The 63,379-nt window shown below is 38.5% G+C and overlaps 3 protein-coding genes across 4 annotated transcripts; 2 read left to right on the top strand and 1 right to left on the bottom strand.

The window, feature by feature from the left end:
* The first annotated feature begins 24,495 nt into the window (after positions 1-24,495).
* LOC308690846 (uncharacterized protein) lies at positions 24,496-32,789 on the top strand. Its single transcript, XM_081365576.1, has 11 exons — positions 24,496-24,640; positions 25,034-25,095; positions 25,421-25,688; positions 26,078-26,401; positions 26,500-26,829; positions 26,942-26,983; positions 27,320-27,388; positions 31,435-31,463; positions 31,555-31,629; positions 31,779-31,847; positions 32,042-32,789. The coding sequence occupies exons 3-11, from the start codon at positions 25,628-25,630 to the stop codon at positions 32,150-32,152; spliced, it is 1,110 nt and encodes a 369-aa protein (XP_081221702.1). The 5' UTR covers positions 24,496-24,640; positions 25,034-25,095; positions 25,421-25,627; the 3' UTR covers positions 32,153-32,789.
* Positions 32,790-35,792: 3,003 nt separating this feature from the next.
* LOC308704762 (uncharacterized protein) lies at positions 35,793-46,710 on the top strand. Of its 2 annotated transcripts, XR_014031831.1 has the most exons (5): positions 35,793-35,810; positions 36,452-36,592; positions 38,262-38,361; positions 42,091-46,243; positions 46,476-46,710. XR_014031831.1 is itself a non-coding variant. In XM_081389311.1 (4 exons), the coding sequence occupies exons 3-4, from the start codon at positions 38,304-38,306 to the stop codon at positions 43,818-43,820; spliced, it is 1,788 nt and encodes a 595-aa protein (XP_081245437.1). In that variant the 5' UTR covers positions 35,793-35,810; positions 36,452-36,592; positions 38,262-38,303; the 3' UTR covers positions 43,821-46,704. The 2 variants fall into 2 exon arrangements, 1 of the variants encoding a protein (XP_081245437.1); XM_081389311.1 differs by having other exon boundaries at positions 42,091-46,704.
* A 5,831-nt stretch (positions 46,711-52,541) lies between these two features.
* LOC308692210 (uncharacterized protein) lies at positions 52,542-61,547 on the bottom strand. Its single transcript, XM_081368017.1, has 3 exons — positions 61,130-61,547; positions 58,693-58,877; positions 52,542-53,587 (listed from the first exon to the last, which is right to left on the bottom strand). The coding sequence occupies exons 2-3, from the start codon at positions 58,736-58,738 to the stop codon at positions 52,650-52,652; spliced, it is 984 nt and encodes a 327-aa protein (XP_081224143.1). The 5' UTR covers positions 58,739-58,877; positions 61,130-61,547; the 3' UTR covers positions 52,542-52,649.
* Positions 61,548-63,379: the final 1,832 nt, after the last annotated feature.

Below are 63,379 nucleotides of genomic sequence, written 5' to 3'. Positions count from 1 at the left end.
TTATAAACTATATTGAGAAATCTCTGACATTTTGGTAACATGGTGGCAGAAAATAGTGATATAAATTTGAAATAAAAGAGCTATAATATTATTCATAAACCAAAACGTTGTATTTATTATAGTAAATAAAACTCTCACAGCCCCTGAGATTATCTAAATGTGATGAAGTGCTTGAATGTTTCTAGCATGAATGTTCTTCAGCATCATGAATGAATGAAGAATAAACACCAACCTCTTTGTTCTTCAGGATCTTCAGTGTGTTTCATTCTGCAGGGTTCTGGATCACTCATGTTCTCACTGTCCTCTTTAATAAACTCAGTCTTTGCAGATTTCAGCTCTTCCTGATGCTCTGATGCTCGTCTTCACTTGAAGCTGATGGGAACTTACAGCATTTATTGGGGAATTACAATGGGAGGAGCTTCACTGATGATGTGACTGATGTGGGAGGAGCATCACTGATGATGTGACTGCAGGGGGAGGAGCTTTACTGATAATAGGCTTGTTCGACTTCATGCACCTCTGCGCAGACCGATCGGCGGCTGACTTGAAGCAGTGCATGCCAGTTAGAAATTTTGTCCGACTTGATACAGTGCCGACGCCACGTGACTGTGACGTATGTCATCATGTCATCAAAGCAATTCGAGAGTAGCCGGAGAACTCAGCCAGCGCAGCTTCTCAAGAGCGGCTGCACGAGGGCTGATGACGACACAGCTGTTCCACGATTGGCCGGATTCACCGCATGACAACGATCACGTGTGTTTCATGTTTATTCGAACACTCTTTCATGTAGTTGTCATGTTATATTGTGTCATGTTTATCAAATTAAAACTGATTAAAAAACGTAGACTCCACTTCATTGATAGTAGCTTATGTTGAACTTTATTCTTGTTCAAACAGATGCTGTATGAAGCAGTACATAAAGTATTGAATGAAAATGTCTCTGAAACATCTGTGCATTATTTGGCAAATATTGCATTTATTTCACTTCAGCTGTGGTAAAGTATGCAAACACCACGTGAGCTGTCACCACGGGAACCAGAAAGTGTCTGTCTTCACGTCTCCGTTTGCAGCTCCTCCCCGCCTGCACGCGGCTACTCTCGCCGATCGGTTACATCCAGCCGCAGCCGATGTCGAACACACCTAAAGTCTTTATGAGTGAATCATTGAATCGTTCATTCAAACAGATTTTTTATTTATTTCTATTAAAATTAATTGAATATTTAAAAATTAGACTGCAGCATTTTTTATTTTGTCAGAACCTCTAGTAAATGTATTTATTTTCTTTAGTTGTCTATTCAGAATTGGGGGAGAATCATGAATCAAAAGTAAATGTTTACAATCAAAGAAATTTTGAGAATCAAAATTTGTACAAAAAATGTAAATCGGAAAATGTTTAAGAAAAATAATTAAGTAAAAGTTTATTTGTTCTGTTGTGGAATATGCCATAGTGCTATTGAGGGCACTCCCCACACTCTTTCCTTCTCCAGCTGCACCACCTAAGAAGATGGGACATGCCAGTGAGGCATTGCTTCATGTCCTTCAGGTGAGAGTTTGTTCACATTTTGTCACATCCAACACTTGTTTTTTCTTTCACTAAAGAAATTTGTCTTTAGAGGTTTTTTATTTCTCTTTTTTTCCTCAGCCAACAGAAGACCCCACCATCTACCTTCAGAAGAGATCACTCTCCAGCCCTGGTTTAATCTTTGATGGTTCCAACTGTCTTCTCGCTATTGGAACCACTCCCATCACCACATTTGCAAAGGAAGACCTCCGTGAAGCTCTCCTTAATCTGATAGCTTACTACTACACCCTTCATCTTACCTATCCCAAATGCGTGGCGACCCTCCTTTCTGTCATTCAGACCGAAATATTGCAGGACACACTCCATGGGCAAGACGCCACAGCGTCATTCAAAAAAGCCATGGCAGAGTGGAAGGATTTTATTGGGCAGTAGAGGTTTTAAGAATAACATTTTCACACTGCCAGTAACATCTGAGGTGTGAGTTAATCATAGTTCTGTGTTCATGGAATGTAAGAAACAAGGAATGTTTTCTTTATCTACTGTAACACAAAGTACTTACTGATGTATTTTTTTTTTCTCAACCATCTTTGCAACAAATTGTTCTGGAGTTCTATTTCAGTTCCAGTGACAATTCCTTATGCTTAAACATGAATGTAATGCACTACTGTACCATTTTTCCTGAGTGTCAGGTAATCTCTTTCAGTTGACAGTTCCCCCCCAAATGAAAATGTTGGCATAATTTACTCACCCTCAAGTTGTTCCAAACCTGGATCAGAGAGTTGATGGCACCCATTGACTTCCATAGTATATACAATGGGTGCCATCAACTCTGATTGCCAACATTCTTAATTCATCTTCTTTTGTGTTTAACAGAAGAATGAAACACAGGTTTGGAACAACTTTAGGGTAAATGTAAATGATTGGCAGTAAATGATGGCAACATTTACATTTTTGGGGTAACTATCCCAAGGTGTTTAATGAACACACTGTAAATATTGTAACAAAACGTTTTTTTTTTTGCAATACTTAAGTGAAGTTTAAGCAATCACTGTTTTGAGAAGGAGCAAGTAATGTATTTCCTTTGATATCTATGGTGTTAAAAGACAAATGTGAAATATTGAATACATAATTGTTGGCTGTACTAATTCTGCATGGTCTTGATTTCAGTTTTTGTTGTCTTAAGTAATCTTGTTTTAAGTTTAAATGCTTTCTCATTTTAAGACTGAAAAGCTCATTTTGACAATTCTTAAATTAAGAAGAATTCTCTTGTTTAGTGGCTCTGGTTTTAAGATCTTTTCTCACAAATTAAGAAAGAAGAAAATGCTTAAAAAAGAATTTGCATTCTAAATTTGCATCATATTTTTGACAATGCACTGCTTAAAAAATAATTTGGAAGCTAGTTTTAAGTTATTTTTTACTAAATGCACTGCTTGGAATAAGTATTTTACTACTTCTTTCAAGAGATTTTACACTTTCCTGAAGCCTAGATATTCTTTCTTATTTCAAGAAATCTTACCAAGTGTAATTATCTTACTGCACTGGCAGATCATTTGACTTGTTTTTAGTCTGTATGTTCTTAAATCATGCATTTATTTCTTATATTTAGACAGTTAATTTTTGCAGTGTAGAGGTTTGCGCTAATTTCAGTTTTTGGTGAAGTGGGTGGTAATAGACAAGAAATATACAGTTTTCTACTATCTTACTGATAATCCAGCGTAGCATCAGTGGTCCTGACAGAAGTTTTTCTTTAGTCATTCAGCAGTCCTACAGCCTGAACCCTAATCCACACTTACAACAGTATGGCATTTTGAAATGAAACCTTACCTTTACCTTGCTGTTACTGTCTTTTCATTCAATGACTGTTGTGGAGATTCTTTGTATTAAAGAACATGAAAGAACAAACATTGATTAAATAATCAGTTCACAAACTATATATTTTTTATTGAACGATCTTTTAATATTAGGGGTGTAACGATACCCTAATTTCACGATTCGATACATATCACGATACTGAACTCACGATACGATATTATTGCGATACTCCAAGACATATAATAAAAGGTTAAGAAAAAATTTACTGATGATTAAATGCTAAATTTGATATAACATTGTGGGTGTAAATGAATAGGCTTGGACAATGGTGACACCAGAATAAATATATTCATGATTCTGAACCTGAAAATACAGAATTATTTTAGACGAATATGCTTGCACTCTGTCACTGGCTAGATATATTTAAAATAATGTAGGCCACTTTTTACTGGTAACATAAGCATTATCAGGACCCACTAATATTCCCCCATTATTATACATAATATATTGTAGTTTAATGTAGTACTGACTCTGAAAACGTAAATATTTTCTCACAGGGTAATTTTTATTTTGGGTGAACTATCCACGATACATATTGTCACTATCCACGATACATATTGTTGCATTTTTGTATTGCGATATATTGTGACACGATATATTGTTACATCCCTATTTAATATTAATCCAATATTACAATAAAATAATCAATTCAAGTGTAATTATGACTTTCCTTTTTTATACTATTACAAAACATTTCCAGTGAATTAAATTTATAAAACAGCAACATATCACAAAAAATACAGAGCAAAGATGTATCATTAAACTGCTGTACTTTTAACTAGTTCATTTAATCATTCTCAGAGGTTTTTTAGGTGCTTTAATTTTTATTTTTATTTTTTTTAACAGGAGATGTTGAACTTGAATGTGCTTCCCATTAAACCAGGCCCAGGGCCATGGGTCGCCTGGTCAAATGTTTGCCAGTTCCTCCTTAAATACCCGAAGTGTAGGTATTCCTGCAAATTAAATACATAAAGATTTGTTTCAATGCACACTGATAGTCATACAAAAATGTAAAATGTATTTCAACTGCAGGCTTCAGTTTTGGATATTGAAAAATTAATGTTCCTGGCACCAAGTTTACTCCACAAAAGAAAGTAGTCCTGGAAATATTTGAAAATGAGGATGTTAATTTTTCAATATCCAAAACTGAAGCCTGCAGTTGAAATACATTTTAAATTTTTTTTATGACTATCAGTGTGCATTGAAACAAATCTTTATGTATAAACAGCTGTGGTCTGTATGTTGATGAAGTTGAGACACCCCATTGTCTGAGAAGGTTCTCTGTGTCCCACACCCATTCCCATTCTACAATTGACTACCATTTGCTCAGGATGTGATCAACCCAAGTGGTCAAGAAACAATATAATTTGACTGCCTTAATCTCTATGATAATTAAGCCATTTTGGGGATGAGCTCATTCTAAAATATATTTAGGAGTGGAATCTGGGTCGAGGCAGACTACAATTTCTTACAGTATGTTTATATTGAACTAATTTAGATAACTTTGCTGACATATGTTAATTATTGCCATAGTAGCCACATTTAATCTACAATGTACCTAGGGCAGTGCGATCTCACAGTCATTTTACATTTCACATTAAATGCATTCATATGTCTGCAGAGCGGTTCAGTGCAGCAGATCGAGCAATCAAGAATATCAAACATTGTGGACGTGCGCATTAATGCAAACAGCATAGCGGGACACAATGATCCTCCATTACAATTGTCCTTCCTATAGAGAAGACATCACATTGCAGAAGGCAGTAAAAATTAAGAAATAGCAAACATATCAAAGCGGCTAAACGCCAACAAGCTACTAAGCACACAAACGCAATAACTTTATCATTGTAGAGCTGCAATTTTATTTTATCTAGACAAACCTCATTCTTTACTTGTCTGGGAGGGCAAAAATAAAATAGCATGGTAGGACACCGTCCACCACTAGTATCACTAGTATTATCACTAATACTATTACTCGTTCCCTGTCCGTTATAATCAACAATATTTGATTTATTCACCATCACTACTCCCTTACGTTTTCGCTTTAGGGGCACCCAACCTATTTGCGACAGCCCAGACTACCATTTGTCAATATTGTCTTTCAGGTCACCTATTTTGGACTGGCAGGGGGGCTGACTGTGAAAGAGAGTGTGTGGCGAATCATGTCAAAACTAATGACAAACCAGCTGGCAAAACATATAAATTGGCGTGGGGTAAACGGGAAATATGCATTTGAACAACTTGCCATCAAAGATGTTGTCCTCAGTAAGTTTTATTTGTGTTTTATAGTGTTACTTAATTTTCAGCATTATAGAAAAAACATTGACACTTTCTTGCCAATTGAGAAGATTGATAGTGTGAGGCTGTGATCAAATTTGTAGTAAACTTCATCCTGAGTTTTCATGTCAGAATTATTATAATTTTTACTGACATTTTCCATATTACATTTTGAAATTACTGTACCATTAAGTGCTAGATTTCTTTTCCCCATCTTCTTCACATCTGGTCTTAATAAGTTAGGAAAACCAGCTTTAAGTTTAAACGGCAAATTTATGCCACATATCAACAGACATGCCTAAATTCTAATTGTTTTGTTTTTTTGTGTGTTTTTTTGCTTCCTTTTTCTTTTTAAAGAATCTGTCAGACAGAATCGGAATACTGCCAGTGCTTTGGATGGAGAAACAGAAAAATTCATAAAAAGATGGCTGCAGCTGGCATCTGATAGGGATGGGGGAAGAAGAGAGCAGGCCTTAAAACAAACCAATTCTTCTTAAGGTATGTTTCAAAGGTTGTTACCATTTATTATTGAAATCTATCTTTAACTGACTAACCATGTGTCCCCTCTTAATCTCTTTCTGTCATTCTGTACCTCTTTTAGGATATCCTTGAGGTGAGCCTGAGAGTTCATATAGAGTTCATATAGTTTCTATGTTTTAATGCAATTTGTTCTTTGTTCTTGTTAATTTTATTTTATGTTTATCTTGTCAAAATCTTTAAATAAATTCTCTTTTTCTGAAATTTACATGGTGTAATTTTCATTTTGGGCGTGACCTCTTGGCAGGATTAAAATAATTATATTTTTTGCAGTAAAGTCAAGTAGATTGTATATTTTATGAATTTTGAGGTGTTAATATTTGTTATATGTTGAATTCATGTTTATATAAAATAAATAGCGTCAGACCGTGACTCAGTATTCTCAGTTCATATGCTGAAAGTGAAGGTTTGTTTGAGCTCATCTAAAAAAAATTGTTGAAGTACTAGCAAAAAGTATTTTGTGACTGTCAAATAGTTTAGAGCAGTAAAGCACAACACCTACAAAAGTGTGACACTTAAACCCTCAGAAAAAAACTTCCATTCTGCAGTTTAACTTCTGACTTATAAGGTTTATGTAATAATTAAAGTCTGTATCATTAAATGGTATCTTGTCTTTGTTGTTATTTTGTATATGTTTTTTGTAACTAGGCTTATAAATATGTAATTCAATATTCTTTAGTAAAACAATTTGTGGTTCATGAACCATGGTTTAAAAAAAAAAAAATCATAAAGGATAAATTTCCTATTTGGAACCATGACTCGGGCCAGTACCGGCTAATTATACAATTTATGCTGGCGTGATTATGGCCCGATTCCGGCAGCGTCGGCTCAGTTCCGGCACCCGGACTCGGGCCAGTGTACTTGGGCCGATTCTGGCGCGCCATTCATTGCCGCGTTTCACAAGAGTCCGGCAACCGGAACTGGGCCGATTGATTTCTTCCGGCTTGCCGGTTCTGGGCCATTGTTGGCCCAGGTCTGTTTGGCTACCTGGGATAAGTATCGCTGTGATCGATGAAAACAATACAGAAATGAGTCTGTCGCTTAATCAAACTGTATAAAGTGTGTGTGACCGGTTGAGTAAATATGAGAAATACCGTGAGCTGCTCTCCTCTCCTCAAGAAGACTCGACGCTGAACTCAATGACGGAAAAGACGGCGCGAGCGAGCGGTGACGTCATAGGCCTCCAACGCACGCGTACGGGACACCCCCGCAGCCAATCAGGGCCGCGCAGATTCAGCTTTACTAGTAGCCAGAGGTGGAAGTAACGAATTACAACTGTAATTAAGTCGTTTTTTTGGGTACTTGTACTTTTTTGAGTATATTTTAAATCTGTAATTTTACTTGTACTCAAGTACATATTAAGCTAAGTAATCTACTTCGCTACTTGTAAAATCACATTTCGTTACTGAGTACAATTTGAATTGATATTCAAATCTTTGAATGGCATTTCGGTAGCCAATAAAAATATTCGATCGTAAACGGGCCAATAAAACCCCATATTTGGACTGAATGAAAGCCGCCGCAGTCGCAGCAGGTTTTGAACAGCTGATCATGAAGGAGGCGAGGAGCTCAGAGTGATTAATGGCTGGACTGAAAGTTTGGAACAACAAACTACATAGTAGTATTGTCAAAATATCTATATTTTGATACATATCAATACTGAAATATCTGTCAATACTCCTTTTGGCCTATACACCAATACGATACCAGCTGCGCGTTCTCATTCTCTCATCTCAACGACAGCGAGTTTGACACACCCGCCTCCTCTCACCGCGGGATTGCAGGTAGGCCTATTACGCATAATTTTATTAATACCTGCAAGTTTCTATGGCATATTTTAATGGCAAATGTCACGAACAATATTATAACGCGAGGGCACATTCATGTAATCGCAGAAAACTGGACGCGAGCTCTCAAATATAAGAACGAACTGGACTCGGATATTGAGTGTGCGCTCTCGGACTGTGTGTCATATCATGTGTAATCGCGAATCTCTCCAAGTGGTTCTCACTGCAGACTCAAATGACGTCCAGCTCCAATCTCTCCATGCTCTTGAATTAAACGCTGTCAAAAGTTATGAAAAATCGAGTCTTTTTGCAAATTAAATTCAGTTTGAATTGAAATCAAGCTTCCTTGTGCTGTGTGTGAGCTATTGCAACAGTTCACGTTACCCTATTGTAAAGACAAATACACTGAGTGAGTAAATATTAGATTATTGTAATGGTTATTGATCAATGTTTAAATATGTAAACAAAAGCCTAAATTAAAATCTCACCTTATAAAGTGGACGTGTCTCTTCAGAAGACTTGAATTAAACTTTTCCATTCAAATAGATTACTGTTACAATGAGTGTTGTGCTTTTCAATGCTTGAAAATAATGATTGCCTTGACAAAATGGATGGACAAAAATGTAGATATTAAAATATTTAGTATGTAGTAGTTTTCCCGATGGTATTAAAAATTATAGGCTAGGCCTACTGAATATTGACATATTTCAAGGTGTCATATTGAAGTTAGAAATTCCAGTATCCACTAATTAATGTCCTTCGACAATAAGCTAAAAATGTGTTAAAAGTAGCTATTTTCTACATAAATCTATGATTTGGTTGCATATTTTTATTGGTAATGCATTAACTATCGCCAGCTAAAAAGTAATTAGTAACTAGTACTCTGAGTAGTTTTTGAGAAGAGTAATTTGTACTTTTACTTAATTACTTTTTTGACACCAGTACTTTTACTTGTAATTGAGTATTATTTCAGCAATGTAACGGTACTTGTACTTGAGTACAAATTTTCAGTACTCTTTCCACCTCTGCTAGTAGCCTTCCATTATTATTATTATTTTAGAACTGAAGTGACTCCAGTTACTAAAGGTGAAAGGAACTTTTTCAAGTGAATCCCAACATAGTCAGAATAGGCAGAGGAGGATTATGGGGTTAGAATTGTTGCATTATTCCAGATAAATAGGTTAATATTCACAAATAAATGTAAAGAGATTCACAAAAAAATAAATCAAATTCACAAATAAAAAATATGAGATTTGCAAATAAAAAAATATTTGCAAATGTTTTATTATTTAACAAACACAACTCTGCCTGGCATTTATTTGTCAACCGCTTTCTGTGCATTTGTAAATCGCTGCACAAATTTGTGAATCTCTTCTTGTGCATTTGTGAATCCCCTCACGCATTTGTGGATTTTGCAACACTTCTAGCGTCGACATGCAGAGAAATCCACAAAGTGGACTCCACCCACCGTTTACTCAAGCCAATCAGATAACGGCCACATTGAGCTGGCCAATCGTAGCACATTCTCACTACAACCAATCACGTCTGGCTTTACACTCTGGGCGATCTTGCTCTGAAATAACTTTGCTCAATCATCATCCATCTGCACTGGCTCAAATAGGAAGTGTACACATAAGGCCCATGCTACCTTTTTGCTACAGCAAAAGATGTTTAAAATTTGGATTTTGTTAGAATTAGACCATTAGACTCCCACTAAACATTGGACGTCGGATAGACGTGCAGATCATGTCTATATTGGGTCCGTCGGTCCATGACCAATTCTGGACATCTATTCGACGTCCAAACTAGGTCCACTATTTGGACGTCCAACCATGACCCGACTTGGACGTCATATTGACGTTCAACATTGGACCTTTGAACTGGGTAATTTTTTTGGACGTCCATGACAGGTGCGGGAAATTTACATGATTATTACTATGTAATATTTTTTTTATTTACAAATATCAACATTGTTATTATCAACATGATTAATACGTGTGCGTGTGTGTGTGTGTGTGTGGTCTCATGAGGAGAAGCCTAAAGAAGCCGCTGTTTTGTTTGAGCGCGATTATGGTTTGGAAAAGACGTAGCTAATAAAACACACGATCCACAGCAAGCCGACCCCGTCTCCTTCCTTCTTCCCACAAACGAATTTTTGTGGACGTACGTCAACATTAGACATGCGGAAGATGTTGAAAAAAGACGTCGCCTGGTGTCACAAAACAACCCCTTCAATGGACCGAATTTGGACGTCCAAAAATCACATGAAAATTACGTCACTCCGACGTCACATTGGACAGTGGGCTGTGTATCATCAAGTCAAGCGACAATTTTTATGAGCCTTGGAAAAAGCCATAGAAACAGCGTTTTACATCTCTGTTATGGGAAACAACGCATTATGGAAGCGTCACGTTATTCCAGATAGAACAGAAAAGCATCAATAAGTAGCTGACAAGTGAATAACGGTTCAGTCTCTTAATACATACATGCGTTTGTGTAATAGGTGAAATTACTGTCACACAACAGCCAACAGCTTTTCCCACTTCTTCAGTCAAGGAGTTTTAATGTCGCATATGATCAGCTCCGTGGATCTATAACAGCATTATAAATAGAATTTTAAATATTAAATACCTGTATTACGATTCCCTTTGTTTGCAGAGAAGATAATTATTTTTAAACGTGTGACAGGTTGTTGCATTTCAAGAGATATCATGCATTTAAAAGTGAAATGTTGAATCAGACTAAATCGTTTTTTATGGTAAAAGTAACTTACAGCATCTAAAGTTGGCTAAATGCAAAGATGTATTTTTCAGCACTGCAAGATTTTTATTTGCAGCATCCAACCAGTACACGCTGATGCTGAGGCTTGTACTGTTACATCGCGGGTGGTCATTTTTGGTATTCTACATGACATTTATTTATGTCCATTTGTTCTAGGAACCTCAGATAGGCTATATTTTAATAAAAGGGGGCCTGATCTTTGTTCTTTTTACTTGCACTGTTTACTTGTCCTTTATATTTATTAAAATACTGAGTAAGCCCTGCAAATATCAAGACCTGCCTCTTTTGTTATACACTCTAAAAACTCCTGGGTTATTTCTTCAACCCATTTTCTGGGTTATTTGTGTTGGGTTAAAATTATGGGTTATTTTTTCAGAGAGTAACTATTTTCTGGGTTATAGGGCTAAAATTTTGACCCAATTCATGGGTTGTTTGGGATTCTGGGTTATTTTTCAAAGAGTAACCCATGTTCTGGGTTATAGGGTTGGCTTTCTCTCTCTCTCTCTCTCGCCCGCAGTTGTTCTGGAATTTTCTCACAACAGTCGTTTGAAATAACCGTCGCTTTCGCGCTCGATCCGTTTTGGCCTGTGCTTCATCGGTGCAACTTCATCTATATTCAAGGTAAGAGAGTATTTTCAGTGATGATGTAATGTAAACTTTTCTGTGTCGATGTCCCTGTTGCTAGTTTATCACCATTTGCTAAAAAAAATACTTTGAGACTAGCGTTAGCCGTGGTAATTCTGTGGTTGGCATGTAGCCGCGGCTATCACGACAACATCTAGGACAACTCGAGGTAACGTTATCACACACCGGATGCGATTTTGAACACGGTCCTGAGCCGTTGCTGGGTGTCGCGCATATACACTATATATGTATATATCTGTGGGTGTCGCGGACGCGGACAGACGCCGGATGGCGCCGCCGGTGTGTGTACACTCATAGAGAATAATGTGTTCGAATTTTAAAGACGCGGCACTGCGCTTCGCGTCCGGTGAGCAATACCTCGAGTTGTCCTAGACGCGACGCGACGCTTCTCGTCCGGTGTGCAAACCCCATAGCCGCGGCTACAGAGCGACGAGGCAACACAATAGTTGAGTTATGTTTTCCAGCTGCGCCGTGCTTATCATATTATACAGTGCTCTACTGGCTGAAGTAGTGAGAGTTAAAGAAGCGGGTCAAGTCTTCAAATTGTTGCTAACCTCTATATTGCTATGTTTTCTCCAGGTCATCTTGAATGGACAGTTTTGTCGCTGATAAGCTAACTGAGTGGCAGCTGTCTGAGCTGAGAGAGAAATTTAGAGGTGAGCATTTTACTCTTATTGCCCTTATATCATCTCTCTATACCTACATTTTTTTTAATAAGACTTAAATGTGTCAGTGCAAGATTTTGTTGTGCCTTGTCTTTAAGCTGTTATGCAATGGGCAATATATTCACCTTTGCATTAATGTCATTACACTTTTTAATGAAAGAAAAGATGTCATTCACACAAAATGGGTAACGTTAATGCTGCAAAAGAACCACATTAGTTAACTAGCAATTTGGGCCACGTAAAAAAAAAAAAAAAAAAAAAAAAAGCCTCTGCATTCCCTTAAAAGTGATTATTTGTTAGTGAGTGGTTTGTCTGGTGAGTGGTTCACAATTGTCAACTTAAATATACTCATGTTGTCTTGTTTTCTGTCTTTCAGATGAAGACATAGATGAGGAGGCATTTCTTCTCTTTGATGAGGACACTATCAAAAATCTTGTCCCCAAAGTTGGCCCCAGGCTTAAATTCCTGAGGCTCTTCTGAGAATTGTTGTTTATTTTTCTATTTTTTATTTCTAATATTGTTATTACAGTGTGACCTAAAATAAATAGGAAAATAAACATGTCCAAGTGTGTGTTTTTTTCATATAGATTTTAATTTAATGCAATAAAAATGTAAAAGTGCTTGAAGTGTGTAATATAATGTAAAACAAAGTTTTATTTTCTGAAATAAGGCATACTGGGATAGTGAGGTTAAGTTAGGTTATTTTTGACCCAACTCCTGGGTTAAAAAAGGATCAACTAATTTTTGGGTTATTTCTACCCAGATGTTGGATCTGGGTCAGGTATTTAACCCAGAATTTGGGTCAAAAAGCATAACCCAATTTTCTGAGTTGAAATAACCCTTAAATTAGTTGGTCCCTTTTTAACCCAGGAGTTGGGTCAAAATTAACCCATTATGGGTTATTTTTGACCCAGGAGTTTTTAGAGTGTATAATAAAGTTTTGTTACAGGTAAATAATATTAAATAATATTAATACTAGGAATATTCACTTGGCCCACCCTACATCTAGTTGTGTTGCCAGAAGGCCCAAATATGAATTCTTCTGTTAAATCCCTCAAACTGGAACCTCTTCTAAATGATTTACATGTCTCAAAGGAAACTGATAAAATACAAATATTTATGTCAATCTTTTACTTGAACGACTCCAGAAAGACCACGCCAGAGAACTTCATAAAGCGTAGAAAGCGGAGAAGAGGAAGAAGACAGGCAAGGACCCATCGTCCCCGGGAAAAGATTACTTAGTATTTTGAGGGGGTTTATATCAGAGAGTCGTTTTAAATGTCCTAATTGTGAGGCTTGAATCGCTAGAAGAATGATGCAAGCTTGCTTTGCAACTAGGGTGTTTGTGGTTTCCTTTGATCTCTCTGAATAACTTCAACGGTTCAACAGGTGTTAGGAACATGCCTGCTTCTCTGACCATTATCATAGTTTAAGAAAGAAAGAGGTCTTCACAGCCCGTGAGGAGGCCAGAGGCAGGATGTAGTTTTGATTTCAGGGGTGATTTTTGTCCGGTGCTGCAGGAAGTAGCAGCTGGTTGCAACACTTCCTCCTCTCTTCTCTCGTTTCTTTTCTTTTATGTTTTCTTTTGTAAATTCTTTCATAGAGATTTTCTCTGGACTTACATACTCTCTTAGGATTATAGCACTTTTTACCCTTTTATGGAACTATGACTGTCGGAGTTGGGACACGCATTGTTTACACACGGGATCAGCTGGAAGCGCGGCGGAGCGCAGCGAAGATCCTCAGAGACAGATATGTTACCCTTTTTCCACCAAGGCAGTGCTGGTGCTGGTTCGGAGCCAGAGCCTAGTTTCAAATCGGTTCTTTGTTTTTCCACCGCCAAAGCACCAGCTCCGAACCAGTAAAACTGGTTCTTAAGTAGCACCAAATCATTGCAGGGTCTAGAACAGAGCCAAGAAAGAACCGCTTGTGTCAGAGGCTGGGGGCGGGGTTACCGTGGCCAACAAAACTGAAGAGAAACTTGTGACCGCCATTTTCAAATAGCAGCTAATCGAGCTAACAGCAGCTAAACACGATGGACGCGATCTAAAATATAAATCTAAGGCTAAAGTCGGCATCTTATTGTTAAAAATAAATGTTATGTACATGCCGTTACTCTCGCTTGTAATCTCCGTCTGTACAAATAATGGCGAGCCGCGCGAACACGTTGGATCCGCCGTGTTTGGATGCCGATGTAGGTCCGCAAAGCCATGAACATCAATAGCAAAGCAACGTGCGCCATGGTTGATGATGTGTTTGTGTTTGACGCCGCCGCGCTAACGTTGCTGAGAAAGATGAGACGTAGCTGTGACGTAAGACCTGGCTCTGCGTTGGCTCTTTTAGCCTGTGGAAAAGCAAACCGGTTCTTTGGAGGCTCGTCAGTCGAACCAACTCCGAACCGGCACTAGCTCTAACTCCGAACCCGCACCTGGTTCTTGTTGGTGGAAAAGGGGTATGTGATACCCCCGGAGGTGTTATACAAGACTCGCCGAGGATGTCGTGCTGGAAAGAAACTTCGAGAGAAGAAAAGGTGCTTTAGACCTGCAGTCCCCTCTGTCACTATGGGTAACCTCAGGTCCATTTCTAATAAAACAGATGAGCTCTCAGCGCTAACACGATACTAGCGAGAGTATAAGGACAGCTGCTTACTTATCTTCTCTGAGAGCTGGCTGACACCAAACATCACGGATTCAGCTGTTATCATGGATAATTTTCATCTCCTACGAGCGGACAGGACGGCCGACAGCGGTAAGAGGAGGAGGTCTGGCTGTGTATGTGAATGAAAGATGGTGTAAACCTGAACATTGCACGATTAAGGAGCGATTCTGTAGTCGGGACATTGAATTGTTTGCTGTTAGCATGCGGCTATATTATCTGCCACGTGAGTTTTCACATGTTATTTTGATAGCAGTGTATGTGCCTCCTTCTGCGCATGCTGAGACAGCAATGGATGCCCTGCACTCAGTCACCAGCAGGCTCCAGACACAGCATCCACATGTCCTCTTCCTGATCTCTGGAGATTTTAATCATGTTTCTCCCTCATCTGTGCTGTCCACATTCACTCAGTATGTCACCTGCCCCACCAGAGACAATAAGACATTGGACTTGTTTTTTGCTAACATTAAGGAGGCATACATTGTGACTCCCCTCCCCCGCCCATAGAGAAAGCTGATCACAATATGGTGCATCTCCAGCCTGTGTATACGCCTATTGTATACAAGGAGCCTGTGGTGCCACGAACAGTGAGGAGCTGGACTGCAGAGAGCGAGGAGGCTCTTAAACACTGTTTTGAAACCACTATGTGGTCAGAGCTCTGTGATCCACATGGGGAGGATATCAATGCACTTACAGACTATATCACGGATAATATTAATTTCTGCTACGAGAACACTGTGCCCATCAGGACGGTACGGTGTTTCTCAAACAACAAGCCGTGGATTACCCCTGATATTAAAGCTCTCTTAAAGGAGAAGAGGAGAATTTTTAGATTGGGGGACAAAGCTGAGCTGAAGGTTGTACAGAAGAGGCTGAGGAGGAAGGTCAGAGAGGGGAAGGCCTGCTTCAAGAGGAAGCTAAATAGACAGCTGGAACAGAGAGACATTAGGGGGGGGTGGAGTAGCTTGAAGACCATCTCAGGTTTTAAATCACCCCCCACACAGGTCGAGGGGGACCTGTGGCTGAATGATCTGAACCATCACTTCAACAGGTTTGATCAGCCAGTCACCCCTCCCCCCACGCCTCCCCCCACACAACTGCACCTTATCCCCACACCACCGGGACAAGGCACCTTCTCGGCCTTTCACACCTCTCACACCTTCGGTTCATCTCACTTGTCACCCATTACATCCTGAGATGGACTTTCTCACATACTTAGCACTGATCCGTACTGCCTACAGGTGAGACAGGCGCTAAGGAATATCAAGGGGAGGAAAGCAGCAGGTCCTGATGGTATCAGCTCCAGGCTCCTGAAGTCCAGCGCAGACCAGCTGAGTGGAGTTATGGAGAGGATCTTCAACCTGAGCCTGAAACTGGGAGTGTTACCACAGTTGTGGAAAACCTCCTGTGTGGTACCGGTGCCAAAAACATTGCACCCTAAAGATCTCAACAGCTACAGGCCAGTGGCTCTTACATCACACTTGATGAAGATGCTGGAGAGATTGGTCCTGCAACATCTCCGCTCCACAGTGGGCCCCTCCATGGACCCGCTACAGTTTGCCTACAGGCCCAACATCGGGGTGGAGGACGCTGTCATCTTCCTGCAGCATCATGCCCTCGCCCACCTGGAGAAGCCCGGCAGCGCTGTAAGAATCATGTTTTTTGATTTCTCGAGTGCTTTTAATACCATCCAGCCGATGCTTCTGAAGGATAAGTTGGAGAGGACAAGTGTGGACCACCTGCTGTCACAGCGGCCACAGTTTCTGAGAGCACGTGACGGCCTGTCTGACCGTCTTATGTGTAGCACGGGTGTCCCCCTGGGAACTGTGCTGGCCCCCTTCCTCTTCACCCTCTACATGGCAGACTTCAGACACAACTCAGACAGATGTGTTCTGCAGAAGTTCTCTGATGACTCTGCCATTGTTGGCCTCATCACTGAGGATGATGATGCAGAGTACAGGGGACTGATACAGAACTTTGTGGACTGGTGTCAGGGAAATCACCTTCGGATCAACGCGGGGAAGACTAGGGAGATGGTGGTCGATTTTCGCAGATGGCGGCCTACTCTCTCCCTCTGGTGAATAACCAGGGAAGGGATATTGAGAGAGAGTGGACACTTATAAGTACCTGGGTGTTCACTTAAATAACAAGCTGGACGGGACTCATAACACCAATGCTCTGTATAAGAGGGGTCAGAGCAGGCTGTACTTCCTGAGGAGGCTGAGGTCCTTTGGAGTGACAGGGCCCCTCCTTAAGACTTTTTATGACTCTGTGGTGGTGTCAGCCAACCTCTATGCTGTGGCCTGCTGGAGCAGCAGCATTACTGAGAGGGACATAAAAAAGTTGAATAAGGTGATAAAGAAATCCAGCTCTGTCCTGGGCTGTCCTCTGGACTCAGTGAGGGAGGTAGGAGACAGAAGGGTCCTGGCTAAAGTGACAGCTATGCTGACCCATGAGTCCCACCCACTGCATTATACTCTGTCAGCCCTGGAGAGCAGCTTCAGTGACAGGCTGCGCCATCCCCGCTGTGGGAGTGAGAGATACCGCAGATCTTTCCTACCAGCGGCAGTCAGACTGTACAACGAACACTGTTGACTGTTGACTTTGGACTATTTTATTTTATTTTTTATTTTTATTTTTATATGTATATTTACATCACTTGTTCCATATAGCGTGCTATACCTGACTTAAGAGCATTGACCTTTTAATAGTTTTTAATAATATCAGTATTTATTATGCCGCAGGACACTGTATAAGGCATAGTCTATTTTAGTCCGTTGTTATTGTAGAGAAAATTCTGACTTTATTTGTAAGAACGACATTTCTTTGTTTAATACTTGGCTATGCTATTTATACATTTATCTATCAGTCTTCTATCTCTGTCCTGTCTCTACTGTTGCAAACCGTAATTTCCCCATTGTTGGACAAATAAAGGTTTTTCTTATCTTATCTTATCTTAACAACTGCAGGTATTTTATTATAGTTTAGATATTAATACTAAGCAAAGGCCCAGTGAAACGGATCTCGGACTGAGCTGGATTGGACACCGCCGAGGACCCTGAAACAACTTCTTGTCAAGGTTCTGACACTTCTGTCTAGTCTATTTCTTGGTTCTGTGACAGAGCCCTGAAATCTCCTGTTTTATGTTGTCTGTTCCTTGTTTCATGTGCTTCCATGTCATGTTTTGTCTTGTACTGTGTAGCGTGCAGCTTGTGTTTTTCACTAGCTGTATGTGTTCATGCTGTCATGTTTTTTGTGAACATGTGGCTTATGAGTGTATCAGTGATATTCCCTCCAGTACATAAAGTATTGAATGAAAATGTCTCTGAAACATTATTTGGCAAATATTGCATTTATTTCACTTCAGCTGTGGTAAAGTATGCAAACACCACGTGAGCGGTCAGTACGGGAACCAGAAAGTGTCCGACTTCACGTCTCCGTTTGCAGCTCCTCCCCGCCTGCACGCGGATACTCTCGCCGATCGGTTACATCCAGCCGCAGCCGATGTCGAACACACCTTTAGTGAAACACTTCGAGGCTTCGTTTGGCCATAGTCACGTGACATGGCTGTTTTGAATCACGCTTCGGATCAGTGTTTTGAAACATCTGCGCTTCGGGATCTCGCAAAGCTTCGGAACGACTGTTTCGCGTCAGCCATCCCTAGTGTTCAGAGAGAAGCACAAAAAGCTGGTATTGCAGATTGTGACGTTAGCCCTACTGTGATATTAGCCAGTATACCACCGTGGATATTTCCAATGCCAATAATTGACTTACAAATTCAAATGAAAATTAAGAATGAGAGAGATACCCCAAAGAAAAGAATATCTGATCATATATCTGTGTTTGCAGCAGAATTAGTTGCCATGATGGTAGCACTCCAGTGGGTAGAGGATGTAAAACCAAGATTAGTAGTAATATGTTCTGATTCTTATGCAGCAATCACAAGCATCGTAAGTGGAAATAAAGCATCAAGGCAAGACATTATATATGAGATTCTTGCAAGTTTGTTAAGAATAAGTAGTGTAAGCTTAAAGGTGCATTAAGCAACTTTTCATGTTAAAAATACCCATTTTTCTAACCCATACATGCTTAAACAATTGCCTGATGGGCTGAATGAGCACTTCTATGATCACTGCGATTGCCTCTATAATCCTGTACAGTAAAATAAATAAGAGGGATTCGGGTCGGAATCGACTGGGCGTGACGTCATGCGCGTTCACGTTTACCTGGCTATGTCTGGCAGGTTTGTGTATTCGCCGCCATTATCCGCATCAGCGAAGACAACTCAAGCGACTTTTGCAAAAGTAGAAGATGGATTCAAAGAGACCGGCTTCTAGTTCATCCCAAACCCCAACGCAAACTCCACATAACCGCGTGCACAACTCTGGTTGCAGTTTCGCGTGTCGCCAGAAGGGGGCATAGTTCTGCAAAAACTCAGAGACTTGCGCAATGCACCTTTAATAGTGTTCTTGTGGGTTCCTGCTCATGTGGGAGTTAAGGCCAATGAAGTGGTTACATAAATTAGCTAAGCAAGCTGTAAAACATAATGGGATAAATATTCAAGTGACTCTGAGCAAAAAAGAGGTGAAAAGTAAAATTAAAGAATTCATAAACAACAAATGGCAAGAATAATGGAATAGTGATAACAAGGGTAGACATATGTATAGTATACAGAAACAAGTAGGAAATGGAAGAAGTGTTTTTAGGAGTAGAAAAGAAGATACAATTATTTCTCGCATTCGAATAGGGCACACTAGACTAAATTATTCGTTGTTCAAAATAGGAAAACATAAAACGGGTAAATGTAATTATTGTGATCAGGCAGAGACAATTGAACATGTTTTAATAAAATGTATAAAATATGGAAAAGAAAGGTTAGAACTTAGGAAGTAAGAAAATTGGGTGTTGTATCATTTAATATGGAAAGCTTATTGAAATTGCATGCAGAACAAGATAAAGTGTATAGTGTTATTATGAAATATATTAAAGCAATAGGAGTATATTGGAGAATTTAGAGTAATTGGTTTAAAATAATATAACATTTAAATATAATTATATATCTTTTTTTTGGTGTGTGTGTGTGTGTGTGTGTAGTTAATTTCTAAAACGCTTATTAGTGCTTCACACTCCAGGCAGTTGGTGGCGGTAATGCACCGAAAGTTGGTTTGCCAACCGCCATAAAACTCCATTAGAAGAAGAAGTCCTGTGCTGGTTTGTCGTCGTATGTAAACTGTGTGTTTCCCGTCAAGTCAAGTCAAGTCATCCCCCACAGGGTAGTTTTTGTTTGTATTTGTTTTATTGTATTATTAAAGAGCCCTTTCACTCAGCACCTCGCTGAGTCCTCGCTCCTTTTACCAATACGTGACAGAATGAACCAGCCATCAGAGGACTCAGCAGAAAAATGAGTCCTCTTCCCATCTCTTCCTCTTCCCATCTCCCTGCCCCTCCGCTCAGCAGATGGACCAACGTAGCAAACTTATTTCTCTTCGACAAGGGGGAGCCAGTGTGAAGGAGTTTGCTCACCAGTTTGTGTTTATAGCGGAGGGGCTCAACATCAGCGACGCAGTGCTCAAGGACATTTTCAACAACAGCCTGTCTGTGCCTGGGAGATGGGAATGCTGGGGATACTGGGGAATGCTGGGGATTCTGGTCAAACTCTAGCAGTCCCTCCCACATGGCGCCTGTGTTTGGCTTTGCCGCTGTGGCTGGATGTTCGTCTCGACTCGTTTTATTTATTTTCTGTGCTATATTGTTGTTAAGTTTGTCCACAAATGTTGTGTCTACTGCATGGGTCTATGATCGTCAAACAATGCTTCAGATTCGATCCTCCATGGTGGAGTGCGGTGGCGTATGTACCTGGAGTGCGTTTTCAGCCCCTTTCATATGTCTGTCTGCACCTGTTGCTTGTGTGCGGAAAGAAGGCCTAATCCGACGCGCAAACAAGCGGCGGAGAAGGCGAGGAAAAAGGGCAGGGAGGCAGGTGCATCTTAAGAAGCTCCAGAAGATGGGACTTTTTGACGGTGGCTCGCGACTGCCTTGTCTTCGTTTTGTTTTCCCGGATGTCCCTAGGACTCTGGTCCCTCTGCCTTGGAGAAACCCTACCATTGAGCGTGGGGTGTGTGCCGTGCACCTGAAGTTGCTGCCGCGAGCCTCTCCCTCTGCTTCGAGTGTTGTTTGATGGCTTTGCTAAACGCCCGTTCAATTTCCAACAAGTCATTTTTGCTCAGTGACTTATTTACTTCCAAAAATCTTGATTTTATGTTGCTGACGGAGACATGGCAACGGAGTATGGATTACTGTCATCTGATTGAACTCTGTCCTGTGGATTGCTCATTTATCAGCACGCCAAGACTCGTGGGCCGTGGTGGAGGACTTGCTGTGGTTTTTAAAAAGCATTTTCTCGACGGACGAAACTTGTCAAGGTGCTCGTGGAGGTTTGAGGTTTAGCAGCACACTTGTGATGCACCATGTTAGACGTACCCGTCTTGTGGCTGTCATGAACTTAAACTGCTTCGCAGGTTTTGCAAATTGCATAGCCTGCACTGGTGTCATCCTGATTTACCACTTTGTAAAACTTATTCCAGGCAACACATTGCGTCATCCGATCAAGTCCACAGCTGTAACCGCCAACCGCCAAAGTTTCTAAAGAACTTTCTACCGCTATTAAGCACTTGAACAGAATGCATTCTTTGACAAAATTCGTCGCCAAGGAGGATAACGTTACCCACTTGCTTACGATGATACCAATGACGGATAGGTCTGTACCCTTGCAGGACTGAAAAACATTTGCAAGGTATCTAGATAAATGCTATGCAGATATGGAGTATGCACTTTAAAAAACATTTAAGCGCCCCTACCACACCTCCACCATCAAGACTGGATTTGATGTCTTCTAGTAATTAGCAGCAAGCAGACTCTGTGGAGTATCTTTGGACTTATAATAATAAAAGCTTCCTTGGAATGACCGCCCTTTGGATTAATCCTGTGAATTTCAGCCGTGAAAAAGCTGCCTTAGCCTGTAAAAGAATCAAAGGAAGTGACACATATGATGTGATTGCAAGTGAAATAGAGCAGGTGCATTCAGCATTTGGACTGTCATTTAAAATCACAGCGACCGTCACAGACAATGGGTCAAATTTCCTTGAAGCCTTCAGAATGTACAAGCCTGCTAAGGATACAGAATCTGATTCTGAAGACGAATTGTATGATGATGAAGTGACATTCACAGATGTCGGCCAGGCTCTCTCTGAGTCTGATGGACAGTTTACTCTTCCCCCTCACCTGAGCTGTGCTTCCCACACGCTTAATTTGGTGTCGCGTAATAATGTAGAAAAATGGCCACAACAAAAAGTGAATCAGAAACTATACAGAAGTGTCATCGGCAAATGCTCAGGTTTGTGGACTAAAGCCAGCCGCTCAACAGTGACATTCTAAACCAGGGGTGCCCAATCCTGCTCCTGGCGATCGACTGTCCTGCACAGTTCATCTCCAACCCTAATCAAACACACCTGAAGCAACCAATTAAGGTCTTCAGAGCACGTCAGGATCACTTGAAAATTAAAGGCAGGTGTGTTTGATTAGGGTTGGAGATGAACTGTGCAGGACAGTCGATCGCCAGGAGCAGGATTGGACACCCCTGTTCTAAACCTTAAAGATACTTTTGTTAGCGTCACACAGGGTGTGATTTGTGGGGAAAATGCCCCTCTCTTTTGTAGAATTTATGACTCGCTGTCAGATGATATTGCATGATCATAATCAGTCTTTGGATGACGCGTTAAACCTCCGCGTTCTGTCTCCGCCCAAAACTAGCACAACATGACACTTATAAATAATTTATGATATGCATATTTAGTATGTTTTTTTTTTTTCATATGGTTTGGGGTATTTTTTTAATTAAAGAAAACTTATATGAGAAATGTTAACCAGGTGCAGCTTATTATAAAAAGCAAAGAAAACCATATTTCTGCATCATTTACCAATAATTGGGAGGGGGCAAATCGCACTCTGGTGTAACCTAATGTATCCAGGTGTATTCAGTCATTAGATATTTTACTTGACTTGTATAGAGTTAATTCAGATGTTGAAACAGTATAAAGAAGGATTTCAATTCAAATTTAATTGTATTTGTAAGTACTTTGGATTAAAAGAAGGTATTTTTCTTTACAGGCCATAAAAGTGGGATTCAGCTCTGTCTTGGACAGTAAAAATGCTCTTTTGGCGGCTGCAACTTTACCCCGGTTCAAGATACGCTGGATTAAAGATGAGGAGAGAAGAAACCATGTGAAGTCACTGCTGAATGTCAAGCTATTTGGGGATATTTAATTTAATTAATCAATCAACAATACTATTGATCAGCATTACCAAACTTGGACGTTTTCCACTAGAAACAAACACTGTTGTATTATTTTAATTTAATACTGTGAAGCTGCTTTGATACAATCTGTATTGTGAAAAGCGCTATATAAATAAACTTGACTTGACTTGACTTTAGGGTGACCATATTCCAGGTCATGACCGGCCGGGATTTCGAGATCGCCCAAAATATCCGCGATTCGACTTTTGCTTTCTCGTCGCCATTCATTTTGTTTACATGTACACCTTTTGATTCAGTAGTACTGAATTAATTCCGATTGGTTAATCTGAATGTAGTGTTTACATGAACGCTGAACAAGTGATCGGTTGATGTGCGTGTAAGCATTGCTAAGAAAATTCCTGTGTTTTCGTCTCGATCGGGATCCGTGTGAATCAGAATGCATGACCTGCAAAGCTGGCACGTACGTGTCAGTGTCAAATAACGTAATAATGTAAACATAATGAATGGTGACTGTAGAAAGCAAAAGACGAATCCCGGGCATTTTGGGCAATCTCGAAATCCTGGCCAGATATGTCCTGGTTAAACAGGACGTATGGTCACCCTACTTGACTTGACTCAGCACTCTCAGGGCCATACTGTAAATGAGACAGAAGTCATGGAGTACTTGAAGTCTTCAGGATTAGAGCTGGACATTCTCAACAAATTCCCAAACATTAAAGTCATCTCACTCAGGTACAACACTGCAACACCATCGAGTGCTCCTGTGGAAAGACTTTTCAGACTTTTCCCCAAAGAGAAACAGACTTTCCAGCAAGCAATTTGGGAAACTTATTTTGATGAGATACAACCACTATTTTAATGACAAGTAAATAAATGGTTGAAGAACAACTACATTTCAGCATTCAAATATGCAAAAAAATAATAATTTGATATAAATACTGTTTTCAAGCAAATAAAAAAAAAATATATATATAAATATCTATTTTGGTTTGGGAATTTTAACAGTTTTACATTATTTGCATGAAAACTAAACAAATTGACCCCTTAATTGTAATTACTATAATGGATCTGGATATTTCGAGTAGTTTTCTAATTATTCTGCATCTTATGTGCGTGATATTATGCGAGGAACAGCATCTAGTAAAATTCGCATCGTGTAACGTTATACTGAACCAGAAATTCATGTAAATCGAGTTAATGGTTACTACAAAAGAAAGCCAAACTAATTTCTAAATGGTAACTTTGGAATGGTGGAAAGCCTATGGAGGTGTTTGTTTTTAGCATGTAGCTTAGCTGTTTGATATCAGTGTTATTCAGTGACATTATGTGATTTTACGTGTTTAGTATGACGTTGGGCTACCAAGGCTGGCAGCAGTGTGTGGTGCGCTGTTTGGTCTCTGTGTTTTAATATATTTTAATAGATGTTTGTTGTGTTTTATGGTCCTCTTTGCATGTGTTTAGACAGGCTGAGTGAGAGCAGTCTCCTTAACACAGCTCTCGCCAAAACCTTTGCTCTTTGAGTCACGCTGATGCTTTGTGTCCCGTCACAGTCTAATGCCCACGTGGGCTTGAAGGACTTTCTTTGGTCAGGTTGATATTATTTTGTTGTGTGTTTATGTTTGTGTATTTATGTTTGTGTTGTGTTGTGTTATGTTGTGTATTTATGTACTTACTGCAAAACAGTAAGAATCACTACACAAGGATTGGCGACAGTAGTACAGTCTCCATCAATTGTATCGATTACCGCCATGCGGTGTTTTCGGCCATTGTGCAATATTAAAAAAAGAGTTTGGTGTGATCTTTATACTTTTTGTCAGTATCATTTTTTGTTTCTGTCTTTAAAGTTTACGGTTCTTTTGTATGTTGAGTATATTGTAATTTGTGTTCTTGGTTTTTGTTTTGTTACATTTGATTGATTATTTAGTTTGATTTATTTTCTTTCAAAAAATTTTTTTTTTTTGTGTGTGTGTGTGTGTAGGCGCTGAGCACTTCTTGAAGCTGGCTGGTTCTTTGCTGCACAATGTGCTTTACTTCACCAAGGTTTGTCATTATTGCTGTGTAATTATTTGCAGTGAAATTTGTGGGTGTGATTGTGATTGGCGGGGTCTTTTTGTGTATCTGGTGCTGTCAAACTCGCCCACTCTCACATAAGAAGCCTCAGACCCCGCAACGATTGTTCATTTTCCTTTTTTATGTTTTAGTCAACCAATGAATGATTTGATTGTTCACTTCCCGTTTTAAATGATTGTTGGCCAACTATTTTAACTTTAATAAAATGTATTTTTGTTTGTACGGGAACTCACGCCTCTTGCCCTTTTCTAAGTGGAAGTGTCTTTATTTGGATTGTTTTTCCCCGTTATTTCAGGGTGGCGTAATCGCTAAGAATAGAGCCATAATGAAAAATACATTTGTACTGAAATCCACTTGAATTCAAGTGAAGCAACACTTCTCAGGGTTTCATCACTCAGTGTGTCAGATGAGAGGAAGTTCACAACCAGAGGAGGAGCTGATGATGTGTAAAGGAAGAGCTGTAACTATATATAATGAAGAGAAAGACTGACAGAAACACAAAATGACTGATAAGTGTGATCTGTGTCTGCTGGGACTGATCATTCTCTCTTCACTTCTCACAGGTAAAGAAATCTGTATTTTCTCTAAAGACATTTAGTGGAATTAGTCTGGAAAGAGTTCATTTGAACATGCTCAGTTTATTCTTGCACACATTCACGTTGTGATCTCAGAGTTGTGTATTGATACACACAGATTATACTGTATTACTCCTGATACTGGACATTGTGTCACTCAAACATCTGATGATGAGGAATTATCTTCATATTAAGAGTGTGTCAGTGATTTGAACAGCTCTCTGATAAAGACTAATAGTTTATTCTGGAGAGTGTGTTGTTTGCTTTAAGAAAGAATAAAGACTATGATTTAAAACTTCTGCTTTTTATGCTGGTATGTTTTATGTTTCATTTATTAATATATATCATAATGATCATTGAGATATACTGTGTTTCAGGTATCAGTGGAGTGAATGATCATGTGTTCATCAGTTCTGGGGAAAATGTGCGTCTGTCCTGTAAAAATTCTCTTTCTGGCTGCAAATCTAAAACTACATGGACCTACTATAACAGATTCAGACATTCAGCAACAGTTGAACTGATTACTTTAGGAAAAAAGAAGAACGACACAGAGAGACATGAGAGACTGAGTCTGGAGTCTGACTGCTCTCTGAACATCAAGAACGTCACAGAAGAAGATTATGGATCTTACAGCTGCCAACAATATGTGAATGGACAGAAACAAGGACCTGATGCAGGTGTTTATCTGCATGTTCATCATGGTAAGTTTATGATTATGTGGTCAATTTAAAAAGGGCAGATTCTCCCTTTAAACTCAGATGATGATTGAAGAGTCTGTGATTTGTGTCTTGTGTTTCAGTGTCTCCATCATCATCATCTTCTTCCTCACAGACTGAGATCAGTCCAGGCCGCTCTGTGACTCTCTCCTGTCAGTTGTATTCAGATACTGGACTCTCCTGTGATGATCTGGTTCGTTCTGAGGGAATTGAGCTGTTGTGGGTGAATCAGGCTGGTGTTGATCTGAAGACAGACTCCAGATATCAGATATCATCATCATCAGATCAATATCGCTGTATCATCACTCTGACTACAACACTCCTGAATGAAGATAACAACAGAGAGTGGAGATGTCAGCTTACTCACAGAAATCAACTCAAGACCTCAGTCAGATACACTGTCAAGTATTCAGGTAAGAAAACTGTCTAATTAATCAGTGTTAGAAGTTATCCTGTTAACTAGTTGAAATATGATGATAATATTGTACAGTATGAATCATCTGAACAAACATTCATCCTTTGCAGCTCAAGCTGATTCAACGACAGCAGTGAATCCTTCTACACGAGGTACATGATGATGCTGATGCTTTTAAGACATTGGTGATGTTATTCACAGAACAACTTTGTCTAACATAATTATATAGAAAATATGAATGAATTACCATAGACACTCTACAACATTATATAAATAATTAAGTATGTAAGAGTTAAGTTGACATTTTCCCTTTGTTTATTGAAAGAAGAGCAATAAACAATAAATAAATTAGAGGGCATTAATCAAAAGTCAGAGGAAGATCAGAATCTTTTGAAATCTCATTCAGTGCCGATGGATTTTGTCTTTGTCTATAATTGTCCCCAATCTGCCCTGTCCGTCTCTGACTCTGTGCTTGATCTCTTCTTCAGTCATAGTGATTTCTGTCGCTGCAGTTCTCCTTCTTGCTCTTCTCTGGCTGATCTGCAGAAAAAGAGCTGGTGAGTTTTCAGATTTACTCCTTTACGACAATTAAAAACAGTTCAGATGAGCAAAACAAACTGTTTAGACTAAGTATCATAGAAACATGTGGATTATATTAAATTCTCAAACATAAGTTTATTCCTGCTGAGAATTCCTGTAATGTCAATCTCAAAGAGTTATCAAGGCAAACAACAAAGTCGAAATCGAGATCTTTATATCACTAAGGCATCTGCCTATAAAAGCAGCTCATATTCACCATAGGAAACCATAGATATATTTTCCTTCAGTGACAAACTTACCTGGTTGATTCTCGAAGAAGCCTTCTTGCCGGCGAAGAAGCCAAGCAGCGGAACAAGTGCAGTCAAGCAGACCAGCAGACTTTGATCAGCGCATGCTATGCTCAGCTGACTTCACCGTCTCCCCTGCGGCTATCCGAAAATTGCAAATAACGCGCTGTGATTGCGGCCCCCTGCACCCCGCTAACGAGCACAGTGAGTGGTTGCCTGTCTGGGGAAATCCTATGCAGAAGCCACGCTCACCTAGAGTATGTCTCTCTCCGCTCGCAGAACGCTTTTTTTTTCAGAAAGAGGCTCCGCCCCTCGCATTCTCCTGTTTCCTTTCTCCCAGGAACCTCAGAGAAAGAAACGGCAGGGTCAGAGGACTGAGCAATCGACACTAGCGAGCTCATGTTGGCCCCGCCCCTGCGTGCCTCACTCTCCCTGCCCAGAGAGATTTGGCCAGTGCTCTTCACCCATGCAGACCAGCTCCCCTCATGTGAAGCAAGTGCCCTCGTCTCTTTGGATCTTTGTGATGAAAGTCTCTCATTGGCGGCTTCTAACGCAGAGGATTGGTTGGGCTCAGTGGATGACCCTGCCCCCCCGCCGCCTAGAGACATAAGAGACACCAAGGCTGGTATTGATGCCAAACCTTTCTGTGTTCTTTCCAAAGAGGACTGCAGTGGTGAAGAGCCCACTCGCAGATGCCTGGATGATTGGTTCCTGCCGGAGCGCCAGCAGGCCCCTCGCCAGAAAAGAGCACAGTTCTTCCCTGAGGGTCACGACAAACTCACAAAGTCTTGGCGCACCTAAGCACTTCTACATCCACCGTTCTCAATACCATTGACGGCACCATGGAAAAAGGATACGAGAGCCACCCGCCCCCCCCTCGAGGAATATCAAACCAAGGTGGCTCATCCAATAAAGCTGTGCAGGATGATGGGCTCAGCTCTTCCTACCATGGTGGACCCTTTATCATGCGAAATACCAGTGCGGTACTCTCCTTCTTACAAGAGCTCACCACACTCCTGTGGCCGGCCAGTCTCTGGGAAGAAGCGACATGGTCGTCCGCTTCCTTAAAGGGGCAAGGAGGCTCAACCCGCCTCGTCCTCTTACCGTATCATCTTGGGATCTATCTATGGTCCTTAGGGCCCTCAAAGGCCCCCAGTTCGAGCCGCTACAGTCGGCCGAGCTCTGGCCACTTTCGCTTAAGACCGCGCTATTGCTAGCATTAACATTGGTCAAGTAAGTGGGTGACCTGCAATCTCTCTTCCTGCTTCGAGTTTGGGCCTATCGACTCCAAGGTCATCCTCAAGCCAAGGCATGGCTATGTGCCTAAAGTGCTCTCTACTCTGTTCAGAGCTCAAGTTCTTACGCTGTCCGCTCTTCCCGATTCGGAAGACGAGCGCCAACTTCTCTTACTCTGCCCTGTTCGGGCCTTAGGAGTATATATACAGCGATCTGTCTATTTCAGACAGTCAGGGCAGCTCTTTGTATTAGGGCTGTAATCAACCAAAGAAAATCTTGGTTGACTGAAGTCCTGAAATTTTCGACTAAAAATGACGTTAAGAAAAAAAGCGTTAAATTAATCAGCTGCGCACTCTGCGAAGTACTTGGTAGCCTTGTTGTCCGCCTAAATGAATTATAAATAAACATAAAAAACTAGTAGGTTATTTGCAGTATATTAAATCGTTTTTTACCTAATTATTTTGCACTGAAATGAGTCTGACACACGAGTCTGTTGGCTCTGACTGCGTTGCATCACGTGCACCTGCGCAATAATCATAGCCTATGATTTAGTGATCTAGTAATATCATCACAAGCACTTTTGAGGAATATGCAACATAATTTAGACAATTGTTTTTGTCATATGTATTATAATAACTGACAGACACTAACGTTATCATTTCAGCCGCTCTGTGCAGCTCAGCTTTGCGGCTGAGACACGAATAGACTATTAACTTTTTTTAAAATGCTGCCACACTGCCGATGTCTTTGTTGACATGGTAGAAGAGGACTTTCTCCAATCTGTCTCTCTTCTCCAGTGGGTTGGGCTAATCCAAAAGAAGTGAAAACAACGGGGGTGTTCTGAAGACAGACTGTTACCTGTGAAACAGGGATGCTCTGAAAACACCCCCATTAGCAATTAGTGCTTTCCATCTGATGAAATGAACGCGTCAACGCGGCACGACTGATGAAATGAACGCGGCAAAACTGATGAAATGAACGCGGCAAAAAATCGACCAATCAGAATTTTGGTCGAGCCAGAACGTATCGACCAAATAATCGACTAATCAACTAGGAGATTACAGCCCTACTTTGTATGCTTCGGTGGGTTTCCGGTCACGAATCAGTGATCCCGCTAGATAGTGGACACTATCACGTTGGCTTATGCTTCGGTGGGCGTTCAATGCCCCATAGGAGTCAGAGCACACTCCACCAGAGGTGTGGCATCTTCCTGGGCGTGGTCCAGTGGTTTGTCTATTGGCGACATCTGTGCGGTGGCCGGCTGGTCCTCCCCGTCCATCTTCGCCACATTTTACAAACTGAAGATCACTGCGCAGTAGGCACAAATCCTGTCTGTCTATTTGGAGTTCACCTAAGAGGGAGCTCAACTTGCCCTTCCCTAGCCCTACTGCCTAGGGACAGGGACCCTTACCCAAGCATCCCAGGCTAGGGCCACAGAACATGTCGTTCTGCTCACATAGCACGGTGTGATTGGATTGGTTCCCCATAGTGTCTACCAAAGATGCAATACGAGTAAACATTTTGAAAGGGAACGACTCGGTTACTTATGTAACCTAAGTTCCCTGAGATAACGGGAACGAGTATTGCGTAGACAGCCGTGCTATGTCACTACACGACTGCCGTTTGTCGGATTAAATGGTTAGCTCACCCAAAATTTTTAATTCTGTCAGTAATTACTCACCCTCATGTTGTTCCAACCCCGTAAGACCTTCGTTCATCTTCAGAACACAAATGAAGATATTTTTGATTGAATCTGAGAGCTGTCTCACTCCTCCATAGGCTTCTATGTTATTGAAACTTGCCGGCCTAGAAAGTTACTAAAGACAATGTTTAAAACAGTCCGAGTGACTACAGTGGCTCAACCATAAGTTTATCAAGCGACAAGATTACTTTTTGTGCACAAAAAATAAACAAAATTACCGACTTTATTCAACTATTCATTTTCTTCTGTGTGGGCCTCTGAGTGAGTTCATGTAGTGTAACAGCACAGCACTTCTGGGTTGTACATCAGAACGGAGGCTCACTATTGGCTGATGCTGGTCATGTGTGTGATGCGTGTGATGCTGGCTGAAGATGAACGAAAGTCTTACGGAGTTTGAACAACATGAGGGTGTGTAATTATTGATACAATTTTGCTTCTTGGTTGAACTAACCCTTTAAATATGATTCCTTTGGCGAAATGAGCTGGTTTTATAGGCAGATGCCCCGCCCCTGCCACGTTTGGCTTGCGTAGACACACTGCTTCACCATAGGTTCATGCAGTTCCCACTGACCAGCCAATAGACCAGCTCAGATCGCTGCACTGTTATGACTGTGGAGTGACACTGCGTTTTTGAATTAAAGGCTTCAAATTTCTGAGAAAAGGAGTTTCCCCCTCAGTGTCTAGCAAAGACGCAACACTTATTCCCGTTATCTCAGGGAGCTGAGGTTACGTAAGAAACTGAGACGTTTTTATCACTCACTTTAATGATAAGATTCTGTCTTTTCCACATGTGTGTTTGATCATAAATACTCATATTTCATGAGGCACTTGTTTTCAGATAATAAAAGAGGGACTGACGTCTCGCCGGTGAGTTCAGCAATGCAGTGATTTAGATTTGATTACTGTCTTTAAAGCTCAATAAAGTGTCATTCATGCAGTTTAACTGTTTGTTCTGAAGGTCAAAGATGAGAATGATCATAAAGGGACGTATGAGACGATCAACATGTCCATTCCTCCCGCTGCAAGAGCCAATGTGAGTCCACTAAATCATAAAACATTACGTTCACTGTCTGTTCAATAATGTGATTTAAAAGCTTTTGTGTTATTCTGCATATTATAGTGAGATATATGTCTGTTCTGTGTGTTAAACTTGACTCTCTGCACGTTTGCATTGATGTTTAGGAGCAGACAGATGATGTGACTTATTCTGAGGTCACTTCTTCCAATACAAAGCCAGCAAAATCATTGAATGTGAGTAGATACCAGCACTTTCCCTTGCTCTTCATCACTGTCCACTGACCAGTCCTATTCAGAGACAAACACAGCAGCTTCTCTCATCTATATGAGTTTGACTTTCAGATAAATGAAGCTCATGCTCTAATAATTATAATAATAGTAATCAAACGTTCAAACATTGATGGACAGAATCTGTGCTGTTCTTTCAGGATCATGATACAGTGACTTATGCTGCCATCAAAGTAACAGAAGATCAACTGAAGGATGAACTTTACGCCTCTGTGAACGAGAACAAGACCTTCACAAATAAACATCAATGATACAGATCATGAGCTCATCATATCAGGAGCAGACGGGAAGATTTCATCTCTCTGGTGTTTGGAGGAATTATATATTTGTGTGTGAACGAGCAGATATTTGTTGAATGTCCTGTGAATATGAATGAGATTTATTGTGAATCATCATCTGGTCAGAGCACAGAATCTCATCTATATCATCACAGCTACAGTAAAGTTAGAGACTGAAGCCCTGATGTGTTTTCATACAGGCCAGACTCAATCTAGTGTCTCACAAGCCTCTTCCATGACTGGAATCTGTTTATCCAGTGAATTATTTAATCAATTAAAGACCATCCAAGACAATTCAATTAAAAATGAACAATATCAATAAGCTGTTGATAAAATGTGTAATGGGATAAAAATCATATCCTGTGAATATGGCTGTGAATCATTTCAGTGTCTACCTGCGGTTGTACAGTGAAACTGAAGTTTAAAATTTAAAGGAGGGGGGTGGGAAATCTTTATCTGTATCTTTTAAACTGTCGATAAACACTGAGGGCTACATTTGCACTTCAGTTTTTATTACAAATATTATGTGCTGTTGTGTAGACATAAACATTATAATTTCTAACACAACATTAAAAATTCACCATAGTTTAAATTAAAAATGTGGTCAGAGAAATAGACGAGTCAAAAGGTCTTTAAGATTGGTTGCGAAAGCTCCCTGTTTTACATAAAAGTTAAAGTGCTATCCGCGTGTGTCACGTGTCACCGCTTACGGATCTAAACTCTCTACCAGACACCCCAAGAAAACAACAACGGTATAATGTAATACTAACAAAAAATTATAATCCTAACCTTTATCCATACCAAAATCCCAGATGGCCAGATAGTGATTCATCTTTTATAAATTGTTAAAATAGTCGTGTCTGTGAGCACAGAGACTGTAGTGTACATTGCAAGTTTTTAAAGGGATACTCCACTTTTTTCGGAAATAAGCTCATTTTACATCTCCCCCAGAGTTAAACAGTTGAGTTTTACCGTTTTAGAATCCATTCAGCCGAACTCCGGGTCTGACGGTACCACTTTTAGCATAGCTTAGCACAGATCATTGATTCTGATGAGTCCAGTAGCATTTCTTTCAAAATGACCAAAGAGTTTCAATATTTTTCCTATTTAAAACTTGACTCTTCTGTAGTTAAACCGTGTACTAAGATCGACGGAAAATTAAAAGTTGCGATTTTCTAAGCCTATATGGCTAGGAACTACTCTCATTCCAGCGTAATAATCAAGGAACTGTGCTATGCTAAAAGTGGTACCGTCAGACCCGGAGTTCGGCTGAATGGATTCTAAAACGGTAAAACTCAACTGTTTAACTCTGGGGGAGTTGTAAAATGAGCTTATTTCCGAAAAAAGTGGAGTATCCCTTTAAGTGCTGTGATGGCTAATTTTAACATATGTTGTGTAAGCCATTTCTGTCCAACATAAAGGAAATGAAACTAGTTGTCTGGTTTCTTGTGGAACATATTTGGGGCTCAGCTTGAACAATGTATCTGCAGTTTTTTTTTGTGTGTAAGTTTAGACAGCTGCAGATATCTGAGTGCATGTAAGGAGTAGTTTTATCTGATCAACAGTTAGTCCTCACACATCCACTGAAGGGAAATGTGTGACCGTTAACTGTCTGAATTTGACTTCCTTCTCTGACTGCAAAACACTCTCTGTGTGTCAGAACGACCCTCTTGCAAGAATAAAAACGTATAAAGACACTGGTTGTTTCTCCATTTCAGCCTCACCATTATTAAAGTCATATATTTTTTTAGTTAATACAAAATTAAATGTGTAATATGAATAAATAGCGCTCATAAACGGCTGTTGAGATAGTATTCTGAAGTGAAACTACTGTAGTAAAGGCTTTTAACCCGGAAACAGCATTCCTTACGGAAACATTTAACAAATGGATTGGCTTACAGGACAACAGGAAGTGACAAAAAAAGAAAAAAAACCAGGAAAAACCCGTAAAAAACATTTCATCAGCAAGGCCCATCTGCAAGACATTTAGTAGCCTAATATTTTGATGTCTATGAAATTAGACAATGATATTACAAATTACATATTCTGCCCAGTGTTCTCAAATAAACAAAAATTTTGCATTAAAGACAATATATATATATATAATGCTATTGGCAATACTGTTATTCCTTCATCAACATTTTAGTCTCCTCAAGAAATGTGACTTCTTAAATTTCTGTTCTCATAAAATGTTATTTGTATTACAAGTAGGATTTCAATTCAATTGTCATATTTGATGTCCTACAATAGCCTAAATTACGGCGGCCCAGTAGAGCACAACTCAACAAAATGTAACTTATTAACATAAGTTCATAACACAACGAAATTAATCCACAACACAACAGAAATGAGCCACAACACAACCAAAAATGTTCAACACAACAGAAAATGTGCAACACAATGAAATAAAGCCGCAACACAACGGAAATGCTCCCGACCACTTTCTGAGCCCGATAAAGTTAGTTTTCCTTGCCATTGTTCTATAGAGTCGGCAGTCTTAATATATCACTAACAATACCACAGTTAGTTTTAACAGTAGGCTATGTAACCATTGTATATCGACATAAAATATACTTAAAAATCACCTACATTAATTTTAGCTGCATATTTACACTGGAGAATGCTTTGACGTTTGGCAATTCCACCAAGTGGTTAAAACGTACAATTTATTATAATATAATTTGGTAAATGAAAATAAAATTAGAAATTTCAGAATTACAGGAAGGCATTGGCACAATTCCACCTGTTGTAAGTCAGTCTGGTTAATAGGAACTACAACCTTTGAAACATGATAAAAGAAAAAAATAATTTAGTTCCTAAAATATAATTGTTTACTGACTGGCTGACTCTGTAGAACGAGGAGAGCCCTCTAGTGGTCGGGAGCATTTCCGTTGTGTTGTGGCATATTTCCGTTGTGTTGTACATTTTCCGTTGTGTTGTACATTTTCCATTGTGTTGTGGCTTATTTCCGTTGTGTTATACATTTTCCATTGTGTTGTGGCTTATTTCCGTTGTGTTGTACATTTTCCATTGTGTTGTGGCTTATTTCCGTTGTGTTATACATTTTCCATTGTGTTGTGGCTTATTTCCGTTGTGTTGTACATTTTCCATTGTGTTGTGGCTTATTTCCGTTGTGTTGTGGCTTATTTCCGTTGTGTTGTACATTTTCCGTTGTGTTGTGGCTTAATTTCGTTGTGTTGTGAACTTATGTTTGCTTTTTAAATTTCGTTGTGTTGTGCACTAGCTGGGCCACCATACTAAATATTTCATTTTAATAAAAATGTTAATCCAAATTATTGTCCTGCCTTTGTGTTACGCTTGGGAAAACAGGTCAAGCTCATTCAACTGCTGCGCATCCCTCAAAACACCTGAAATAAGTGAAACCCTGTGCTTACAAGTTTCTTTAAATGGTTTTGGACAGCTTGTGTTATTTCTGCAGCACCTGTCATTTTACCTGACATGTGACATCGCTAACGTTATTTCTCACTGAACTGATTCTGATTGGCCAATGCAGTTGCCAGAATGAAACTCTTTTCACCAATGAGAAACCTTCAACACGCCCATTATTACTCCGAGCGGCAGCGCGACCCGAACTTGCATTCATTTCAGAGTCAGTGTCGAGTCTTCAGAGGTGAGGAGAGCAGTTCACGGTATTTCTCATATTTACACATACATCACACACACTTTATACAGTTTGATTAATAATACATTCAGACCTGAGCGATTTTGTGTTCGTTAGTGTGATTGTCTCGATGTTTGCAGTGAGAACTGTTACTGAATGTCAAGTCAAGAGTTAAAGTTTGAGATCTGTGAGGGGAATTGCTGCTGCCACTTTATTTCTACCCTTTTTTATCTTTGACACATCACATTTGTTAGTTAAGTTACATTATTAAAATATATTGAAGCAGATTTACATTCAGCCTATAATAAGCCACGTGAGACATATTAAATCTATATTAATATAGAGAAATATAGAGTTGCGTTTTATGCTAAACAATATTACTTTGTGGTGCTCTGTATTTTCAAAAGTTTTTAATGATAAACATATTTAATGATCTAATTACTTTAATACAATGAATATGGTTATTAGAAAATAGAACAAAATTTAGATTCATATGGACGTATTATTGTGTTGTTTCTTGAGTGTCATTAATGATTTTGTATTATTGATGTTTTACGTCATTTTGTGAGAAATAACAGTATTATCTTTCAATAGAGCAGTTTTACAGGCTTTTATCATGTATCCTGACTCAAATAATGTGTTTCTAACAGCAAACACTCAGAATAAAGTGAGATGATCTGCTGATGATCCTGAATGGCTTGTTGAATGAGTGTTGATAGTCTGAGGCTCATCAATCTGCTGAAAACACTCTTTACACTTAAAGCTCATTTCACTGGTGTCAACAGACTGAGGTATTTGTTGGTGCTTTCAACTGTTTTTTTGTGTGTGTTTTTTTCCAATAGGGATGTGCAAGAGTCGCTATTAGTTGAAGGGTTAGGGTTAACAATAGTCATTTACACAGAAAAAAAAATGCACAGGATTTTATTGTTCAAATTACTGTCGTTTTAATGTAACACCTGTTTCACACATACTCCGTTTGCTGTGCTTTTTTTTTTTCCATACCCATGTTAACAGGTCAGAGCTTTCACGCTACACACAGGATGTGGTCCGGCAAAGCGTTCCAGGTGCATTTTTTCTGTACCGAGTCTATTTTTGCTGTGCTGCACACGCTGAATTAAAGTGACAGTGTATGGTTCGTAGTCAAAATGAACACCGATTGTTCAGAGTTTCATTGTTCATTGTTCAGAGACATAGAGTTTATTAAAGAGGACCAGTGTTGGGAGTAACGCGTTACAAAAGTAATAGGCTACAGCAGTACAAAAGTAATACTGCAAAAAGTAATATGTTACTGTAACGCGGTAGTGTAAGGCAATACTAATCAGTTTTCAGTAATATTTTACTCGGTACATGTTCAGTAACGTTTGCATTACAAGACACTTTAAAAAAGAAAAACAGCAAGACCGCGAGACTTTAATGGAAAATGCAAGTAAGTTATTACCTGTACGTGGTCAGTTAATAGCCGCGTGTGGTGTCCAAGTTTATAAATAAAGACTAAATGACAGCTTCCGATATATTTGTATAGCGATTTATTTCATTCATCTCCCTCTTGCTGGTGTACCTTTGTATTGTGTGACATAGCCTAGTCTAGTGAAGGTGGTTTAGTCTAGTCTAGTCTAGTCTAGTCTAGTGTTTAGGGCGGGTTTTACAGGAGTGCCGTGAGACATGATTTCGGTCTCTGTGCTCGCGCTGGCCAGTGGAAAAGCGGCTAATGGGTGAAAATGGCAGAAGAAGACTGACAATTAAATTAATAAAATAAATTAAATTAAATTGGATTGATGTCACTTCCTTATGGAGTCCCATTCATATTATCAAACGGCGCTGACATTTCTTCCCGTTCTTACCTGGAATGTACTTTCAAATAGGAAATCTGATATCCATTTATACAATTTCCCCCTATTCCAAGTTTTAGTTTAATTAAAAGTTCTTCCCTCCATTAAGTGTCATAAGCTTTTTTTAATATCAAAGAAAACTGCAACGGTATTCTCTCATTATAAGTGCTTTTTTTTTGCATCATTGTCAAATAATATCAGAGCATCCATTGTAGATCCATTGTACATCTTGTCATGGCATTAGAGTTTACAAACATTTCTGTTGTGTCTAATATTATCACTTTACCTCTACCATACTTTTAACAGATTTGGATCGTTAGTGATTCTGTCTGTCATCCTTTCTTGCATTGTCTTGAGCTCTCACTTTGCCAATTATATGCTATATTGTTAGTAGCCTGGAGAGCCCACAGTCATTATGCTACATCATATCGCCTTCTACATGATGTAAAATGCTCTGTAGTACATTTAGTCATTTTAGAATGTAAAGTTCTACTTCTGTAGTTATTTTGGTGAAAGTCACTCAAAAGTAATACAGGAGTAATGTAATGCATTACAATTCTGAGACAGTAATATTGTAAGGTAAAGAATTACTTTTAAATAACAGTAACAAGTAATCTATAATGTATTACAGTTTGGAAGTGACTTGCACAACACTGAAGAGGACAGTGAGAACATGAGTGATCCAGAACCCCGCAGAATGAAACACACTGAAGATCCTGAAGAACAAAGAGGTTGGTGTTTATTCTTCATTCATTCATGATGCTGAAGAACATTCATGTTAGAAACATTCAAGCACTTCATCACTTTTAGATATGCAGTTAAACTATAAAATAGGTACAGATTTTCAACAAATGGTCAGTACTTGGTCTCTCCATTCCGTTCAATATGGATCAATAATTTAGATGACTTCAGCTTCTCATCAGATTTTCTGTCCAATCAAATGCTCTCTAGATTCTGAAGCCCCGCCCCCTTCATTATAAACAGCTGTGGAAGCTGCATCTGAAATCACAAACTCAAAGTTACTTGGTCACACATTTACTATTTTCTACATGATGAATGGAACATAGTGCACTACTGTTGGGGCGATATGCTCCATTTTCATATAATCCTATCGTCAGCCTGTGAGATCGGCGATACATGATATTATCGCGAGGGGGGCGGGGCTTACTTATTTGATTGATTATTAACTTGCTTATTTACTCATTAATTTGCTTGTTTTGTTACTTCATTTTATATATGAGAATCTTTTTCTATTTTGCTAGCAAAGGTGGAGTGTTTATTAATAGGCTAAATCAGGTTATTTTCCTGGTATATCCTAATAACTTTTTAATCTGACTGAGATTTTGACGGGGCTTCAGCCCCAAATGTTTTGAGTGTAGCATAAGAAACCGGACAATATCCTATTGTAAACCCCCGGAATCATGGGTTGCCTTATTTCATTGTGCTTTGGCTTTGCTGCTGTCTCTGACTGGTGATTGTTGAAATCTGTCTCTCACACAGAGACGCACCACGTGAGTGATTTCAGCCTATCCTAGAATATCTCCAGGATTTGCGCAACAGCAAACAATCTCACAGCAATTAAAATAAATAAATAAATAACACAGTCAGCATTTACATATATTTCCAGATGAGAAATCTGAACATTGGATAAAGCCAGATTCAAAATTCTTGTTTCATTTTGTTGACATATTAGAGTCAAATGTTTTTACAGAGAGGATTTTGGATATCTCTTTTTATCACTCCATTAATCAGAAAAGACTGTCAACAGCCAAAAAAAAAATCTAGTTTCGCCCCGTTTTTAGGTATAAAATGTTGTATAAATCAGAATCTGAACGATATATGATCAAACCCCTCTGTAAAAACCTTAAGAATATAGATAGGAATACAACTGGAAAGTTTGGTTTATCCCCTTCCCCATCACCCCCAATTTTGGCAAGTGCTGCATACATGAAATGCCCAAAATAAAAAGGTTACTGCTCATAAGTAATTCTGAATAGAAACATAACACACATACATTTAGAAAGCCAACCCTTGAGAGTTTATAGTTAAAGACTCAAAATTAACCAGACTGTTATTAATATTGAGATATATAAGCTCAAACATATTTTGAACTAAAATAATCTGAGATCACCAGTGATCCCTGACAGGTAAGGGGATTTATGTAAGTGCTGCTGAAGTGGAGATTTCTGGCTCAGAGTATGAGAAAAAAAACCATTTTGAGAAAACGGCTTTTAAAGATTTGTATTGTAAAAATTCATACTTTTTTAGTGGAAACAACTATTTACAGACAAAATCATCTTATTAAATCATTAGCAATCAACAATACAAACCACATCAAAGCATTTATGGCCTTCAACTGAACAGAACCCCAGTGAAAAACAGTCAAAAACACACTCTGGAAATGTCAGAGCACGTCACGTGATGCATCTGAACGAATCACGTTGTCAGAAATTGACATCAGCCAATGAGATTTCGCTTTTAGAGTTAAATGCCCCATTGTACTTTCACGATTGGTTGCTGATAAAAAGGAAATTACCATATTTGGATCCGACAGCATTGTACAGGAGAGAGAGCTTTCCAACGGTATATGTGATGACAGAGAGCAGACAGAGATCGCGGAGCAGCATATTGATTTAGAACGCCAACTTTTGTTGAATTTAGGAGAAATCTACAGACGCAAATAGTCAAAGTGTAGTAAAATAAAGACCTAAATGTGTATTTCGGACTTTTTTTCACCACAAGTCTGAAAGAAGACTCAAAATTGACCAATAAAAAAAAAAAAAAAAAAATTTGCCTGCCTTGTCTCCCCTTAAGTATTGAAATAACCAAAAGGGAAATAAAAGCTGCGTCAAAACTCTGTGTCTGGGCTTTTGTATTCTTTTGTAGGCTACATAAATGTTACACATTTTGGCGTAGTCCTACTCATTTTTCATTATTAATATTCTAACATTTTAGCAATATTGCAAAGTCATCAAAACTGACTCGTAAAAAAATATTTTGTGATCAAAAATGTGCAAAATACATCTAGCCAAAACAATCGTTCATGACATTCTTTTAAGCAACCCAATTTGTCTATATCTGTAATATTATTTCCTTTGTATAATGAGCTTGTCTTTGTTTTAAATTATATTGTATTTTTATTGTGTGTTAGTCAGCTTGATATACTATATATATATATATATATATATATATGGTCCTCGAAAACACCTTAAAATGCACACATGTAGGTCAGAGAAATCCAAATGTTCATTAACGGCCCATTCTCTCAGAGACGATGATGGATATAACTGTATAGCAACTATCTTCATTTACTGGCTTAATATTTCTCTGGTGGACCTCCATTAATGACAGTGAAAAAATGTGAAGAATATTTCTTGTTAAACAAGTGTTTGAGGCTGCTTTTGATTTTCACAGATGGCAGAGTTGTGCTGTGTTCGTGAACTAAAGACTGTTATTAGGCCTGTATCATTTTAATTATATTATTATTAATAATAATATTTTGTAATTGTATTGCTTTTAGTGTTATTAGTTATTATTATATATATATGTGTGTTTTGTTAATCTGCTATGGAAACAAAATACTGACGAACAACGATGCCATTTTCATCTTGGATTTGTATAAGAATGATGCGTCTGGTAAACGATAAAATATTTATCAGTCAATATAAACAATATATCGATCAGTCCTACTTGGGAATATTGGTGCATTCAAGTCCTCCTGGGAAGTTCGTACTTACGAGGTGGGAAGTCGTGTTTATGACGGCAGGTCAAGTCACGTTCGTCGGAGTAAGATAAGTTCTAGAAAATGAAGAAAAAAGGAATGTGCGTCAGGTGCTTTATTTATTTATGTATTCTCATCGCTTTATAAAATTATGGTTGAACCACTGTAGTCACATGGACTATTTTAACGATGTTTTTCCTACCTTTCTGGGCCTTCAATGTGTTAATTAAATGGCTGTCAATTTAGCCCCCCCTGAGCCATCAGATTTCATTAAAAATATGTCACGATCTTTATGAGATGACTTGCACCATGATTTTTCTTCTTATGTATAATCCAGCAAACCCTTCTGTTACTAGGTTAAAGCAAATCTGGATTCCTTGATTATTTCAACTTGCTACTCAAAGTCATGAGATTATTTATTTAGACATCTGTCTAGTTTCCCGTTCGTCGTATCAGACATAATTCAGAAACACTTTGGGCTGTGTTAGAGACATTTCGTTTTTCGAAAGCATTCTTGTTAATTCTGCAAGAAAAAGAAATGTTAGTTGTGATTAGTTCAGAAATTCCAGAACAAGATCAATGTACCTCATTCATGAAAGATACTTATGATTAAACTGATTCTAGTATTTTATAGCAGTTGTCTATTACATCAGAACTCACTTTTATATCCTTTCACTTCATATTTCTCTCTTTTAATTTTGATTTACTGAAAATGAAAATCTTTTTTCTTTCATGGTAGATCTGAGTGAAGAGAGTGAGGAGAGTGAAGAACTGAGTGAAGTGAAGGAGGAGAGTGAAGAACTGAGTGAAGTGGAGGAGGAGAGTGAAGAACTGAGTGAAGTGGAGGAGGAACATCATGTCAAACCTGGAGAAAAACCTTTGAGTCGCTCAAAGACTAAAAAGACATTTTCAAAGAAAAGAAAAGACAAGAAATCTTTCACCTGCACTCAGTGTGGAAAGAGTTTATCAAGCAAACAAAGTCTTTATTATCACCTGAGACTTCATACTGGAGAGAGACTGTTCACATGTCATCAGTGTGGAAAGAGATTTATAAAACCTGATCAACTTAAAAGACACATGAAAATCCACACCGGAGAGAAGCCGTACACATGTGATAAATGTGGGAAGGGTTTCACAGAATCAGCATACCTTAAATTACACATGAGGATCCACACCGGAGAGAAGCCGTTCATGTGTGATCAGTGTGAAAAGAGATTCAGACACAAAAGTCATCTTGATGTTCACATGAGCACCCACACCGGAGAGAAGCCGCACGAATGTGATCAATGTGGGACAAGATTCACACAAACAGCACATCTTAAGAAACACATGAGAATCCATACTGGAGAGAAGCCGTACCCATGTGATCAGTGTGGGAAGAGTTTTTCATGCAAACAAAGTCTTGATGCCCACATGAGAGTTCATACTGGAGAGAAGCCGTTCACCTGCGATCAGTGCGGGAAGAGTTTCACTCACAAACAAAATCTTAATGTTCACATGATCACCCACACCGGAGAGAAGCCGCATGAATGTGATCAATGTGGGACAAGCTTCACACAAAAAGGAACACTTAAGGAACACATGAGGATCCACACTGGAGAGAAGCCGTACCCATGTGATCAGTGTGGGAAGAGTTTTCCATGCAAACAAGGTCTTGTTATTCACATGAGAATTCATACCGGACACAAGCCATTCACCTGCGATCAGTGCGGGAAGAGTTTCTCACAAAAACCTCACCTTAAAGGACACATGAGGATCCACACTGGAGAGAAGCCATACACATGTGATAAATGTGGGAAGAGATTCACGGGTTTGGGACACTTTAAGAGTCACATGAGAATCCACACTGGAGAGAAGCCGTTTATGTGTGATCAGTGTGAAAAGAGATTCTCAAGCAAACAACATCTTGATTATCACCTGAGAGTTCATACCGGAGAGAAGCCGTTCACATGTGATCAGTGCGGGAAGAGCTTCATGAAATCTGATCAACTTCAAAGACACATGCAAATCCACACTAGAGAAAAACTTTACAGTTGTTTACACTGTGAAAAGAGATTCAGTCTGTTAGGAAATCTGAAAACACATGAGAAGATCCACACTGGAGAAAAACCTTACAAGTGTTCACACTGTGACAAGAGATTCAGTCTGTCAGCAAACCTGAAAACACATGAGAGAATTCACACTGGAGAAAAACCTTACAAGTGTTCACACTGTGACAAGAGATTCAGTCTGTCAACAAACCTGAAAAGACATGAGAGGATCCACACTGGAGAAAAACCTTGCAAGTGTTCACACTGTGACATAAGATTCAGTCATGAAACAAGTCTGAAAAGACATGAGATGATCCACACTGGAAAGAAGCCGCACACGTGTGATCAGTGTGGAAAGAGTTTTGCTATTAAACGCTACAAGAAGAAACACATGAAGATCCATACAGTAGAGAAACCACTCAATGGAGAAACCAATTAGTTAAAAATGTGTAAAAAAAATTTTTTTTTAAAGGAAAACGCAGACGAAATTGCAGTATCCAGTCATAAAAATGGTTATGCATAATGCCACGGAATCTGTCAAAATGTTTTGATGAATAAATCAAAAGCAGGTCAGTAGACTTAAATCAGATCACGATATGGAGTCGTCTGTGAATATTAAACTGCAAAAGACTGTTTTACTGGTTCATGTGAATGAATGTTTAATTTACCACACACATGTAAGAATTGAGAAATTAGAAAATCCTGGACCGTCTGGTTAAGGAGCGACCAGACCCTGAGAAGAAAGGATCTTGCTGGAAATTACCATTTGAGAAAAAAACTCTCACCTCAGAATACATCTCTCCCTCATCCCCCACTCATTCTCCCTGATGCGAAGATCACCAAAAACTCCCCCAAGAATCTAAATGGTTTAATTCGAATGATTATCATTGAGTATTATTCATGTTTAGTATCATTTGAAATGTCTCAGTGCGACTGGTACAAATGTCTCATTTCCAAATAAATAAAACAAAAGGTAATAAGGTTTTTAAGAGTTTAGAGATAACTGGCACACAAAGGAAAGTGGAATGCAGCAAAGGGCTCTTGGCCTTTTTGTAACTCAAGCTGGCCCATGATGCTAAGAGTAACTCTTTCTTAAGAGTTAATGTCGGGTTCGCATCTCTTCTCTTTATTCCAGAGCATTTGATGTTTTGTATCGATTATCTTTGAATTGATTATGAAATTGACATGATACATTTACCTGTTACATTTGATTATTCTATCTGACTTTGACATTATTTGCATTAAAGAGTTAAAAGAAATAGTCAAACATTCGCTCACATTTTAATGATGCACAGATATCATTGAACCGGGGGCGGTTCTTTTTTGTGGAGGAGGATGGTTCTCTTCGACCGTGTATTAATTACCGAGGGGTTGAACAATATCACCGTAAAGAATACTTACCCTTTGCCATTGATGTCTTCAGCTTTCGAGCGGTTGAAGGGAGCATCTGTCTTCACAAAGTTAGATTTACGCAATGCTTATCATTTGGTTCGCATAAGGAAGGGGGCTGAATGGAAAACCGCGTTTAACACCCTCAGGGGCCATTTTGAATATTTGGTCATGCCCTTCGGGCTGTCCAACTCCCCAGCGGTTTTTCAGGCACTCATCAATGATGTGCTGAGAGATATAGGAACACGTTCAGCATGTCAGACGAGTGATTCAGAGGTCGCTGGAGAATGGGCTTTTTGTCAAGGCGGAGAAATGCACTTTTCATGCACAGTCTGTTCCTTTCCTAGGTTACATCATCTCATCTGAGGGAGTACGCATGGATCCTGACAAGGTTAAGGCTGTGGTAGATTGACCAAGTCCCGTAAGGCCCTACAGAGGTTTCTGGGGTTCGCCAATTTCTAATAATAATGCCTCCGCCCGGTTGCCCACGGAGTCGGTTGTTCGTGCCGGAGGGATCACGGTCCGACGTCATTCGATGGGGTCATTGTTCCAACATGGTGTGTCATCCAGGAGTAAACCGCACCAGTTTTTTGGTAAGGCAACGATTCTGGTGGCCATTAATGACTCGGACATTCGCAGTTTTGTCTTCCAATCGACCCCCAGATTGGTTACTCCAACCGCTGTTTGTCCCTTCGAGTCCCTGGTCCCACATAGCGCTAGATTTTATTACCGCCCTCCCAAGGCAAGACGGTCATTTTGACCGTAGTGGACCGGTTCTCGAAGACAGCTAATTTTATTCCCTTGCCTAAATTACAGTCTGCCAAGGAGACAGTGGTGACTGTCGTAGATCACGTCTTTCGCTTACATGGCCTCCCGATGGACGTGGTTTCCGACAGTGGGCCTCAATTTGTGTCTAAATTTTGGCAAGAGTTTTGTAAGTTACTGAGAGCGAGTGTCAGTCTGTCTTTGGGGTTTCATCCCCAAAGCAATGGCCAAACCGAGAGAGCCAACCAGGACTTGGAGAGAGTGTTGCGATGTTTGGTATCCAAGAATCCTCCCTCCTGGAGGTTACCAGCCAGGTTACCAGCCACCAATTTTCCCAAGTCTGGAATCCGAAGTCGCGGTCCCCTCCGCCCACGCCTTCGTCCAGAGGTGTTGCCGCACATGGAACCCGTGACACTCTTCTCCAGGTGGGGGCGCGCACCAAGGCTAAGGCCAATCGCCAACAGTCAAAGCCTCCCGTGTACGTCGCAGGTCAAAAGGTGTGGCCTTCAACCAAGAACATTCTGCTCTGTTTCTAACAAGTTAGCTCCCAAACTCATTGGCTCATTCACTGTCACACAAGTTAGTCCGGTGGCACACTTCCTGGAATTCATCCCGTCTTTCATGTTTTTAGAAGAAGAGTTGGAGAAAAGTTGGGTACCTGCAAGAGACACTCTGGATCACTCTCTTATTGATGATTACAATCGACAGGTAGGTTTGTGAGGAGGCGCTCCTAGGGGGAGGAATACTGTCACGATTCATGAATTCACTGCCTCTCTCTCATCCTGTGTGTTTGTGTGTGGCCGCTGATTACCATTAATTATCATCGGTACCAACTGTTATCTAACAGGCGTGCCTTTAAATGTTCATTGCCTGCTGTCTTATGTTGTCAAATCGTTTTTTTAAGTCCCTGGTGTCGTGTCCTGTTTTCTGACCTCTAAAGCTACCTGTTTCCTGGATTTGGATTCTAATTCCTGAGTTTTCTGGACTGCTGTTGTGGATTTATTCCTTCTAGAAGTTCTGTGTTTCGCGCCTGGGTATCGTTGGATTCTGCCCATGTCTACACCTTCTGATCGGGTTGCCTACTCAACGTCCCTGCGTCACCCAGATTGACTGTGGTCTTCACCTTTTGTATGGACTTGTTCTCACTTTTGATCAATAAACATTAATTTCTCGCTATTGCATCTGCAGCTTATTTTCTCCTCACAGCAGCACTTAGTTTGAAAAAAGTTCAATTTAATTTTTTTAATCAAATTAATGTTTTATGCCTTCAGAAAAACGGACCAAAATGCAACAGAAATTAGAGAGTTTCGAGATGCTTTGCCTACTTTCCCAGGGTCTCCATCCAAATTACTTCCTGTTCCTCAACAAGGTGTGAACTCCCCCAGTATGTGATCCCAGTTAATGCAAACTCCAGTTGTTATTTCATGCCAATGTGTGTCTTGGTCTGATTACTTAAAGGGTCTTGAAACCCTAAACGCATTATTTGAGATGTTAACAGATACAGTGCAGAGCATAAATAAGTACACCCCCCGCAGGTCTGCTTGATCAGTTACCAAAGAAGCATGTCAAAATTAGTCAGGAAAATAAGGTTTTCTTCTCAAAGTGATCAAATGTGGTATTGCAAAAATTAGTACACCCTCCTGAAAGTTACTAAAATATATATATATATATATATATATTTTTTTTTTTTTTAAGGCAGCTTTTGATCAACAGGTAAGTAAGTATGTTGAACCAACATATTTAAAGAGAAAGAGAGAGGTATCGGTGAGCTTATGGTGAATTTGATAAACAATTCCACACACTCCCCACCTGCCGCCCTCCCGACTGGACTCCTGTTTATCATTCCCCACTATACACCATCCAAAGGAATTTATTGACTTTTGCGGCATTGTGTGTTTTTGAAGTTTAAATATTTGAAAATGATCCAAAAATTCTAAAATGATGTGCTTTAATTTTTTTAAATATGAAGCAATGTATTTGTTAACAGTGGTGTGGTTTACATTTGGGATATTTTTATTAAAGAAAGTTTTTTTTGTTTCACATATGTTTGAAGAATGTTTTTCCTTCACAATCACATACATTAAAGACATAAAAAAAAATGTTTACCGATAAAAGACAAAGGCTTGGCATTCCTACCTTTAAGATGTTACCGAAGAAATGTAAAAACAGGTTAGAAAGTTTTTCCTTCACATACAGCATTTAAAAGCTTTAAAAATGACTTTCATCATTAAATGATTTTCACGTATGACTTTTAAAGATCCCAGAAAAAAAAGAAAAAAAGTGTCAAACACGCACATAAGCATCAAACACAACAAACAACAACGGTTTAAAAATACGTCAAATGAATAGTTTAAGCAAAACTTTTTTTAACTACAATTTGCTGCTAAAGTTTTGTTTCTTTTTTTGGCAAAAAATAAAATAAAATCTTTAACGCTATTGCGTACTATAATGGTCACTTAGAGCATTTACGGTAATTCAAGGTACAACGAGAACTGCACATGTGTGGAGAGAGTGTGTCTGTAAGAGATGTGACAGGTGAGCAGGAGAAGAGATAACCGGCCTACTTTTTTGTGCTCTTTCTTTTATTTCCCTTTCTATTTGTGACCAAAATTGAGAGTTTAATGTTAATTCGCATGCTTTTTCTCACTCAATCCCCATGTATGCGGATGAGTGTGACGTTTAAGTCATTTTATTAAACCCGGGGAAAATATGCCTCTCTTCCTCATGCATATTTTCCTTCGACACCACGTTTTTCTCTCTGGGCAACCACATCTCAACTTTGCATTACAGTACGTAGCATCCTCTCTCTCCGGAGACCAAACCCAGTCTCCGCCTACCTTGCACTCAACGCAGAAGAATATACATGTGCAGAGGTACAGATTTAAATGGTGGAAAAATAATTAAACAAAATAACATTTATAAAAACAATTGCTGTTATAAAAAAAAGTTGCAACAATTATTTTGTTAACTTCTGAACTTTTATATAAGTTGATTAGTTGATTATCACTCTTAGCTCTTTTCAGAACAAAGACTTTCAAGTCTCACCCTTTGCAACAACACACACACACAGAGGTGTATATTTAAATGCTGGTAAAAGTATTAAACAAAATAACGTTGATTAAAGAAATGGCTGTTTTAACAAAGTTTTAAATTTTTTTTAGTACATTTAGTTCATTATCTTACTCATTTATTCACTCTTTGATAGCAAAATCCACCTCTCCCAGTGAAGGAATTTATGCTCCATTGAGAGTGCATTTTTGGAGTAAAAAAATATTGAAACTGATCAAAACTATGTGCTTTAAACTTTAAAAACATAAAATGTAAGTGGTAAATCGTTTTTCACACACATGTAACTTTCACATACAACTTTAAAGTGATGAAGTTCGTTAAAAACAAAAACTAAGCATTCAGGCACAAAAAATGTATTTTTTTAATGAATGAAGTGATGCTTTCAAACATCTTACATATTCATACTAAACTGGTTTTATAAATATGAAATGAAAATAGAATTGTCTGAATAAATAAACAGTAATTCTCTATTGATTTCCCAAATGCCCTTCCAGTGACAATCCAATATCATGACCATTACAATTGAAGGCAGTATCCTTATGATACGTCATCTTTCTGACAAATTTTAAAAAGTACTATTCTTTTTATTTATTTAAAAAAAAATTGTATCACCCTGATTCAACAAAGCACAAAAGTGTTATTTCTAGTTATATTATATCGGTTATATATTTTTTTTTCAGGGTAATTATCCATGATCCATAATTTCCTTTACTTGCTTTTTGTAAAGCACAGTTATTCAGTATGCGCATTTTACTCTTGAGATTTCTACATGATGGTCAGTTTTTTCTGTGCTTTTTCCCCCTGGCGCGTCTATATAACTATAGACGTCTCTAGAGAGATACATTTTCACCTCAATTGAAAAAGGAGAGCACTTGCTCTCAGTTTTGATCATCCAGACCCTCTGGGTTTCCCCCACTACACTACCATGGATTAACAAAACCCACCAGACTAGTATCCCAGTACTAATCTGGACTAGTATCCCCATACTAATCTAGACTAGTATCCCCGTACTAGTCACCACAGTGTCCCTTTGATCATCATGAGTCAATCCCCCTCAGGTACCTTTTATAATTTAGACTTTGTCTCTTACCAGTCTCAGCTTGCACCACTTCAGTTCTTTTTGTGATTCCAGTGGTGTCTCTCTTGGCCCCTGGCGGTCGCCCCCTCTCTCTCAAGTTTACGAGGTAGGGCTGGAACTGCTCAGGTGACCAAACACCGTCCGCTCTCGGGTCCAAGTGGCACATCCAAGGAATCCTGCCGACAACGCCAAATTGTGGTGGCAAAATAAATTATATCACTGAATAAGAGAAAAACATTTCTAATTGTCTTTGATGGTTTATTTTCTTGCAAGAAAAGGCCAGCAGTCGTACACAGAGTGGCTGCAGAGTGTGACGGTGAAGGCAGGGCATCCTTTCTCCTTTATAGTCTTGACTCCCAGAATGTTACCAATGATAGTATTTTCAACAATATGTGGAACATTCTTAGACTTGTTAATCATATTTTACCCTTGAGTGGAGGCTCTCCTGTCACCTACCAACACTCTTATAAAACTCCATATTAGAATAAAGTTTGTGTGTGCTCTTTTACTGTCATATGATGGTCACACACATCTTAAAAATAAAATTTCTTCCACAATCCTTATCTTAAACATCATGTGAGTTTTACCATTATGCTTAAATCCTTGTCCTGAGAGTGAGTAAGTCTCTGTTCAACTGTTTGTTTATTTATTTATTTATTTATTTGATATGGACATAACAACTGCATTGGACAAACCAGATACATTGTTTTTAGTGTTATAGCAAAACTGCTAATTTGCAACATTTGTCCATATGAGGCTACACATTTCACAAAACACAACAAAATACAGTATATAAAACACAAGGCAAAACAGTACAATATTTAAGAGGGTAAACAATACACATCATCAATATATATTTCAATAAGCATTACCATGTGTGCAGCTTTGACTTGACTTCAGCCATTGTTTCAGACTTCTGTTAAAGCTGATCATGTCTGTCTGCAATTTTAAGTTAGTGGGCAGAGAGTTCCATAGTCTCGATCCATTAAAAGAGAAACTGGACTGACCAAAATATTTTGTAAATCTTGGAAGAACACAGTCCCCACTGACTGAGGCTCTGGTGGAGGGTCTAAGTGAGCCCTGACGGCTAATAATGAGAGCAGAAAACAGCGGCGACACATGACTGTTCAAACATTTAAAAACCAATTTCAGAGTACTAAAATGTATAAAGTTTTCTGTAACGTACTGTAACGTAAAGGTCCATTGAAGGCAAGTTTGTTGAACCCAAGTGCAGTTTATTCAAAGTATCCAAAACAAAACAAAATACAAAATACAGACTTGGCTTGGCTAAACAAGAAACAAAAATCACCGACAACAGTTACCCAAACAAGTAAAATACAAGACAAAAACACATGGCAAACATGAAGACTAATGACAAGACAAGGGACACCTGTGACCAATGATCAGACAATTAACCAATAACAAGACACGTGGCAGGATCACATGACAAACAGGGAATCACATGACAAGGCACAGAAACATGACATGAACAAACTCAAAACCAAAAACTGTGGCATCAACTTTACAGAACGAGCTCCAGCACATCAAGCAGGCAAAGCACAATGACTCTGACAATGATTCTGACCTTAAATGTAGGTTTCAAATTTTACATGTAAAACAAGTAAATATACTTCTATGAAAACAGTAACTAATGTGATGATTTTTTTAGTTTTTAGTTTTAGTTTTTTACAGAGAGGTTTTCTAATCTCTTTTTCATTGCACCGTGAAAAAAGCTGACCAACCAATAAGAAGCGTGCTTTTTGGTCACATGTCCAGAGCCGCTGCTGTTAGATATAACTATGACTCGGTGGCTCATGAACAGACTGTGTTATTAACTAACAGCAAATAACAGAGGAAGAGTCTCTCTCATCTCTGTATTCTTGGAAAGCACCAGAGCAAATACAATGATTTGTGCATGTTCCTTCTTCCCAGAAACAGAAAGTTGTGCAGCGCTGTTTTGTATTCATCTGTTTCAGTCATGTGACGTCAGCGGGACACAATTTGGAAGCCTGTTTCCATAGCAGTTACAAAAATGTTAATATGTAAGTGAAAATAATAAGAAACTTTACCATTATTATGACTATCTTTTTATAATGAGAATGACTTTCTCAATATAATGACTTAGATCTCACAATGAGATACTTTCTAATAATAATGAGAAACTTTCCAAGCAGATACATAGCAACCAACAAACTGTCCTGCCGCTCATTGTGTTTGTTAGGAAACTAACTGACACAGAAGAGACTTTGTTTCTCAGCACATTAAAGCCCTATTCGGACAGGATTAGTTTAACATGGAGAGATGGGGTAGAGTAATTATTACGAGAGCTTCTCAGTGATTTTAGTCCTGTCCAAATGTGCCATCTCAGCACAATTTCATGTAATGTGTCATTACGCACAATTTCATTAAAGATAACGGTGGCACTAATCCCATGCGAATAGACCCGCTGTAAATATGTACATAAATATTCCATAATTTCCTGTTTAAAAGTGTTTTTCCACGTTTTTTTTTCAACGATGGAGGTGCTTGAAAAAGCATTCAGTTGCGTTCTAGGCGGTGGGACGTCAAGTCTGTGGCAAAACTCAAGTGTTTTCCGCATACCATTCAGATAAAAAAGAAGGTTGAAAGCACTTAATAGAGGCATGAAACTTATTTTAGCCTTAGGTAAGTGCCTATTACTGTACCAACATCATAAAACAAGGGGCACATTTAATTAATACATCATTCGACAAGACCTAAATGTTTATATATATGTGTGTGTATATATATATATATATATATATATATATAGGTTATATGTGTTTGCGCACATGAAATCAGGAAGCAACGTAATACGCTTATGGTGACAGGAAGGTGACGGCAATGCGTAAATCGAGTTACCCCTCCCACTTCTGCTGGTTTTACTTAGATTTCTTATCCTCTGCCAATTGGCTATTAATATTACAGACATTCTGTGGTAAAATGACTTTACTTCTTCTTTTCTACTTTTTCTCCAGTGTGGTTCCTCTCATGTTTTTTCAGATTTGTTGACGCATTGAATCTCTTGTCACAATGTGAACACTTGTAAGGTTTTTCTCCAGTGTGGATCCTCTCATGTGTTTTCAGACTTTCTGACTGACTGAATCTCTTGTCACAGTGTGAACACTTGTAAGGTTTTTCTCCAGTGTGAATTCTCTCGTGCAGTTTTAAACTGCCCGCTGTAGTAAAAGTCTTCTCACACTCAAAGCACATGTACTCTCTCACACCAGTGTGAATTTTCTGATGTTCATGTAAAGATTGCCGCAGTGAAAAACTCTTTCCACACACAGAACATGAATGTGGCTTCTCCTTCATATGAATGCTCTGGTGTCTCTTATGGGAATTTTGGCGAATAAATGTTCTGCCACAGTGATCACATGTGAACGGCCTCTCTCCGGTGTGGATCCTCATGTGTTCCTTAAGTTGTGTTGATTGAATGAATCTCTTCCCACATTGATGGCATACATGTGGCTTCTCTCCGGTGTGGATCCTCATGTGTAATTTAAGGGATGATGGTTCTGTGAAACCTTTCCCACACTGATCACAATTAAACGGCTTCTCTCCAGTGTGGAGAAACATGTGTTTATTAAGATTACATTTACTTGTGAAACTCTTTCCACACTGAGTGCAGGTGAACGGCTTTTCTCCAGTATGAACTCTCATGTGAATCCCAAGACTACATTTGCCTGTAAAGCTCTTTCCACACTGAGTGCAGGTTGTAGATTTCTTGACTCTTCTTTTCTTAAAAAATGTCTTTTTAGTCTTTGAGCGACTCAAAGGTTTTTCTTCAGGTTTGACATGATGTTCCTCCTCCACTTCACTCAGTTCTTCACTCTCCTCCTCCACTTCACTCAGTTCTTCACTCTCCTCACTCTCTTCCATCAGGTCTGACATGAAAGAAAAAGTTATTAAATTTAATTTTCAGTACATCAAAATAATTAAAAGAGAGAAATATAAAGTGAAAGGACATGAAATTGAGCCCTGATGTAATTGTAGAAAGTAGACAACTGTTATAAAATATTATGATAATTTGATGTCTTTTTATAAATTGATTATATGTTCTTGAAACTTTCCATGAATGATGAAAATGTGTCTTCCAATTATTAAAAAAAAACACATTATAGGCACAAATCCCATGTTTCTTTAGCAAGAACTATTAAATATATTGGTAACACTTTACAATACGGGTGCACTAATATGCATTAATTCATGCTTAACTAATGCACAGATAATCATGTGTTAGTGTATGACTCATGAAGAACTAAACCATTAATTAATGATTACTGCATCAGCAACTAATAAAGATTCTATATGGTTAATATATTAAGTAATATGTGAATTGTTATTAATTAAATGTGTCATAATGTATTCATTCCTACTAATAGTGTAAAGTAATGCGTTAATTACCACAATGGGTTGAAGTCATGTACTTCAACTTCAAATTGTCTGCTTTAATTAATCATTAGCTAATGATTTGCAAATGTATCATTATGTTATGACTTTACTTGTTGAGGCACACGACTATTAACTAATTGGTAAGTAATATGCCATTTTGGTTTTGACATCCACACTAAGCCATAGATTTCAATTTCCAACCATCTACAACCAAGACTTCACTGAGTCCGATGAACCTTGTTGTTCATGCACAGGACTATGTCAGGTTAAGCTTGAGGTCGTGGTACACTGAGAACATGCTATTTCATAACACTGTATCTCGACTGGACAAAGACAATAGAGCGTCCATTATAGTCAGTGATACTACACTGGATGCGGCGCGACGCTACGCGACAAAACCCCGACAGTAAACTGATGCCACACTCTATCTCTGACGTACTCAGAGCTCTTGTGCTAGTTCTGTTACGAAGGATTAAAGAGATACTCCACTTTTTTCGGAAATATGCTCATTTTACGACTCCCCCAGAGTTAAACAGTTGAGTTTTACTGTTTTATCCATTCAGCCGAACTCCGGGTCTGACGGTACCACTTTTAGCATAGCTTAGCATAGATCATTGATTCTGACGAGCCCAGTAGCATTTCTTTCAAAATGACCAAAGAGTTTCAATATTTTTCCTATTTAAAACTTGACTCTTCTGTAGTTAAACCGTGTACTAAGATCGACGGAAAATGAAAAGTTGCGATTTTCTAAGCCTATATGGCTAGTAGGAACTACTCTCATTCCGCCGTAATAATCAAGGAACTGTGCGGCCGTACCATGGGTGCAGCAGGCGTAGTGATATGACGCACCGCCTGAAAATAGGTCTAATAGGTTAGACAAACTTAGTCCCGGTCACGTTGGAAGAAGTTACCGAGCTGGGGACTATTTTTAGGCGCTGCGTCATATCACTACGCCTGCTGGACTCATGGTACGGCCGCACAGTTCCTTGATTATTATGCCGAAATGAGAGTAGATTTTGTGTGCAAATTTTGTGTGCAGAAATTTTGTGTGCAGCCCATCCTTCAAACACATTCAATGACATTGCATTCACTGCATGTGAAAACTGTCAAAACCCATAAATGGCATATTACTTAATTACTTAATAGTCTTGTGCCATAACATAATGATATATTCATTAGTTAATGATTAATTAAAGCAGACAACTGGAAGTTGAAGTACATTGCTTTGACCAATTGTGGTAATTGACACATTAATTTACACTATTAGTTAATAAAATATGTTATTATATGTTACTCTTTCACGTATCTTAGCATGTAGTGTGTGCATGTGTATGTGTGCGTGCCAATGTATGCATGCATTTGTATGTGTGTGTGTATGAAAAAAGTGTCCTAAATTAAAACTGTGCAACCCAATGTCACAAAAAAGACTTGTATATATGTATTATAGTTCATTTTTCAACTTTAAAGTGTTAGTTTATTTCGTTCATGATGTTTTTCAGGTTTTTTTTTCTAAATAAAAATCAGTAAATTTATTCTCGTTTTTTTTATTATATTTACAAACTCATCACACACAATAATGGTCAATAACTGTAATTTGTTGAAAGCTTATCTTTTTCTGAAAAAGATGACACCTTGCACATGAAGATGTTTTAGAATTTTACAGTCAAAAAATCTAATTATGTGAAAAACACCTATTTTAGCTTCAGGTTCTAAAGGGTTAAGAAATGAATACATTATGAAACATTTAATTAATAACAATTCATATATTACTTAATATATTAACCATATAGAATATTTATTAGTTGCTGATGCAGTAATCAATAATTAATGGTTCTTCATGAGTCATACACTAACATGATTATCTGTGCATTAGTTAAGCATGAATTAATGCATATTAGTGCACCCGTATTGTAAAGTGTTACCTATATTTTTTATCAATAACACAATTATCTAACATGATATTAACATTAGAATATACAATTCTGCCATATTTTAACACCAACTTTGAGATTGATATTTATTTTACTATAAACGTTTGAATTATTAATGGCCGTTCACACTAGACTTTTCCTTGCACTGACTTCCATTCATGCGCATGTGAAAGTGGGACACCAGAAACACAAGCTCAAGTGAATTAGAAGTGACAGGTGAAGAAGAGACAGGTAACAAGAAAAATACACACACTTTATACATACATACATACTGTGATGGATTTTTTAATTAATCAACTTTAATCAACTACCATTTGTTTTTCCTGCAGGAAGGACATTCATAATATGCTTTTAAATGTTTCCAAACTCTTTGGGGGAAAACTTGTGACTTTGAGTTTTGTGTGTGTGTGTGTGTGTGTGTGTGTGTGTGTGTGTGTGTTTGTGTGTGTGTGTGTAAATAAAAATTAGGGGAAGTGAAACTAGACAGATGACTAGTTCTCAAACCTTGTGATAAGTAATCACAAAAACAGAGTTTGCTTGTGCCAGTGACCGAGGGAAAAGGTTGGTGCTTTTGAACCAACTGAATCAATCATATTGAAAGTGACATGTTAGTTTTTTCGATTCTATAAAAACGGTTGTATCCGTGTTTTCTGGTGGGATTCTCAATGGAATTTGTCTGAGATCCTTTGGCCTTGCTTCTTGGGAGAGATTCCCTGAGAAATGCTCGGGAAGATCTCCTGGCCGTGATTAAAGCATTTAAAGGACATTTTCTTGAGTCTGTTTGTCGATTATTCCTGCGCAGGAAGTAAGCTAGTTTAGGGAAGCGAATTAGTTAGAGTATGACTCGGCCAGTTGTTGACTGAAGATGCAAGAGCTAGAGTATAAAGGTATTGGGTGTCGATTTGTAGACGCCCCAGACAAAGGTATTGGTGTTGATTTGGAGACGCCTCAGGTAATAAGGTAATTGGGTGTCAATCTGGAGACGCCCCAGATAATTAGGTTTAGGGAAAAATCTACCACAATACACATATATTTATGTCATGTTTTAGTTTAAATTTCCAATAACACTAGTACTCCACTTTACTTAGTGTATGAGGCTGATGATCCTGGTGGAAGGGAGAGACAGAGAGCTATTAGGGAAAATGAAGAGAAGGAAAAGGGAAATGATGGTACCATTCAAGAGAAACCCTTTAATTATTTTGCACGGCCCCAGCCTAAGGATTTAGACCAATACATGTAATTTAGGGAAAAAATGGTTTTGTCCGTGTTTTGAAATTTTATCTGAATGAGATATTGAGATATTTTTTTGTGTGTTATGGTAACTTTATGGTGATTGTTTCTATTATTTATATTTTCAATAACAAATATTTTTTGTATTTACATTTGTTCTTTAAATGTACACATTTCTGAAAGACACATTTTTCATTGAATAAATTACTTTAATTTTTAAAGGCGTTAAGTGTATTAATTTGTTATTGCAAGTGACAACTTGCAAAGGATTAAATTAAATAATCACAACAATTTGTATGACAATTAATCGCCAAAGCCCTAAAACAGACAATCGCAATTATTTATTAGACAATTAATCATCAGCCAAATTTCATAATCGTGACAGCCCTAGTCCATGCTTGATATACAACCACCGATTAACATATTCGGTTTTGATAAAAATAAAAAAAAGTGCAGATACGAGTGCAGATTTTGAAAAATTTTAATTGATTTCTGGACATCGTAATGTTGTTTTTTCCCCAGAACATTGTTATTGTACACATGTATTGTACATATCTGATTTAGCATTATATGGCAACCTCCTCCCCCTTGTGGATGAGATCAGCGCGGGCTAGCGTCGCCACATCGCTGGGCCCAAGGGGTGTTCTGTCACTACACTACTAGTGCTGGTCCACGGAGCTACATATGGAAAATCCAGCTCAGTCTCACAAAAAATAACCATAACGTTCTGAAATAGACAGTAACTTAATTTAGATATGTTCAGACACACATTCATTTCATTTAAATATGAAAAAAATATATATTTTTTTGATTTTGACAGGGCCAGCAGAGAAGAAGAACAGCCCACCACGTTAAATTTATGTTTGTATAAAAGCTGCTGCAGAGTTTGATGTCATTTCACGACCATTGCAGTGTGTGTAGAAACTTCACATGCTCAAAGTGTAGAGTGGCCGTGGCTTTAATTAGATTTTAATTAATCATGTTTATTAGCATTATCTGTGTCCCACATGTTTCACTCAACCCTGTTACTCCTGACATGATTTTCCTCTTTTAGGAACAGAGCATTTCTTAATACTATGACACTCAGGAAATGACATCATCTGGGGTCTTTCTGCAGCATGATGGGAAGACAAGAAAATAATCTCAATCCATTGTCTCAGTTTTTACACAAACTATAGCAGTGACTGTATTCATCAACCCTGTTACCAAAGTTACTGTAAGAAGAATCTCTATAACTTTATCAGTAACTTGGTGTTTACTGATTATTCCTAAAAAAAAAAAAAAATTGTAAAAAAAAATTTAAACTATATTGAAAATGACCAAAATTCTGGTAACTTGCTGCAAATTTGGAACCAGATATAAATATATATAGTGCTTGAATGTTTCTAACATGAATGTTCTTCAGCATCATGAATGAATGAAGAATAAACACCAACCTCGATCTTCAGTGTGTTTCATTCTGCAGGGTTCTGGATCACTCATGTTCTCACTGTCCTCTTTAATAAACTCAGTCTTTGCAGATTTCAGCTCTTCCTGATGCTCTGATGCTCGTCTTCACTGATGATGTTATTACAGTGGGAGGAGCTTCACTGATGAAGAATTTTAGTGTGGAGGAGCTGATCTGCCAAAATAAAAAATATATCAATTACTGAGTTGTTTTTATAATAAATGACGCTTACGCATTTATGACTGTCTATCTATTTATCGTACAGTAACCGATGCTAATTCGTTATTTATTTTTTAATGCTAATCCTAACGTTATTCTGCTTCTTCATTAAAATACAGATGGATATCTAGAAATATACACTTAACAAAATTATAAATGCAACACTTTTTGTTTTTGCCCCCATTTTTCATGATTCGAATTTAAAGATCTAAGACTTTTTCTATGTACACAAAAGGCCTATTTCTCTCAAATATTGTTCACAAGTCTGTGTTAGTGAGCACTTCTCCTTTGCCGAGATAATCCATCCACCTCACAGGTGTGGCATATCAAGATGCTGATTAGACAGCATGATTATTGCACAGGTGTGCCTTAGGCTGGCCACAATAAAAGGCCACTCTAAAATCCCTTATTTCTTTTATCAAAGTTCTCACTTCACATTTGAAACTGTATCAAATGGCCTTCTTGAAAAAAGAAGCATTTCAGTAAGCATTCCTTTTTAAAAATGTTCATAAAAATAACAGCTAGGTGGCAGGTGTATCTTAGGGCTCGCTAGCATGTTAGCTTAGCACACCATCAATACATGACAATTTGTGAGATTAAAACCATGTTTTTGCTCCAAACTTACTTTATAATGCATGTTGAGTGTTTTAAATAATCTTTTGTGATCTGATTTGGCTTTGGATAAAAAAAAATACAGAAAGTATATTATATTACAGTATTCTGCATAATGATGAAGTCTATATCGATTAGCATTACATTATAAATATAATCTATTATTATGAAAATAACTGACATGGCTCTAAGAACACAGATAAATCATATGTCGTTGCAATCATGTTTATTGTCTCCTAAACATCTTTATCTGCATGCTAGGGTTAGGATATTGCAGTGAATCTCCCACTCCATTTAAAAGAAAAAAAGTGGTATGTGGTTTGAGGTTAGCATTTTGAGCTAAAGCACAACATGGTGAAAAATGTCAACTCTATGTTCCCAATTTAAACATTTTGCATTATTTTACATTTATTAAGGATTCTAGGACATTTTACTGTAAATGATACATTTGTTGTATACCATTCCAAGTTAAGGATATTGAAGCTGTAGCAGCAGAAAGGCAACAGCAATACAGGGCAAGGGGAGATGACGAATGCCGGCTTCAGCCCGATTGACCAATTGCAGAAGCTCTTCCGCAAATAGCTTTCAAACATGCAAAAACAAAAGAGAGACAATGCTATTGGTGCCTCTAGGTGGAATTATTCAATGGAGGAAAGGTTTGTGGAGCTGTGGCAACAATAACCCAGCCTTTATAATGGTTCCTCGAGGGGGCGACCATGACTGAATGAAAAAACTATAGCTGAGTTGCCTCAGAAACCCAGTGAATTAAACGAACACACCACTTTGGTTTATGTTATTGTTTCTGGAAGTTAGTCACTAGTTCCACCTTTCGTCTTTAGGCAGGATCAGCCAAATCTGCGTCCCTTTGGCCTACGCCAAAGAACTTTTCTATACAACTAAATACAAATCATTGTAGCCCAGTACCATTTAATACTTCACAGAATAAATACCATGCAAACGTTCACCTGCCCTCTGAGTCTTTCTGACAGAACTCATTTACAGCTGATCCTTCACATGACTCTGTCTCATACATACAATTTTTCATAAAATGACAAAGCAACAGCATTAATTTCCTCTTGATCAGTTATTTCTTGATCATTGGAAAGTTGTGAATAATAAAAAGTACTGAACTTTTTTTCTAGTCCAAAAAAGATATATATACAGAAAAAAAAATATATACAGAAAAAGCTTTAAGGGCATCAATTTAATTTAAATGAGTGTATCTGGCTCTAATCAAAGCTCCTTTTCCTCTTTCTTCCAAAATATTCTTTAAGAGAAATGAATTTATTTCATTATCTGTGAAAGATGAATCATCATTGCCTTGAAAGTTTGACTTAAGTATATGTTGTTCCAGTATCTTCATTTTCTCTATCTTAACCCTCTCTCTGAAACCGAGGGAATATGTAAGATTTACTCGATTTCATGGGGTACACAGATTTTACATTTCTTTAGCACCAAATAACAACTTTGAAACCATCTATGGTGTTTAAAATATGACATTTATTCATAGTGTTGTATTTATATTCCCCCTAAATGACTAAGATTTCCATCACACATCTCCATAACCTGTACAAATCAAAAAGATTTGGCATTACCTTCAGGTTTTGATTGCTGTTCGCTGGCTAGAACTTTCAGGGGGAGTCCGTGCCAAACTCAGTCTGGATTCGGGTGCTCTTGAGGCTCGATGGGATTATTGTCCAGGTTCAGATAATAGTTTTTTTGTTGTTGTTGTTGTTGGAGAAAATCAGTCTGAGACTTGTTATAGAAAAGTTCACGAATCACCACATTCATTTGTTTATGCCCCGCTGCTTCCTGGAAACCTTCGCAGATCTTTTGCAGTTCTCGCTTCCCCATAACTGAACTTTTTCTGCTGAGCTCTTCCTTCTGCAAGTCTTATAGTCAATAACAAAGTACAGAATAAAAATCAACATAAAAAATATACGAGTAGTTTTCACCACAAGGTTCGTACTCGAACTGTTGAAAGTCTCACAATTTATACCCTTCAGAGATCACAGGGTTTTCCCTTGAGCACAAAGCATTTGCATACATTTATAAAAAGAAATACAGCATTTGACAAGACAGTTATACAGCAAAGAGTCAGTTTATGCCCCTCGGCTTCCTGGAACCCTTCACAGATCTTTTGCAATTCTCGCTTCCCCAAAACTAAACTTTTTCTGCTGACCTCTTCCTTCTGCAAGTCTCATAGCAACGGTTTTTACCTTCACACTTACTTCAATATGTCATGGCAAAGCAGAAGTTATACGTGTCTCGGTTGCTCCATATGTCCCTTGACCTACATGCACTAACAGCTAACTGCAGTTTTATAAGTTTCATCTCTCTGAAGCAACAGGATATGTAAAATACGTTGCCTTATACCTATTCATACATATATGAGTTACACAGGGTAACTTATTAAAAGTAACGTAATCAGATTACTTTTTCAAGTAACTAGTAAAGTAACGCATTACTTTTAAAATGTACAACAAAATATCATTTTGTTACTTTTTCAAATAAGTAACGCAAGTTAAGCAGCTGAAGATCACTTCACCACTACACAACCTTACAAAACAAGGCACTTTCCAAGATAAATGTTATTTTCTACATTTCACTTCTGCTCTGGTTATTTTTTAGGGATGGGCATTTTTCAAAAAATATTGTATTCGAATATTCGTTTATTTAAATGAAGTTTAACGAGAAAGACATTATTTTTAGTCATTGCACTTGTGTCACCATTTCTGAACAAGCTAATGATAAGCAAATATAGACTACACAACAAACTTACACTTATATCTTGAAATTTTTAGTTGAAAACTATAAAAAAAAATGTGTATAAACAAAAAATGTAATAATAAATCAGATGCGCCAGTCACTGTGCAGAATATACATTCGAGTCAGCCTATGGTTATCATGTTTATTGTTTCACATGTTTATGTTCAGAAAAAAAAGTTGAAAGTTGGCTCCTCAGTCAATATTGGACTCTTCATGCACACCCCTAGTTATTTCCTAACCTAGTGTTAAATCATGTGGCTTTGTGTACTATGTGAGATCTTGCTATCTGAACATCCATGACTTCTGTTTCCCACCGCATTAAAGGGATAGTTCACTTTGAAATTAAATTTTGGTATGTTTTAGCTTACCTCAAGGGCATCCAAGATGTAGGTGTCTTTTTTTCCGCAGTAGTTTCAATTTTGATATTTTTAGGTCAAACCTTTCTTGTCTGTCAGTCGTATAATGCAGGTCTATGGTCACCACCTCAAAGAGGATGCACAGAGTCCAAATTAAAACAATTCCCCATCGTCCAAATTAAACAATTCCCCATCGTAAGTACACATTGATGGCCTAAGACACGAAACGAGCGGTTTGTGTGAGAAAACGAACAGTATTTATATCGTTTTGACCTCTTATACACAGCACACGTCCAAGTGATCTGAGGTCGCGAGCGCATCCTGGTGTGTGACGTGTGCGCAGACATATATACACTAGATGGCTACGGCAGTTCATTGTAAGGAATGTCTTTAAGGCGACATCTAGTATATATATATATCTATACTGCGTCCTCAGATCAGATCACTTGGACGTGTGCTGTGTATAAGAGATCAAAACGATATAAATACTGTTATTGTGATGCCCAGTAAATTGTTATCACATTTGTGGTAGTATTTGTAATTTTATAAAAGAAATGTTTTTGAACTTTGTTCAGGGGTAGTTAACCTGTTTCTACCATTTATTTGCACTATTATATTTTATATAAAAATCAGGAGTAATTGTGGAGTTCGTCAGCAGGGGGCAGTGTGGCGCTTATTGTGCTTCCGCAGCGTTACGTCAGTTTGTCCCGCTTTGTGGTC

This window comes from Scardinius erythrophthalmus (assembly GCF_964197995.2).
Source record: "Scardinius erythrophthalmus genome assembly, chromosome: 1".
Taxonomy (NCBI): domain Eukaryota; kingdom Metazoa; phylum Chordata; class Actinopteri; order Cypriniformes; family Leuciscidae; genus Scardinius; species Scardinius erythrophthalmus.
This window is presented reverse-complemented; position numbering and strand designations above follow the sequence as displayed.

Excerpts from the sequence above, each read along its gene's own strand:
- LOC308690846 (XM_081365576.1), top strand. The coding sequence starts at position 25,628 with ATGACTGATAAGTGTGATCTGTGTCTGCTGGGACTGATCATTCTCTCT. Across the intron at positions 26,402-26,499 it reads TTATCTGCATGTTCATCATG|TGTCTCCATCATCATCATCT; the intron begins GTAAGTTTATGA and ends CTTGTGTTTCAG. Across the intron at positions 31,464-31,554 it reads GAGGGACTGACGTCTCGCCG|GTCAAAGATGAGAATGATCA; the intron begins GTGAGTTCAGCA and ends TTTGTTCTGAAG.
- LOC308704762 (XM_081389311.1), top strand. The coding sequence starts at position 38,304 with ATGAGTGATCCAGAACCCCGCAGAATGAAACACACTGAAGATCCTGAA. Across the intron at positions 38,362-42,090 it reads AGATCCTGAAGAACAAAGAG|ATCTGAGTGAAGAGAGTGAG; the intron begins GTTGGTGTTTAT and ends CTTTCATGGTAG.
- LOC308692210 (XM_081368017.1), bottom strand. The coding sequence starts at position 58,738 with ATGAGTGATCCAGAACCCTGCAGAATGAAACACACTGAAGATCGAG. Across the intron at positions 53,588-58,692 it reads GAAACACACTGAAGATCGAG|ACCTGATGGAAGAGAGTGAG; the intron begins GTTGGTGTTTAT and ends CTTTCATGTCAG.